The sequence below is a fragment of the Cygnus atratus genome, chromosome 34, assembly GCF_013377495.2.
Source record: "Cygnus atratus isolate AKBS03 ecotype Queensland, Australia chromosome 34, CAtr_DNAZoo_HiC_assembly, whole genome shotgun sequence".
Lineage (NCBI taxonomy): Eukaryota > Metazoa > Chordata > Aves > Anseriformes > Anatidae > Cygnus > Cygnus atratus.
The window spans coordinates 294-53703 of NC_066395.1; the positions used below are offsets into that span (position 1 = coordinate 294).

Sequence of the window (53410 nt, forward strand, 5' to 3'; positions counted from 1 at the left end):
AGGAAATCTCAGGGAGTTCAACCATCCAATACGTCTCCTAAGGATTATAGGGGCAAATGGAATAAAACACAGCAAACAAACCCCCTGAAGCTTCGCCTCTGCATTCACATGAACTTTTTGTAACAGCACTGCAAATCTCATGGAACTTGAGTTTTCCCTGTGTTCCTCTTTCCCTCCCGATGCACAGCAGGAAGTACTCCACAACAGCCCCTACTCCCAGTGCCACTCAGCTAGCATCATCTTGAGCTCAAGAGAGCTGCATAAAGGTTCTCCTGCAAAGAGAGGCTCAGGCTGGGGGTGATCTAAGACTTCCAATAGGTATTCCTCAGAGAAGACTGTTCTGACTTTGTTCTGCCTTCTCCTCTTTAACAGGCAACGATGTCCATTGTCAGCAAATGTACAACAGCAGCTCCATCACCGAGTTCCTCCTCCTGCCATTCACAGACACGTGGGAGCTGCAGCTCCTGCACTTCGGGCTCTTCCTGGGCATCTACCTGGCTGCCCTCCTGGGCAACGGCCTCATCCTCACAGCCATAGCCTGCGACCACCGCCTCCACACCCCCATGTACTTCTTCCTCCTCAACCTCGCCCTCCTCGACCTGGGCTGCATCTCCACCACTCTCCCCAAAGCCATGGTCAATTCCCTCTGGGACACCAGGGCCATCTCCTATCAAGGGTGTGCTGCACAGGTCTTTGTCTTCTTCATGTCATCAGAAATTGCTGTCCTTAATATCATGTCCTACGACCGCTACGTTGCCATCTGCAAGCCCCTGCACTATGGGACCCTCCTGCGCAGCAGAGCTTGTGCCCAGATGGCAGCAGCTGCCTGGGGTAGTGGCTTTCTCCATGCTGTCCTGCACACCGCCAGTATATTTTCCCTGCCCCTCTGCCAAGGCAATGCTGTGGACCAGTTCTTTTGTGAAATCCCCCAGATCCTCAAGCTTTCCTGCTCAGAGGCATTTCTCAGGGTGGTTGGGCTCATCGTATTCAGTGTCTGTTTATCATTTGGGTGTTTTGTTTTCATTGTGCTGTCCTATGTGCAGATCTTCAGGGCTGCACTGAGGATCCCCTCTGAGCATGGCCGGCACAAAGCCTTTTCCACGTGCCTTCCTCACCTGGCCATCGTTTCCCTGTTTATCAGCACAGGCATGTTTGCCTACCTGAAGCCCCCCTCCCTTTCCTCGCCATCCCTGGACCTGATGATGGCAGTTCTGTACTCGGTGTTGCCTCCAGCAGCAAACCCTCTCATCTACAGCATGAGGAACCAGGAGCTCAAGGATGCAGTGAGAAAACTAATTGGATACATGCTTCTTCATCATTAATAATGGATTCACAATCCTAGAGGACTCAGAGCTTTTGAAAACCTATTAGGACCATAATAGTTTCTTTTATACAATTTTCTGAAAGTTTTGATTTTGATTTAATAATTATATTTGATAATGAAATGTATTTGGTTTGTTTGTTTGTTTCTAATCCGTTTATATCATATAGAACCAGACTTCCTGTGTAGATAAAGACAATAAATAATCCAGTAGAACTTCACTGGTCTCAGCTGCCATCTCTTCCCATCTGCTCTGGAGCTGGGGGAGCAGCCCCAGCATGCTGGAGGAACTCAGGTCCAAGAGCCCAGCTGCCACATGGAGGAGCAGCCCCGGTGCCTCTCAGGGCTGCCCCTCACTGCCCGCTGGGCTCTGCCCCTCCGCTGCCTTCAGGTTGGGCTGCTGCTTCCCTGGAGCCATGGCCATGGCCAGCAGCAGAATGTGGCCTTTTCACTGTTGCTCTTTTTTGGCTTCCACATTGTGCTTCTTGTATTTGGATAAGCCCTGAGATCTTATGTACCTCGGTGACAGTCCTATTGTCTCTGCAGTGGCGTCTCCACCATATCTCTTCATGCCTCTTCCAAAGCTGATGTCAGGAATACACCCAAGGAACTTCTCCATTGACAGGCCTCTTGCTTTTCTGGGCTTCACCATGGATCAGAGCCCCAGAGTGGTCAGTGAAGGACCGAGGGCTGGACTGGGAGTTCCCTTCTTGGTTGCACATGGCCCAGCAAACAGTACCTGTGTCCAGTTCTGGGCTCCCCAGTACAAAAAAGACAGGAATCTCCTGGAAAGAGTCCAGCGGAGGGCCACAAAGTTGATACGGGGCCTGAAGCATCTTCCCTATGAAGAAAGGCTGAGAGACCTGGGTCTGTTCAGCCTGGAGAAAAGAAGACTGAGAGGGGATCTCATCAATGTGTATAAATACCTGAGGTGTGGGAGACAGAGAGATTTGGCCAACCTCTTTTCAGTGGTTTGTGGAGACAGGACAAGGGGTAATGGCCACAAGATGGAGCACAGGAAGTTCTGCAGCAACATGAGAAAGAACTTCTTCACGGTGAGGGTGACGGAGCACTGGAACAGGCTGCCCAGGGAGGTTGTGGAGTCTCCTTCTCTGGAGATATTCAAGACCCGTATGGATACCTACCTGGGCAGCCCGCTCTAAGGAACCTGCTTTGGCAAGGGGGTTGGACCCGATGATCTTTCGAGGTCCCTTCCAACCCCTTCTGTGATTCTGTGATTCTGCATATTCACATCTTTCTGTCTGTATAGTGATATATATTTCTATAGCCACAGCTGTAACTACAGCTATATGTGCAAGTAAATGTAAATGTATATACAGTTACACATGTACACATAGATAACTGGGAGAGAGACGCACAAGTGGCTGGGACTCTAGGATTTTTACATCATGTGAACTATCAGGAAACCATCCCAGCAGTGCTGGGAGCTGGGGAGAGGGGAGAGGTGGAGGAAGGTCCCGGCGGTACAGCTGGGAGGTGGGTTGTGATGCCATTCCTACTGCAGTGATCTGACTGCCTGGTGGCAGGCAGGCAGACACGGCGATGTCATTGAGTGCATCCCAAACCCCATGGGACACAGGGGGCAACTCATGCAGGGACAGCTCTGTCGAGCCACCATGGCTGGGCTGCTGCTGCTGAGGTCACCTCCTCACAACACTGCGATGGGCCAGGAGCAGGCAGGCCTCAGGAGGCCGTCAAGAGCAGCAGCTGTGGAAGCTGCAGGCAGATGCCTGGGCCCCTGGGGAGGGCTGCCCTGCAGTGATGCCACCTGGACATGGGGTGGGAGCCTGTGGGACAAGGCATGAGAAAGTGCTGGATGTGACAGAGCACAGTGTGAGAAGGGAGAGAGTACAGGCAGGGCTGTGAGGGACAGCAGCATCTCACGTGCCCTTGGTGGGCAGAGATGTGAGCAACGGGCAAACGGCACAGAGAGCTGGAGAGGAGCAGTGGGGACCCTCTGGGGAGTCAAGTCTAGCAAAGGCAGCAGTGCCCAGGAAACCGATCGGTGATGTCACTAAAGGAAAATCTAGTTGGCAAGTGTTGATAAATGGGATAAGGACTGTAACAGAGAAAGGGAGGGATGAAGGTCGACTGAGGAGGAAGAATCCTGTGGGAGAGAGGCGAGGAGAGGAGAGGAGAGGAGAGGAGAGAGGAGAGGAGAGGCGAGAGAGAGGCGAGGAGAGGCGAGGGAGGCGAGGAGAGGAGAGGAGAGGAGAGGAGAGGAGAGGAGAGGAGAGTGGACAGGAGTTGGAGTTGGTCTGGGTGTGCTCAGCTATATCTGCCTGCATGTGCACATCCATGGCTTGATATTCTTGCAGACACCAACTGCAGGTGAACTTCGCCTTTCCTAAAAGCTTATGTCCACCACAAAGGTAAGTTATGTAAGTTTCTTTTTTGGAGCCTGTCCTTGCTGTCACGCCCTGGCAGCTCCTTCATAGCCCCTGTCTGCACCCTGTCCCTGCAGCACAGCCCTGAAGATTTGAACATAAGAGAAAAGAATAAAAACAAAACACCGGAACCATTAAAATGGAAATGAACGTGAGAAGTCCAGCTTCACTGAGGTAGGAGTGTGCACAGGATATCTTCAGGATGTGGGGGATTTCACAGAAGAACTGGTCCACAGCATTGCCTTGGCAGAGGGGCAGGGAAAATGTATTGGCAGTGTGCAGCAGAGCATAGAGAACCCCACTGCCCCAGGCAGCTGCTGCCATCTGGGCACAAGCTCTGCTGCCAGGAGGGTCCCATAGTGCAGGGGCTTGCAGATGGCAATGTAGCAGTCATAGGACATGATAGTAAGGACAGAAATTTCTGATGACATGAAGAAGAGAAAGAAAAAGACCTGTGCAACACATCCTGAGTAGGAAATGGCCCTGGTGTCCCAGAGGGAATTGACTATGGCTTTGGGGACAGTGGTGGAGATGCAGCCCAGATCAATCAGGGCGAGGTTGAGGAGGAAGAAGTACATGGGGGTGTGGAGGCGGTGGTCGCAGGCTAGGGCTGTGAGGATGAGGCTGTTGCCCAGGAGGGCAGCCAGGTAGATGCCCAGGAAGAGCCGAAGTGCAGGAGCTGCAGCTCCCGCTTGTCTGCGAATGCCAGGAGGAGGAACTCGGTGATGGAGCTGCTGTTGGACATTTGATTCCTTTGGGCATGGGGACCAGTCTGAGGAGGGAAATACAGCAAAATGTTATGCTAGACTCTGTGAGGAAAACTCTATTTCTTGTACAAACCTGAGAAGAGTCTGCTGAGAGCAAAGGCATCCAATTTCAAAGTGCAAATCTCCAATCTCCTCAGCTCTTCAGGATGGTCTTAGTTCTCCCCATCTAGCAAGAGACAGAGGGATCATTGCATCTGACCACACAGAGATGTCCAGTAGCAGTTCCATGCCTTTAGCCATCAGGTGTCTTCTCCATGGATACCACAGAGCTGCTATGGCAGAACTGTGCCCTAGTGGAGGGCAGCCTGCAGCCCAGCAGAACCTTTGCAGGAAAGGAGTGGAAAGCCCTAAAGGTGGGGTGACCTTTAGGTAGAGTCAGCCCATTCACAGCCCCAGAGAATTTTGAGAGCCCTCCATGTCAGGAGGGGACATGGATGCTTTTCCTTCATTAATGTATCTGCATGACAGAACGTGTAGCATCACTGTCTAAGCTGCACCTGAATTCTAAACAACTACAGTATTGACTCAAAAGGCAACTCACGTTCAAGTTCCAGTGACATTATGCTTGGAGGTCTATGCTATGGAGGAGAGGAGATCTAGAGCATTCTTCTGTGAAGGCGTCAGCAGTACAGGGATGACAGGGAAGCGCTCAAATCCCCCCTGCCGCTGAGTTTCTGGGAGAAGCTCCCTCTGCCCATGGCTGTGCTGCCTGCAGCTGTCCCTGCCTGCAGCTGGGTCTCTCTCCCCACCTCCTGCCTGCAGGTCACAGCCCCCATCCCACCCGCTGGGTGCTCAGCTCTGCCCTGCAGACACCTCCTGGCAGCAGGGCTCTGCCCAGGGGCAGCTCGGGGGCACGTCCTAGAGACCAGGTCACACAGACCCTGCTGACTGCACTGCATGTGTGGTGGTGGAGCTTTCTAGGGGATGAGGGGAAGGAAAGGGACTTGATGGGAGTCCTTGTAACCCTCAGTAGTATGGCTTAGGAGTGTCAGCTTTTCTTGGAAATAACAGTCTCTATTTCCATTCCCACAGAGCCAAAGAAGCAAATAGTCTGGAAAGCTGAGCCTGCAGCATCTAACCCCTGACTGCCTTCTCGCCTTAATACATCCCACGGGTGCTGTGGATCTGAGAGCAGGCAGCAGCCTCCCACCAGCAGCAGGATCCTGCCCTGCCGGGGGGGCTCCTTCCACCCGCAGCTTCTCCCCGCAGCGCCCTGGGCAGCTCCCCGGGCAGGCTGAGCTGAGCCTGGCAGGCGGCAGAGGCCCTGCCCCGGCACACAGCCCCTGGGGCACAGCAGGGACCCTGCTCTGCACCACAGCCCTGGGCACCCCTGCCTGCACCCCCGGCTTCTCCTTCCTCCAGGAGCTGCGGCTGCATTGCCCTCCAGCCAGACACTTACCGGGCTCAGGGCTGGCAAGTGTTCTCCCCCAGCGAGCTCTGTGCATCCTGCCACTTCTGCCTGCCTTTACCCACTCTGTCTGTGCAGGCAGTGCCCCCAGCCCTGCTGCGCTGGGCAGAGGAGCTGCTCCTGGGCAGAGCTGGCTCTCTGCAGCGCTGCCCGCTTGCCAGGAGCTCCCCTGGGGCCCAGGAGCCCGGCCCAGCTCAGCAGCAGAGGCCCAGCCCAAGGCCTCCCTTGCTCTGCCCCCCACCAGGCTCCCTGCCCATGGCCCTGGGGCTGCAGGGGAACCTGCTGGGAAACAGCCTGAAGGAATCCCTGGGCTTCCCTCCCTCCTCTGGGCACACACACTTCTTGACAGCAGGATCATTTCTCCTTGCAGAAAACCAATTAAGTGTAACAATCACATCTTCTTGTGCAGCTGTCAGTTTGGACACCTAGAAAGAGTCAGGAACTGATGTCCTTTACCCTTGTTTAGGGATGGGTTTCAGCAGATTCAGTCAGTGCATCTCATGCTGGGACTGGAAGGGGTCTCATCTCCCTCCCATGCCTGCCACAGACTCACAGGAGCTGGGATTCCTCTGCCGTTAATTCAGGTGTACACAACACAGGCACCTGCATGTGAGGTACCTCACTAATGCCAATTAGTGTCCCACTAATGCTCCTTAGTTGAGATGGAGGACAGGCAGGAGTTGTTCAGATGCAAACATCTAAAATGGCAGCAGATGCCACATGTAGGACAAGTGAACCTGTCCCTACTCCTTATGTTCAGGGCAGCCTATGGAGGAAGTCAGCAGAGCAAAAGGAGTCATGTGTCATAGTGACACAGTGAAAACTCAATAACCAAAGTTATTAAGCAGGTATTCTTTATCTCTGCACTGGGTGTGTGGGGGATTGCTCCACCTAACACACACTCCAAGGGTTACTGCTAGTGTGCTTATATTAACGGGATATACACATATTCATGTCCATTCCATGTAAGTTTCTTGCATATTCATTAGGTCTATGAAGAATCATTAACATAGGCTCCCACCCCTATTCGCATGTGCACCAGAGTCCTGGGTGGTCCTCCAGCGTACTCTGGTGGTCTTTTGATGAAGGCCAGAAGTCTACCTTGCTGCTAAATTTCTGACCCTTCCTTTCTTTTACAGACTTCAGCAGTCCAAGACAGTTCTTGCTGGGTCTATTATCTGTGTGTATGAAGTCTTTTCTTCCCTTATCTTTAGGGTCGTCCCATCCTCATACTCCCTGTCTCTGTCCTGTCCTTGTGGTTGATATACAACATACTTCCTGTGTTAGCTAAAATCTGCAAAATCAACATGCTTTACCTTGTTCCCTGTCTCAATAGGATAAACCTCTTCCTTCCTCTTCTATATGACCCTTGACTTTAATGGCTGCTGTGTCATGGACATCCCCGCATGAACTCAGGTCTCACCAGCAAGGTCTCCCTGCCTTTTGTGCCTTGAGGCAGGACTCTGCAGAGGTGCAAGAGGTGCTGGGTGGGGATAAAATCAGTGGTTACTTTGCAAACTCCACTCTTAACAGTTCATGGGACCATAGGACCTGCATCCAAGGGTGCCGAGAGAGTGTTCTGGCCTGGAGGTACTGGTTCCTTACGATCCCCAGAAGAAAAGGAATGCCAGGTCCCTCTTTAGAGTCCATTTCTGGACTGCAATTTTCTTGATAGCAACTGTGAAGGAAGACCTGAGCCCTCAGGCACTACCCTGAGCACAATCACTTTATGGGATGGAAATGCTGTTCTGGAGGCCAGCTGTGTCTACACAGGCTTACACCAACAGAAAAGGCTCAGAAGGAGAGCGTGGAAGTGGAACGAGAGCAGTTCTGGACAGACCAAACCCTGCTGCTTCCTGGCAGTGCTGCCGTGATGGGACTTTATTCCTCTCCACTTCTACCCATGGACCTTACCCTGGAACCCCAGCAAAGTTCTCAGAGGAAAGTTTCTTATGATCCCTGGAAGAAAGGCGTTCAGACGCTGTAAGGGATCATTTAAATGCTCTTAGAGCTAAGACAATAAGGAGAGAAGAGTATCGATCATCTATTGAAGTTGGTGTGATGTCTTTCAAGACACAATAATCCACTGTTAGTCTCCACTCTCCATCAGACTTTTGCAGTGGCCATATGGGACTATTAAAGGGTGAGCGAGTTTTGCTGATCACTCCTTGGCTCTCCAGTCAATCAGTCAGCTTATGGATGGGAATCAGGGAGTCTTGTGTGTAGCGATATTGCCACTGGTGCATGATTTTGGCAGAGATTGGCACTTCAACCCTCAGCAATCCCACAATAGAAGGGTTCTGTGAGAGACCGGGCAAGGCAGACAACTGTTTAAAATCTTCCATCTCCAAGACAGCTATGATAAAAGCTCACTGGTACCTTTTTGGTTCCTTGGAACACCTTCTCCTGAGGTAGTCCATGCAAAGGCTGCCTGGAGTCCCAGTGGGGTGCTCTGCCAGTCATTCCCAGTTAAGCTGACTTTGGCCTCCAACACAGTTAGCTCTTGGGATCCCCCTGTCACTCCAGAAATACAGGTGGGTTCTGCCCCTTTCAAGCTTGATGGTATCACGGTACTCTGCACTGGTGTCCACTAGAGCCTTCTACTCCAAATCCACAGAGGCCAATAAAGCCAATTATCCCTTTCCTCCCCCTGGCTGAGGCAGGGCCCCTCTAGTCCTGGTCACAGCAATCATTACTCTGTCTGGGGAACTGCCCAGTGGAAATTAGAGCAGCAATTTTCCTGGAAGAACCCCTTTTTTCCATTGTTTTTCTTTGCATCTCATCTACTGGTGCCTCTAGGGTTAAGGTGGATTTCCCATCCCAATTGCTCATGTCCTCTGCACAGTAATACAGGTAAAACCACAGGGTGACACGTGGTGTCTACCCACTATATCCCCCCTCTCTTGGGCAGAGGGACATTTACACCTAATCGCTGAGATATTGGTTCATACAGTTGAGGAGGAAGATTTTTCCTTTTTTTTTTTTCCTTTATTACTTTTCCTCTGATGGCCCTACTTTGGAGTAGCCTGCCTTTTCTTCTTCTTCCTTCCCTGTATGAGTCGGAGCTTCTTTCCTTCCTAAACAAGCTGATTTTATCTCTCTTGTTTCTTCTTGTGTATATGTATGACTGATACAGGCACAGGCTGGTTCTCTGGCCCAGTCACAGGGATTGGCGTTGTGTAGATTGCAACTCAGTAAGCATAGGCCAAGCCCCAGCACATTGCAGTGATTTCTGTCTCTTTGGAATTGCCAGGTGATAGCACTCCTTTTTCAAGCATTCTGCCAATTTTTTAGGATTCTGCACTTGTTCAGGGGTGAAGTTCCAAGGGACTGCAGGTGCCACAGTTCTAGGTGCCTGCCCATATCCTCCCACACTCCCTGCCACTCATAGCTATCCTGCCTCAGAGCAGATCTTTGTGTGGCATTCTGAAATAGTTTTCCCTAACCTTAAACAAAACCTGAAACACATTCAGGAGAAATAAGAATAGGAAGAGGCTGGTTTGAACATCCCAAGGATATTGAAAGTTTTGAAGAGCTATTGTAACTAGCCTGGAGGAGAAAGGGGGAGGTGAAGGAGAAAGGGAAAGGGAAGAAGTAGGGAGAAGTGTCCCCCCTCATCCCTCCCATAGATTGTCTCCCCGAGGAGAAAAGGTGAAGACTGTTAATTATGAACAGTTTCTGAGAGATGGTTCTTCAAGTATGGAGGTGACAGCAATGCTGAGTACAACTAGCAGATTAGTCTCATGACCAGCAATTTCAGCATAACATAAGGCAGCATTACCCAGTAGAGTAAACTAATAACCATAAACCAGCCCCACAAGGGATAAACAGCACAACAGGGAAACACACAGTATGTAATGTGCTATCCAACACAATTCTGAGGCCAAACACAACTACCACACTGAGGTTAAAAAAATAAATACAAAAAAAATCCACATTGTGGTCAGCGACTATGAAGCAGATATAATGCTTGTAACGGTTTTATTTTAACATGATCCGGTCATATCTGTCATTGTCTCAATCCTTTGGGCCCCACGCAGGATCCTTTCAGGAAGGAGGGCATCCCATGGGAGGGATGCAGATTGACCGTCAAGGAGCGGTGGAGACAAGTGTCATGGACTGACTGCAATCCCCATTCCCCTGCTCCACTCAGGGGAAGGAGGTATAAAAGTGTGGATAGGGGGAATGGTGTTTTTAGTTTGCTTGTAGTTCCTGGCGGTTGTAGTCCACTGGTGATAGGCAATAAATTATATTAATCTGCCTATGATAAGTCTGTCTTGCCCATGATGATAATTGGTGCCCATAACAATATTTGGCGGGTGACCTCCTCTTCCACCTCAGCCCTTGAGCTCTTTTTCATCATACTTTCTCTCCCTTTTCCTTGTAGGTTGGGAAGTGAAAGAGCAGTTGCCGTGGAGTTCACCTGCGTAGCCAGATAAAACCACCACGGCAGGGGTATGGGAAGGGTTCAGCACCAGGGTTGTGCCCATCCAGGGATGGCATCTCAGCATCCACGACATGCTGTGCCAGCCTGGCTGCACAGCAGGGAGGAAGTGAGGTTCCTCTGAAGGAGAGCAGTAGAAGAGGAAGGCTTGATTTCCAACTCAGGCATTTCTGGCACATTCCTGAGAGGCCTGTGGGAGCTGCAGGCCACACCAGTCTCTGCGACACAGGACGTCTGTCCTCCCAGACCAGACCAGATCCCAAAGAGGCACCAGCTCCCAGGGAAACCTGGCCCTGGATTGTCCCCATCGTGAAGAGGCTGAGCCATGGCCAGAGGAGTCCTGGGGCTCAGGACAGCCCTAGCATCAGGACCCAGGAATCCTGGCTGCCACATTGTCCCCTGAGCCCAGCATGACTCTCAGGCAGGGCTCTCATAGCTTCCACCTGCCCCATTCAGCCCCTCCTCCCCTTCCCCCTGATCCCAGGACCTGCAGCTTTGGACAGCTGACAGCCCCTATGTGACACCCTCACCTTTGGGGGAGAGCTGCAGGAGCACTGGGAACATGGAAGTCATGGAGGTGATGGTCACCCTCCAGCAGCCCTCCATCTCGCTTGCTGCTGGCCCTCAGCTCAGGACAAGGGATGCGCGCCCGGCTCCTCAACCACAGCTCCTCTGCAAGGTGCCCCTGCTCCTCCGCCCGTCAGCGAGGGTCACCCAGTGCAACCTTGCTGCCTGCTGACCCCACTCCTGGCCACAGAAGGACAGCGGTGGGGAGCACCCAAGCAGCCCAGCAGGCACCAGGCCTTGCAGGGAAGTGCCGGCACTGCCGCTGCTCCAGTGACGATATCCTGGTGATGCAGTGCATCCCCCTGTGACATCAGCATGTCATTTGAGGCCTAGGAGGTTACCAGCACGGAGACAGCACAGCTCGGGAGAGAGATGAGAGATTTCCCTTCTTGTCCTGAGAAACAGTCACCTCCCTTCTGCCCAGTTCTTTTCCAGCAGTTCCTGACAAATCCACCAGGAACCTCTCCAAATAGTGACAAAGGCCACGGAATAAAGGAAGTGGAGCGCTGGAGAAGTCACGCTGTCCCCCTGCCCCAACATGCTTCTGCTCTTGGGAGCCCTTCCAGGAGGGTTGGGTTTGAGCCTACTGCCCTGGGCCTGGGCTTTTTTCAAAAGACGGGAGCGAAGGCACCTGGGATGCAGCAGCCCCTCAGTGTGCCTGAACTCCTCTTCTGCACGAGTCTGGGCACTCTCTCATAACTTGACCAAGTCTCTAATTTCTGGAGGCCTGTGGTATGCTGAAGGCCGGACTACTGCCCCTGACTGTACTGCACAGAGATACATGTGGTCCTGTGTAAGCTGGACTATGCTGCAAGTGCACACTACTGGGTCATGTCAACCTGGTCATGATGTTCAGGGCATGAGCTGCCATGTCTGCAACCAGAGCCCCAGAAGAGGAGAGGTGCATCTCTGCAGCCATGCTCCCCTTTCCTCTTGCATGACAGACGGGTTGCCAGTGACTGCCCAGCAGTGCCCATCCCTGGTGCTGTGCACAGCTGGATGAGGCTCTCAGGGTGGTTTCTCTGCCTCTTTGTCTTCCTCAGAGTGAGCACCGTGATATTTCCCCACATTTCTGCACCCGTTCATGCTGCTCCTGCTATAGTGTTTAGGCTCCGTAGGGATGGTGGATTCAGGTGCAGTTCCAAAAATGACCCTGAACATCCTGCCACAGATGTGTCTGCATAGCAATGAGGTGTTCCATCGCCCATCTGACTTGTGGGGCCACAGGCAATGCAGTGCAAGGGGGTGGGGGATGTGCCAACTGTCCCTGCACAAGACATAGAGTGCCTTTCTCCTGGGATCATAATGAACCAGCACCTCCTGGTCACAACCAAGAATTCTTCAATGTAGGCCCTACTATCCCATAGACTATAAGGATGTAGTTTGCAAAGTACCAGTGATTTCATCCCTGCCCAGCACCTCTTGTACCCAGGCAGAGTCCTGTGTCAGGGCATAAAAGGCAGGCAGACCTTGCTGGTGTTAGATGAGGCCATGTGGACATGTCCATGACATAAACAAATTCTCAGAGAAGATGTGATTGTTACACTTAATTGGTTTTCTGCAAGGAGAAATGATCCTGCTGTCAAGAAGTGTGTGTGCCCAGGAGGGAGGGAAGCCCAGGGATTCCTTCAGGCTGTTTCCCAGCAGGTTCCCCTGCAGCCCCAGGGCCATGGGCAGGGAGCCTGGTGGGGGGCAGAGCAAGGGAGGCCTTGGGCTGGGCCTCTGCTGCTGAGCTGGGCCGGGCTCCTGGGCCCAGGGGAGCTCTGGCAAGCGGGCAGCGCTGCAGAGAGCCAGCTCTGCCCAGGGAGCAGCTCCTCTGCCCAGCGCAGCAGGGCTGTGGGGCACTGCCTGCACAGGACAGAGTAGGGTAAATGCAAGGCAAGAAGTCGGCCAGGATGCTACTAAGAGACTCAGCTGCGGGAGAGAATCACCTTATGACCCAAGACCCTTAGAAGCCCGGTAAGGTGGTAAGTGTCTGGTCTGAGGGCAATGTGCATAAGCCCCCCCCCATGGACAGCTCCTGGAGTAAGGAGAAGCCGGGGCTGGCAAGGCCGGGGTGCCCAGGGACCTAGATGGTTGCTAGAGCAGCGTGTTCCTGCTGTGCCCCAGGGGCTGTAGTGACCAGGTGCCAGGGCCTCTGCCGCCTGCCAGGTCTCACAGCCACTCAGGTCCTGACCCGAGGTGAGCTAGCCCAGGGCGTGCGGGGAGAAGCTGCTGGGTGGTAAGGAGCCCCCCCTAGCATGGGCTAGGGCCAGGGTCCTGCCTGCTAAGGCGGAGGCTGCTGCCTGGTGGCACAGCCTTGCTCACAGCTCCACAAGAATCCCGTGGATTGTATCCAAGGCAAAGAAGGCTAAGTCAGAGGGTTTAGATGCTTGCAGGCTCATCACCGCTTTCCAGACTATTTGCTTCTTTGGCTCTGTGGGAATGGAAATAGAGACTGTTATTTCCAAGAAAAGCTGACACTCCTAAGCCATACTACTGAGGCTTACAAGGACTCCCATCAAGTCCCTTTCCTTCCCCTCACCCCTAGAAAGCTCCACCACCACACATGCAGTGTCAGCAGGGTCTGTGTGACCTGGTCTCTAGGACGTGCCCCAGCGAGCTGCCCCTGGGCAGAGCCCTGCTGCCAGGAGGTGTCTGCAGGGCAGAGCTGAGCACCCGGCGGGTGGGATGGGGGCTGTGACCTGCAGGCAGGAGGTGTGGGGACAGAGACCCAGCTGCAGGCAGGGACAGCTGCAGGCAGCAGAGCCATGGGCAGGGAGTGAGAGGGAGCTGCTTCCAGAAGCAACATGGGAGCGGGGATTTGGGCACCTGCCCTGCCGACACCTTCTTCATACAAACTCCTTAGCTTCTTTTCTCATCTAATAATAATGTCATGAGTTTCTTTTGACTAACTAGATTTTTGTGGATGAGAATTCGTGTGCAGCTCAAAAACTGGTGATGATGTTCCTATCTCTCAGATATGCTAGGAATAAAAGGCATCCATGTTTCCTCCTAACTTTTGGGTCTCTGGAAAATGCTGTGTGTGGGGAAGGAGCTGACTCTCCCTTCAGGACACGACATCTAAGGAAATTTGACTCTTTACATGGGGCTTCTGCTGGGCTGTGTGTGTCCATGCAGAAGGGCACAGCTCTGCCCTAGCAGCTCTGTGTTATCTAGCAGCCCCATGGAGAAGACACATCAGTCCTAAGGTCATAGAAATGTTGCTGAATGGTTGTATGTGGGCAGATGCTATGATCCCTCTGTGTCCGTGGTGAAGAGCAGAGAGCTGAGATCCTCCTCAGATATGATGACATGGGTGAGGGGTTAAGAGATCTGCTCTTTGAACCTACATTCCTCTGCTCTCAGCAGCATTAAGGTTCTATTCAGAGGAACACCTGAGTGTGACCTTAGCCTTGCAGGACCTCCAAGATTTCCATGGGTGAGCAGGACAAACGCCAAGGATATATACCTAAAAGGACCCCTTAGATGAGGTGTGGAAACTTTAAAAAACACACTGGAGTCTGGATGGTGGGTTTTCACAAGAACAGAGAGTTATTGTGAATTTGCAGCAAGCATGCTGTAAATAGTTTGGTATCTCATCTGTAATTAAGCCAAGAACAGCCCATGTTCTCATTTCCCTAACTGTGGAGGGCAGGACTGCCTCCTCCAGAGCCCTTCTCATCCCACTGGTGCCATCAACCAGCACCAACCACAGCTCATGAAAGGAACCTGCAAAGGTGTTCCTGAAAGGGGAGAGGCAGTCTGGGAGGTTTCTACAAGAAATGGAGTAGGTTTGATCACGGAGTTCTGTCCTAATGTTTTCCTGTTTTTTCCTCCTCATACAGCCCTCCATACCCAGATTACTTCCCTCACTCTGATCTCAAGGACAGAGTCATTACCTCACAGGACCCACAAGATTTCACCTGGAGTGCAGCAGAAATGCCAAGGACGTCCAGAATCCCCTGCTCCCAGCAGAACCCTCTGGCAGCACCAACCAGAGCTCTAGCAAGGCACCTGCAGCAGAGGTTTTCCTGAAAGGGGAGCAGCAGTTTTGAGGCGTAACAAGAAATAGAGTATGTTTTTCTCACATGGTCTAGCTTAACATTTTGATGTATTTTCCTCCTCAGACAGGTCTCCAGGCCCAGAGGAATTAAATGTCCAACAGCAGCTCCATCACCGAGTTCCTCCTCCTGGCATTCGCAGACAAGCGGGAGCTGCAGCTCCTGCACTTCGCGCTCTTCCTGGGCATCTACCTGGCTGCCCTCCTGGGCAACGGCCTCATCCTCACAGCCATAGCCTGCGACCACCGCCTCCACACCCCCATGTACTTCTTCCTCTCAACCTCGCCCTCCTCGACCTGGGCTGCATCTCCACCACTCTCCCCAAAGCCATGGTCAATTCCCTCTGGGACACCAGGGCCATTTCCTACACAGGATGTGCTGCCCAGGTCTTTTTCTTTTTTTTTCAGCAGAGTATTCTCTTCTCACTGTCATGTCCTATGACCGCTACGTTGCCATCTGCAAGCCCCTGCACTACGGGAGCCTCCTGGGCAGCAGAGCTTGTGCCAGATGGCAGCAGCTGCCTGGGGCAGTGGATTTCTCCATGCTGTGCTGCACACTGCTAATGCATTTTCTCTGACACTTTGCCAAGGCAATGCTGTGGACCAGTTCTTCTGTGAAGTTCCAAAGATCCTCGAGCTCTCCTGCTCAAACTCCTACCTCAGGAAAGTGGATAATTATGGCTGGATTCTGTTTAGCGTCTGGGTGTTTTGTTTTCATCGTGCTGTCCTATGTGCAGATTTTCAGGGCTGTACTGAGGATGCCCTCTGAACAGGGACAGCACAAAGCCTTTTCCACGTGCCTCCCTCACCTGGCCGTGGTCTCCCTGTTTCTCAGCATGACCATATTTGCCTACCTGAAATCTCCCTCCATCTCACCATCTCTGGACCTGGTGGTAGCAGTTCTGTACTCAGTTGTGCCACCAGCATTGAACCCCCTCATCTACAGCATGAGAAACAAGGAGCTTAAGAGTGCTGTTAGGAAAGTGATTGCATGGATATTTCTGATTAGTGATAAATTTCCCCTCTATCTACACAAATGACTTCCCTTGCAGGCCTGCTCCTTGTTTATCATTATTGAAATTGTTATCCTCAGTATCATCTGCATTTACTAATTTCTTAGAAATATGTTTCTTTATTCATCAGCCATCTACTGAGGAATGAAACTGTTCTGTTTACTCTTGAGGCTTTATAATATGTGTATAACAGCAGGCCAGAGTAAACTCTGTGATAGCATCTGCCCAATAAAATTGCATCTCCCCAGTGCACTTCTTGAAGACTTGGTTCTTCTTTCAAAGCTGGTGCCAAGACCAGGGCTGAGCAGCTGCTCCCCGAAAAGCCTGTTGCTCCATGGATAAGGGGAAGAAAAAGCTCATTTTGTGAGCTGTGAGAGACCGAGGGTAGGATTTAGGAGTAACCTGTTCGTGTCTGATGACAGCAGAAATGGTGAACAGTCACTGAGGTCCACAGCCGTGACTGTCCCACAACTGTCAGGGCAGAGGACATCCTCCAGGAAATTAATGGGGAGCTGCCTGAAGAGCCCAGGGGTTCTCCCTGAGTAGCATGTGCCTGGGGTGGTCAGTGACTGGAGCCCCACAAAGTGAGAGATCACTTCACCCAAGATGAAGTCTCCATAGGGAGAGTGCCAAATTTAGATGTCCACAGGCACACAAGGACTCTGCAATGCCTGGGGGATTCAGTGGGGGACCATCACGCACAAGGTGGGGAGTATGGAGAGGAATTGCTGTCATCTCCGAGGAACTACCATCAGGTGGATCTAGAAAGACAGATGGAAACCTCTAGTGTCCTTGAAATGTTCCCTAGTCTTTCCGAGCACCTGCCACAACCATGGAACCCAGTGAGAGGGTTTGGCAGCAGTGATCCCAACCCAGCTGGTCTACTTCTCACCCTGTGCAGCTGTGTCTGTTTGCTTCTGTCCTTCAGTTCCTATGGCCAGCACGCATCCTTGAGACAGTTTCCCCCAAGCTATCTGTTGGCCCTTACCTCAAAAGTCACCACCGGACGAGGCTTCTCAGCTCATGTACACTTGAAGGACTGGAGTGAAGCTGTGATCACAGAAAGAGCAAGCCCTTGGATCCTTGCAACATCCTTGGATCTCTGCATGGCTGGAAGCCTCTGCAAGCCCCATGGGAAAAGAGAGCATACTGAGAACATCCTGGTGCTCCATATGCCATCCCCTTGCCCTTCAGGCCACCAAGAAAGGTCCCTCAGTCCTAAGATACAGCCCAGCTTCTTGTTGCATCAGCAACCAGGAGAAATTGCCCCAGAATACCCAACACTCTTGCGCTAACAAGCAAATACACCCATGTGTGTACATAAACACACAGTCTTGTACACACACACAAATGTGCCACACACCTGTGATACAGCGTGAGCACACACCAACCAGTTCAACTTGGGAACAGCATATTGCCCAGGGTAGACAGTGACTGGAGCCTCACGAACGTGAGGAGAGATCAGTACAAGCTGGAGTTCACCCATAGGGACAGTACCAAATTAATGATGCTCCACAGCAAAAGATAGACTCTGCCAGCTCCCTGCTGGGATTCAGGTGGCGAAGACAGCACTGCACAAGAGAAGGGAAGACACAGAACGGCGACTGAATGTTGCTATAACCTGCCAGACACCTAAGGCACCGCACAGCCCTTTTCTTCCCCTCTCCTCTCACAGCCAGGAATGAATGAGAGAATGTGAAAAGGTTAAAAGTTCTGTGAGTACTCGTGGGCTTCAGAAGTAACGATTTCATAAGAAAGAAGACAAAAAAAAAAAAAAAACCAACCAACAAATATAAGGGGAAAAAAAAGAAGAAAAAAACAAAAACTTCTCGTATTTATAGACATTGGTGAGATCCCTTCAGACCCTCCTCTTCTCTAGGCTAAAAACGTCCCTTATCACCCTGAGCCCGTGTAAAAACAAGCAAAACAAGGTCCCTATTTAGAGGCAGTTTTCTGGTGAGTGTTTTTGACAACAAATGTGAAAGAAGACCCAAGCCCTTGGGTGCTATCCTGAGCAGCTTCCCTTCATGTGATGCAAAGGCTGCGGCAAAGACTTATCCCTTCCTCGTCCCCGCCTGCAGTCACAGGACTGCCACACAGCAGTACTGTGCCCAAGCTACAGGAGCAATCGGGACCAACCGCACGCAAGGCCCAGGACGAGAGTGCAGAAGTGAGAGGAGAGGAACGAAGCAGCACGGCTTGGTGGGCGCCGATTGGCTGCCAGAGCCGCCAGGCAAAGGGAGCCCCACCCCCTGCCGGCTGGCTGGGGCTCGCTGCCATGGCAACCGTGCAGCCGCCTGACCAGGCAGGGCGGGCGCCGCCATCTTAGGGGTCCTGGGCGGGCTGGGGGCGTCTCGGGGCCTGAGGGGGGGACCTGGCCTGTGTGCCCGGGGCGCCCCTGCCCGCCCCTGTCTTTGCTCGCTCCCTGTGCCTCACCGCCTTGTCTTCCCTTTTCTTTGCGGTGTCGAATGCACGAGAAGCCCGACAGGCTCAGGAAGGCGGCCATTCAGTTGCACAAGAAGCAATAGGGCTGGATGCTCCTGAAATGCTGCTTGTTGCTGGACAGGGCGGCACCCTGCCACAGTCATGGTGACAGCCTGGCAGCTTTGTGCCTGGGTATCACTGTGCGATCAGGCTAACAGGATGAAGGCCGTGTTCCTCATCCCTTCTGCTGAGAGAGGGCTTTTGCCTCTCGGCAGAAGCTATCGCCAGGCTCTCAGCATATTTAAGCAAAGTAATGCAGCTACAGCCTCTTCTTTGTCTGAGACCTGATCTCAGCTGATGAGGAAGTAATGGGACCAGCAAATCCTTTCTGGCTGCGGCAGCTCGGGCCCAGCTGCCCTGGCCCTGGAGCAGGAGGAGCTGCCTGAAGACCCCCAGGGATGGCACGGAGGGGCTGCAGGCCTCCCGGGGGCTGTCTTGTGCCTTGGATGTCCCATCTGTGGGGCTGAGCCCTCTGTGCCCCCAGGAGCTGCCGTGCCCTTCAGAGGGGCTGGGGCTGTGGTGGCAGTGCCCAGAGCCCTGCAGCAGCCTGCTCCGGGCACTGCCCTGGGGCCAGCCCAGCCTGAGCTGCTGGGCTGGGCTGGGCAGAGGGCAGGGAGGTGGGCAGAGGGCAGGGAGGTGGGAGTGCCTCCACAGGAGGAAGGGATCCCTCAGCCTCTGTCAGACACCCCTTCTGCCTCTCCCCTCATCCAGGCCCTGCACTCATGCGGTGCCACGTGCACCCACCCTTTCAACCTGTGATGAGTTTCAGGCCTTGGCAGTAACCAAGGTCATGCCCGCTTTAGGAGGAATCAAATGGTGTCATAGGCAACCCCAGGACTCAGGGACCGGGCTCCTGGACATGTCCTGACATTGCTCAACAGCTACGCCAGTGCCCCAGGACGGGAACGGAGCCGGCACACACTTGCTCAGGCTGGAGTCTCTCCAGCTTGGCTGCTGCTCCCAAATCCTCTGCTGGGGCAGGGTTCTCAGCCTTCCTCCACCTCCTTCTGACCTCCTTGCTCCTGGGCTGGGCTGGAGGACGGGGAGTCCAAGCATGTTGACTGTTGAATCGCTGCAAGGAGAAGACACTCTCATCAAACAGGACTGGACACACAGGTGCTGTTTCCCAGAGGACCTCTTGAAAGGACCCTGCAGCAGGACCTGGGAACCAGGCGACTCGGCGCTGCCAGCCCACGTCTGGCTGCTGCTTTTATCCCTCACTTTCTGCTGACAACCTCTCCCTCACAGGGAGGGCAGGCAAAGCCCTGCCCTGCGCTCTGGAGCCCGTCCTGCTCCCACCACCCTGGGACCTGCTGCCCTCGGAGCCCTGGCGGAGAGGATCACTGCTGTTCTCAGCGGTGTTGATCACTGCCAGTACCTCAGGGTATCTGTTGGTCCTCCCCCTCAGACCAGGCTTTCCATGCAGCCATTTCTGCCCGGGCTTGCTCTTGTCGCTTTTGGTACGTGGGCCATGAGCTGTCTGTTTGGTCCCACTGCCAAGACAGCTTCCAGATCTCCTGGAGGAAAAAAACAAAACAAAACAAAAAAAACACAACAGCAGACAGGATTGGTCTCAGCTGTCCCTCAGGCCTAACCCACACTCTTGCCCCCTCGCCTCAGCCGGTCTGTCAGCAGTGCTTCGACCCTCAAGGATGAGGGGCCCTGAAGCTAGGCCAGGCTCCTCAGCTCGTGACAAACACAGCTGAACAGCCCGCGGTGACCAAAGCCTTCTGCCATCAATGACCCAGAAAGGCTTGTTCCTTTTCCATGGTCAAAATGAAGTGGCTCATGGCAACACGGGAGGCAGTAAGAGGCAGGGAAGGTGTGCGGGACGCCACCTTCCGTCTCCTGAGGAAGAGATGAAGGAGGTAACAAATGTGAAAATGAACGCATCCCAAGGGACCTGCTCGGGATCGCTCCACACAAAGAGGCTTTTGCACAGGCCCAAACAGCACGGTCATTGCAGCAAGGCAGAGCAGGTACCTGCAGCGCTCTCCTGGAGGCTTCAGGAGCAGGGAGCGCAGTGGTGGTGGACTTGGCTCGAGGAGCTGTTTCCTGCCTGTCTGCCTTCTTCGTCCCCGGGGGAGCTGCCTGGACACGGGGGGAGCACACTGCAAACAGACACCAGGAGGAGGCTGCATGAGCCCAGGGGAATTCGGTCTCCAGTCCGCGCTCGCAAGCTGCGTCAGCCTCTGCAGCAGACGGCAGTTCCGCAGCGAGCGGGCATATTGGACTGGCCGTGTTCACTTCAGCGCAGAGACAGAGAGAGCCAAATGCGAAGCTGTGGCACCACCTGCCTTCAGGAAGGCTCGGGATGCCCGTATCCAGGCCCTTTGTGGTGGAAGAAGGAGAGGAGCAGTGCCTTGTGCAAGGACAGGATCCGAGAGACACCATTATGGCCCACCCGGGCTTTACTTTAGCTTCTTCTCTGTGGCCCTGAAACACGGTGCGCTTACGGGTGGAAAACAGATTATCGCTGGGGAGCCAGTAGCATCGGAAAAAGCCATCAGGTAAGGAGGGCAGTCATGCCATCTCCCTACCGCAGCACTCTCTTGTGCCTGCCACAACGTTTGGGATATCATTTGAAAAAAATGCCTGAAAGAAACTTTTCCATCTGCTATCACAGCTCCTTAGGCTGGAAGAAACAGCAGGGGAGATGGGGCCACGGCAATCCTAAGACACGGTGAGACACGTTAGAATGAAGGCAGGGGACGTTTGCTCCCACAGACAAGAAGATGGACTCTGCTGCAATGGTGGGGGGACTCCTGAAGGGAGAAGAGCTTCTGCAACAAGGCCCTGCATTCAGCTGCCCCAGGGAGCGGGGCCCTGGTGGAAAATGAAGCTGGTGTGCCAGTCTCAGGCAAACGTGCTGCACGCTTGCCATCCGTTGAGACAGCGGCCTCCGCTGGGACGTGTGTCAGGAGCCACCCTGCAGCTGGTGGGTCCAAAGGGGACATCTCTCCTGTGTGGCTGCAAGTGGCTCCTTCCTCCTTTCCCCCAGGGGGCTCACCTGGTAGAAGGCTTCTTCTCCAGATCTTGCTGCCTTGTGCCCAGCTCCCAGCTTGTCAGCATTGGGAGGGAAAGCTTCTTCCTCCTCTGCAGCAGGTTGCCAGGATGGCACTCTGAAACTAGGAAAGGAGGAAGCTCTTCAGAGCAGCTGCGTGGGCACTGCCTTTTAAGCTGGTTCCAGTCAGCCAGCATGGGACAGGGACCACCCCCAGACAGCAGGGACCTGTTCCCTTACCTCTTCTGGCCTGCGCTCTCCGGCAGCTTCCTCCTGCGAGGTGGTGGAAACTTTGGCCTCTGGCCTTCTCCTCACAGTCAGATGAAACCTGGAAAACAAACGATGACACGGGCTTGAAGAAGGCTGGCCTCCTACCCGGTGCAGCTTGCTGGCAGTAATCCTCCTGGTGTTGCACAAGGCATGGCATCCCTTTTCCGTCATGTCCATGCATGGGGTTTGTTGTTAATCTTCCCGCAGCACCAGAAAAGGTAGCGTAAATTCCCCTCCACATGCAGGCAATTCTCTCTGACGGGAATCGCGGCAGCACGGCCACAAGAAACACAACCACAATGCCCCTCCTCTCCAGGTGAAGACACTCGTAGCCGAAACTCAGCATTAGTTAACCAGGAACCAGTCTCCTCGGGATTTAGCCCTGACTGGGTGCTGAGCGTGGAGACCCAACCGCGCACGTTCCAAAGCAGGAGGTGGGAAGCCTCCTGCTGGGTCAGCCAAGGGCTGCGGAGGAAATGTGCACTCACCTTGGGAACATCTGGATCCCGCGAGCGGTGGTCTCTCCACTGAAGGCAGTCAGAGGTGCCGGCCCCATTCTCTGCAAAGAGACACAGACCTGCTGGAGGGTTTCTGAAGCAGTTTTCTCACGGCTCTCATTGACAGGAAGCAAACCTGTCTCCCAAGCCAAAAGAAAGCCTTCTCTCCAAAGCCCTCCTCCAAAGCCTCTTCCATGACCCTCTGTTCTGCTCTGGAGGAGCTGCATGGCAGAATATGGAGGCTGTACAGTAACACTGCCAGGCTTTTTGCAGGGGCAAGCGTCCAGACGCTCAGAAGAAACTCTCTTTGCTAATGGAGAAAGCAGCTAAGGGGGCAAGTGTGGGGAAAGGCATTTGACTGGCCTGCCGTGTCCGGGCTGGCCAACAGCGGTCGGATTGCTCACCCTTCGCTAGGATTCCCAAAGAAGTTGAAGTAGCCCTCAAAACCTCACCAACTTACACTGTGGAGCAGTGCAACCAGGGCCCGCAGTGCTCTCCAGACGTTTGACACAGTCCAGATAAAACTTCATGCACAGGAAACCATTTTCGCACGTCAAAACACCAATGTCCCTGAAGGCAAAGGGGACGTGCTCCTTGCTCCTCAGGAGGAAACAGTACAAGAGGATGGTCTCTTGCACACAGTGCTTCACCACGTGCAGTGGGAAGGAGGTGGCTCACGATAGCTGCACGTAGTTCAGCGGCTCAATCTTGACACCATCTGCAAGGAGAAGCAACATCCTCACTGCCACAGCAAGCCCAAGTTGCTTGCAACATTCAGAACAAGTTCCCAGAGAAAGGGTCGCTAAGAGAAAGAGCTCCTGGGGCACGGTTTCTTCTGGGGGAACTCAAGCTGTACCCTGACCGTTGGAGACAATCCTCTACTTCCCCCAGGCCTTTCCAAAGAGCAGGGAGAACAAACCGTTCCAGGACATGGGGCAGGAAGAGGGGGGCTGCTGCCTTCTCACCAGGGAGGATCTCAGTGGACAGGAGATCTCCTCCAGCCACAACTCATCGATGTCCAGCTGGAAGAAAGGTCTTTGAACCAAGAGCAGCTCTTGTTTGCCGTGGAATTGCTCTTGGACAACACCAAAGGTCCCGAGTCCCGCAACCTGAACGCCCTGCACACAGAAAAGACAGAAAGGCTGACGAGGGAGTTCTTGAGAGACGGGAAAAGGGATGACTGTCAGAGCAGGGGGACACTGCTCTGTGCCCTGCCCACTCCTGAGGGACAATGGGGCAAGGTGGGGCACTTTGGAAAGCTTTGCAAAAGAGCCGCATCCTCTGTTTCTCTCGTCACCCCCCTCACAGGATTTGCCAACATCCCTTGGCTAGAGAAGCGCCCGGAGGTTTCCAGCACACGGATTAGGCCTGGGACTGATTCCCAGCAATTGTCCTAGGTGCACGGACCCAGGATATTCCCCCATCTCTCTGCTCGCCCTCTCCACTCAGACCGCAGGGAAGAGTGAAGCCCTAGGGGGTGCCAAACACCTGAGAGGCAGAGCACATCTGGCCTTGGCTTCTCTCCCAGCTGGCCAAGAAGCTGCTCCGGGCACCTTGGGCAGTCTCAGTGCACTGCCATGGTGCTCGGGCAGGGATTGCTCTGCAGGGCCCAGGACACCAGCCCACCTTATCCTGCTTCAGCTCTTCCAGAATGTACTCGGATACAGCATCCCAGATAGCCTCAGTCTCTGGAAAGCAAGGAAAAGACAGGTCAGGCTCCAGGCCAACCAGCTCACAACCTCTTGGCAAGCACCTCACCCAGGCGATGACACATGCAGGCATACACAAGCACCCCAGAAAAACACCGTGCACGCATTCCTGGGACGTTCCTGAGAGGCCTGGGGGAGCTGCAGGCCACACCAGTCTCTGGGACACCAGAGGTCTTTCCTCCCAGAGCCAGATCCCAAAGAGGCGCCAGATCCCAAAGGGGCACCAGCTCCCAGGAAAACCTGGCCCTGGACTGTCCCCCATCGCAAGGAGGCTGAGCTATGCCCAGAGGAGCCCTGGGCCTCAGGACAGCCCTAGCATCAGGACCCAGGGGTCCTGGCTGCCACATTGTCCCCTGAGCCCAGCGGGACCCTCAGGCAGGGCTCTCTCAGCAGCCACCAGCTCTGTCCAGCCCCACCACCACCCCCCAGCCCAGGACCTGCAGCTTTGGACAGCTGACAGCCCCTGGGACACCCCTTGGGAAGGGGCTCCTGACACCCTCACCTTTGGGGGAGAGCTGCAGGAGCACAGGGAGCATGGAAGTCAGTTCGGAGGGGATGGTCACCCTCCAGCAGCCCTCCATCTCGCTTGCTGCTGGCCCTCAGCTCAGGACAAGGGATGCCCGCCCTGGCTCCTCAACCACAGCTCCTCTGCAAGGTGCCCCTGCTCCTCTGCCCGTCAGCGAGGGTCGCCCAGTGCAACCTTGCTGCCTGCTGCCCCCACTCCTGGCCACAGAAGGACAGCGGTGGGGAGCACCCAAGCAGTGCCCAGGCCTTGCAGGGAAGTGCCGGCACTGCCGCTGCTCCAGTGACGATATCCTGGTGATGCAGTGCATCCCCCTGTGACATCAGACCATGTCATTTGAAGGCCTAGGAGGAGGTCAGCAGCATGGAGACGGCACAGCTCGGGAGAGGTGAAGAGAGATTTCCCTTCTTGTCCTGAGAAGCAGTCACCTCCCTTCTGCCCAGTTCTTTTCCAGCAGTTCCTGGCAAATCCACCAGGAACCTCTCCAAATGGTGACAAAGGCCATGGAATAAAGGAAGTGGAGCGCTGGAGAAGTCACTGCTGTCCCCCTGCCCCAACGCGCCTCTGCTCTTGGAAGCCCTTCCAGGAAGTTCGGGTTTGAGGCTTGTCCTAGGGCTGGGCTTTTTTCAAAAGATGGGAGCGAAGGCACCTGGGATGGAGCATCTCTTTAGTGGGCCTTAACCCCTCTTCACTGCAGTTCACTCACTTGGAGAAGTAGGATGTGTTATACAGAGGGAATTGCAGCACATGCCAGGATCCTCCTCCTGGGACAGCCCACGTGGGCTCTGTACTTTGAGATGGCATCAGCACCATCCCCTGGTCTCCCACGCAGAAGGCAGAGGTGGTACACAAGGAAATGGCAAACTGTACCCTCAGCACATCATGGTGAGGAAGAGAAGTTGGGCAGTGCTATAGATGGAGAGCAGAGTGGGGAAAAGGGTTTGGGACAGACGTGGTGCATTCCTCAAGTCTGCTGCAGCCTCCCCATTGCCCATGGCCACGAGCCTCCAGAGGAGAAGGCACCCATGAAGAGGCTGAGGTGGAGGGGCATCCTGCCCCTTGCAGCCAGGCTGCCACATCTGCCTGCAGGAGACCACTTGTGCCTTTGTGTCCACAATGAAGGAGGAATCCATCCTGATTTAGGATCTACACTGGGTTCTCTCTCAGAACTTGACCAAGTCTCTCATTTCAGGAGACCTGATGCATGCTGAAAGCAGGACTACCACCCCTGACTGTACTGCACACAGATGCACATGGTCCTGTGTCAGCTGGACCATGTCAAGTGGGCTGCAGGGAAAGATGAGAGTGAGCCTGTGCAGTTCTGTGTGTAGGTCTGGGCCCTCAAACCTCAACTCTTTCCGTGTGCTGAAAAGCAGCTGGACTACAACATGCATTTGGGAAGAGGAGTATTAAGACACAATGCAGTGCAGAAGAACTTTTAATGCACATTGATTGGGCCACAACGGTGTAGTTCATATCTGCCTTCCTAAAGATCTGTGTGTGTTATCAATATTATATTCTTCAGAGATCAAAAAAGCAGCACCATACACTACATCCCTGTCCTTATTTTTCCTGATTGCAAGTCCCGATCATGGACACCTCAATGGAGACAAGAGGAATCCAGCATCTGTGGGTATGCGGAATGGCAGGAGGGATCTGAGCACCCAGCTACCTCAAGACTAGAAATGCAGGATGAGATGCTTCAATTGACTCATCTGCATCCCTTCCCTCTGCAGGGATAGAGGAGATTCCCTCACTGTCCATCTCTTGGTGTCCTGCATACTGATGGGACAAGGAGAGGTGATTCCCATACTGAACACTTGTTTCCAACAGGAGAAAATACACTGCTGGTGAGAAGTGTGTGTGCCCATCTGAGGGAGGGAGCCCCAGGGATTCCTTCAGGCTGTTTCCCAGCAGGTTCCCCTGCAGCCCCAGGGCCATGGGCAGGGAGCCTGGTGGGGGGCAGAGCAAGGGAGGCCTTGGGCTGGGCCTCTGCTGCTGAGCTGGGCCGGGCTCCTGGGCCCAAGGGGAGCTCGTGGCAAGCGGGCAGCGCTGCAGAGAGCCAGCTCTGCCCAGGAGCAGCTCCTCTGCCCAGCGCAGCAGGGCTGGGGGCACTGCCTGCACAGACAGAGTGCTTAAAGGCAGGCAGAAGTGGCAGGATGCACAGAGCTCGCTGGGGGAGAACACTTGCCAGCCCTGAGCCCGGTAAGTGTCTGGCTGGAGGGCAATGCAGCCGCAGCTCCTGGAGGAAGGAGAAGCCGGGGGTGCAGGCAGGGGTGCCCAGGGCTGTGGTGCAGAGCAGGGTCCCTGCTGTGCCCCAGGGGCTGTGTGCCAGGGCAGGGCCTCTGCCGCCTGCCAGGCTCAGCACTCAGCCTGCCCGGGGAGCTGCCCAGGGCGCTGCGGGGAGAAGCTGCGGGTGGAAGGACCCCCCCCGGCAGGGCAGGGTCCTGCTGCTGGTGGGGGGCTGCTGCCTGGGGCAGCCTGCTCACAGATCCACAGCACCACTGGGATGTACCGAAGGAGACCTTACAAGAGTAGAGAAATGCAGGGGTTAGCTCCTTGAATCTCTGTTTTCATGTGCGTTTGTTTTCAGTTTTCTCTGTTTTGATTCAGGCGGAATTGAAATAGAGGCTGTTTTTTAAGAGTATATGCTGCAACATGCAAGCCTTTAAAAGGAGGGTTACTAGGACCCCTGGAAGTCCCTTTCCTGCCCTTCAGCCCATAGAAAGCCCCACCACCACACATGCAGTGTCAGCAGGGTCTGTGTGACCTGGTCTCTAGGACGTGCCCCCAGCGAGCTGCCCCTGGGCAGAGCCCTGCTGCCAGGAGGTGTCTGCAGGGCAGAGCTGAGCACCCGGCGGGTGGGATGGGGGCTGTGACCTGCAGGCAGGAGGCGTGGGGACAGAGACCCAGCTGCAGGCAGGGACAGCTGCAGGCAGCACAGCCCTGGTCAGGGAGTGAGCGGGAGCTGCTCCCAGAAAGTCAGTGGCAGGGGTGATTTGGGCACCTCCCGTTCATGCTTGCACTGCTGATGCCTTCCACAGTACAGCCCCTGGTCTGTTCCTCTCCCCCGGTATAGACCACCAGAGATATTTGCATGGGAATTTTTTCATGAGTCGCCTTTGGTGTCAGCAATGTAGGGGATAATTCAGGTGCAGCTCAGATACAGATGCTGCACGTTCTGTCATGCAGATACATTAAAGGAGGAAAAGGCTCCAGGTCCCCTCATGACACGTAGGGTTGTGGAAATACTGGGTGTGGGGCTGAGAATGAGCTCACTCTGCCCTCAGGTCTCCCTGTTTTTAGGGTATTCAAAACTTTTCCTGCAAGGGTTCTGCTGGGTTATAGGCTGCCCCCATCTAGGGCACAGCTCTGCCATAGCAGCTCTGTGCTGTCCATGGAGAAGACACCTGAGGGCTAAGGGCATGGAAACACTGCTAGAAATCTCTGTGTGGTAGCTGCTGTGATCCCTCTGTATTCCTTGCTAGGTGTGGAGAACTGAGATTGTCCTCAAGAGGTGAGGAGACCGGAGATTTGCACTTTGAACCTTGATTCCTTTGCTCTCAGCAGTGTTTTGATTCTCCTCACGGGGAACACCTGTCTGATAACTTTGAGCTCAAAGTGGTGCTAGCCCAGAGCAGCTGTGACCAGGACTGAGGGACAGGATGGCTGCCCTCACTCTGCTCTAAGGGACAGAGCCCTTGCTTCTCAACACCCACAAGATTTCACTTGGAGTGCAGCAGAAATGCCAGGGAATTCCAGAATCCCCTGCTCCCAGTGGCACCCACTGGTAGCATCAACCAGAGCTCTAGCAAGGCACCTGCAGCAGAGGTTTTCCTGAAAGGGGAGCAGCAGTTTTGAGGTTTAACAAGAAATAGAGTAGGTTTTGCTCACAGGGTTAAGCCTAACATTTTGCTGTATTTGCTCAGACAGGTCCCCATGCCCAGAGGAATCAAATGCCCAACAGCAGCTCCATCAGCGAGTTCCTCCTCCTGGCATTCGCAGACACGCGGCAGCTGCAGCTCCTGCACTTCGGGCTCTTCCTGGGCATCTACCTGGCTGCCCTCCTGGGCAACGGCCTCATCCTCACAGCCATAGCCTGCGACCACCGCCTCCACACCCCCATGTACTTCTTCCTCCTCAACCTCACCCTCCTCGACCTGGGCTGCATCTCCACCACTCTCCCCAAAGCCATGGCCAATTCCCTCTGGGGATCCAGGGCCATTTCCTACACAGGATGTGCTGCCCAGGTCTTTTTGTTTGTCTTCTTGTTTTCAGCAGAGTATTCTCTTCTCACTGTCATGGCCTACGACCGCTATGTTGCCATCTGCAAGCCCCTGCACTACGGGAGCCTCCTGGGCAGCAGAGCTTGTGCCCAGATGGCAGCAGCTGCCTGGGGCAGTGGCTTTCTCAATGCTGTCCTACACACGGCCAGTACATTTTCCCTGCCCCTCTGCCAAGGCAATGCTGTGGACCAGTTCTTCTGTGAAATCCCCCAGATCCTCAAGCTCTCCTGTTCACAGTCCTTCCTCAGTGAAGTTTGGGTTCTTGTGGGTAATGTTTTCATCGACTGTGGGTGTTTTGTATTCATTGTGCTCTCCTATGTTCAGATCATCAGGGCCGTGCTGAGGATGCCCTCTGAGCAGGGGCGGCACAAAGCCTTTTCCATGTGCCTCCCTCACCTGGCTGTGGTCTCTCTCTTTATCAGCACTGTCATGTTTACCTACCTGAAGCCCCTCTCCATCTCCTCCCCATCCCTAGACCTGGTTGTGGCAGTTCTGTACTCTGTGGTGCCTCCAGCAGTGAACCCCTTCATCTACAGCATGAGAAACCAGGAGCTGAAAGTTGCACTGAACAAAATGGTTTTCGTTGACATTTTTCACTGTTGGTAAACTTCTCATCTGTCTCCACAAATGACTCACAGTATATTCATTGTATATTCAGTACATTCCTGTGTGTTGTATTTATTGTTATTGTTATTATTATATTATTTTTGTTGTTGTTGTTAAGTACCATTGTGATGTTCCTACACACATTTGGCTTCATCTCATTTCATCTGAAACATCAACCTGCTCTCTTTCTCTGTAGCCCCTATAAAATATATGTGCCACTGGGACTGAGCTGACTCTCTCATAGTGTCTTTTTGATATCTCGGCTTCTGCAGGCAAATGAGATGCCTGCAGTCTCCACGGAGGAAATGTGGACCCAGCAGGCACAGGAAAGGTGGGTCTGGAAGAGGATCTATGTCATCCTCAGGCACAAAGGCATGGCACAAAGCTGCACCAGGGGAGGTTCAGACTGGACATTAGGAAAAATTTCCTTACCATGAAGGTGGTCAGCCAGTAAAGACTATCCCCACACCCACAGGGCCCTCGAGCAGGGTGTCTCAGGGCACAGATTCAGCCCCACTTGAAGCATGAACAGAAAGGAGAAACTGCCCAAGAAAGCTACCACCAGCCCCCGCCCCTCACGGTTCCCAGCACCAGCCTTCCACCACGGTTTGGGGAGGGCTGATTGCTGAAATGTGAGCACCTCCATCGTCCTGCTGGGCTCAGGGCCTGTACCGGGGGAATGGCCAGCCCAGCCTGGTCCCTCTCCGGGCCCAGAGCCCAGCCAGCCCCAGGACAGGGCTGTCTGTGAACCCCTGTGTGGGACATGCTGGGGCTGGGACAAGGCTGGGTGAAGGGGGGGAGGCTGCTAAAGCAGAAGGGCAGTGGGGGGTCTGGGGCAGTGAGGGCTGGCAGGGGGCTGTGCTGGGGGAACATTTCCTTATGGACAGGGTGAGAGAATACAATTGACTCATGGGTTGAGGTAAGGGGCAGGAAATCATTCACAATTACTGTCACAGTAAGATAGACTTGGCTTGGGGAGAATTAATGTCATTTAATGTGAATTAATAAGAGTCTAGAGCAGTGACAACTAAGAGCCAACAAAACCAACTTCACCCCCCAGTGCACTTCCTTAACCTCCTCCCTGCTGAGTAATGCATGGGGATGAGGAATGAGGGCTGTGGTCAGTCTGTAACACTTCATCTCCATCCTCACCCTCTTCCGCTGCTCCAGGGTAGGGCAGGGTGGGGTCCCTCCCTCCCATGGGATGCAGTTCTTCCCAAACTGATCCAACATGAATTTTCCACAGACTGCAGTTCTTAAGATGTTATCCAACATGGATCCGTACAGAGTTGGGGAAAGTCCTTCGGAAGTGGTCCGCTCCAGTGTCAGCTCCTCCATATGGGCTGCAGCTCCCGCCAGAAATCTTGGTCCCGTGTGGGCTCCTCTCCAATGGCTGCAGCCTCCTTCAGGCCACATCCATCTGCTCCACATGGGCTCCTCCACGGGCTGCAGGGGAACTTCTGCTCTGGCGCCTGGAGCACCTCCTGCCCTCCTTCTGCACTGACCTTGGTGTCTGCAGGGCTGCTTCTCTCACATTTTCTCACTCCTCTGCCAGCTGCTGCTGCACAGAGGATTTTTACCCTTTCAAAAAATTTTATCACAGAGGCACAACCAGGATTGCTCATTGGCTCAGCTTTTGGCCAGCAGCCGGCAGGTTCCTTTTCAAGCCGGAGGAACTGGCTCTGATCTGAACTGGGGCAGCTCGTCCTTAAACAAGGGAAATGCCCTTGCAGGATGGGCTGTTTTGAAATAGCAGGTCCCACCATTGCAGCCTGGGAGCCGTACATTCCTAATTATAACTAGAAAAGAGAAAAGGCAGTAAGAAGGTAGCTTGTGCCATTTGAACCACGTGGTCTGCCTGATGTGATTCACAGGATCACCTAGAGGAACAGATGAGAAGGTAAAGAACACACAGAAGTGTGTTTTGGCCATGTCCATGCCTTGTGCACACATCTGTGTGTGTGTGTATGAGATGGTGTTTGTGTGCTTGTGCATACACTTGTGTGTATTTGCCTGTGTGCAGAACAGGGCTGAGACTTCTGGGGCAATTGCTCCAGGCTCCTGATGCAAGAAAAAGCTGGGCCTGATTTCAGGATTGAGGGACATTTCTTGAGGGCCCCACAGACACAGTGAAGGTGAAAGGGGCCTTAACATATTATTAATATGCTCCCTTTTCCTGGGCAGCATGCAGAGGCATCCAGCCCTGGACAGGCCCAAGGAGAGGGCTCGTCCTTCCTGTGGTCGCAGCTGCACTCCAGTTCCTGGGGTGGACCCAAGCTGAAGACTTGCTGATGACTTTTTTGCTAAGGTTCAGCACACAGGTTGGAGGAGACTGTCACGTGGACGTGTGCTAGACTCGGACTGAGGAACAGAATCAAACTGGTATGGTGCTGTGTCGTGCTTCCATCAGTGGAAGCCCTGGCACAGGGCCTCAGACTTGGCTTTCAATGCCACCCTTCAGGAAAGATTATGGAGTTATGAGATGCAGAATAGAGGGCACCGGTCCTTCAGCCACTTCCCAACCTAGTGCAGCACAAGGAAACTGTGAACTTCTGGCTCATCTTCTACCCTAATTCATGAGCATGCATTAGGGTACCCACAGTCCAGACCTAGTCTTGGATTAGGTGAACACCAGTATTTTAGGCAACTTCCAGACAAGGTCAACTCCCATCTGATCTCTCCCCATCCCTCCTCTCACCTCTCCAGATGTTTCTGGCCACCTCCACATGATCCCCACAGGGCCCTGAGCTGGTGGTACTCAGCAGACCAAGCAGGCTGTGGTGCCCAAGAGGTGACTGCACGCTGGCTGAGCTGCACACGGTGGGAAGTAGACCCAGATGGGTTGGGATTACTGTTGTTAACCCTGCTTTTTATGGTGTGTAGTTCTGGCAGGTGCTCAGAAAAAGCAAGGGACATTGCCAAGGACTCTAGGGGCTTTCCAGGTGTCTTCCTAGTTCCAGCTCTTGGTATTTTGTGAGGATGACAGGAATCCGTCTCCATCCTCCCTTCCCTGTGCGTGCTGGTTCTTCACTGAATTGCACAGGAACTGAGATGCTCTCCTTTGCCTGAGGACATCTAAATTTCGCACTACCCCTTTTTGTGACAAGATCTTGGGCATTTTCTCTCTTTGTAAGGCTCCAGTCCTTGCCCACCCTGAGAACATGCTGCCCATGGGACAGTCGTGGCTATGTACCTTAGTGACCATTCACCATTTCTGCTGTCATCAGACACCAAGAGGTTGTTCCTAAATCCCACCCACAGTCTCTTACAGCTCACAGCATGGCAATGAGCTTTTCCTCTCCCAGATCCATGATCCATGCAGCAACGGGCCTTTTGGAGAGCAGCTGCACAGCTCTGATCTTGGCACCAGCCTTGAAAAAAGAGCCAAGCCTTCAGGCAATGCACTGTGGAGATGCTTTTTTTTTTTTTTTTTCAAAAGCTATGTAAGAGTGAGCTCTGACCTGCTGTTAGACATATATTTATTGAACCTCAAGAGTAAACAGAGTAATGTAATTCCTCAGGAGAAGTGGGATATTTTTCTAAGAGTGTAATAAATGCAAATGATACCAAAGTTAACAATTACAACAATGATATGAAAGAAGGACCAGGCCTGCACAGAGGTACTAAGTTAAGTCATTTCTGGAAAAAGAGGGGAAATTTATCACTATTGAGAAACATCCATAAAATCACTTTCCTAACGTCACCCTTGAGCTCCTGGTTCTTCATGCTGTAGATGAAGGGGTTCAATGTTGGGGGCACCACCGAGTACAGAACTGCTACCACCAGGCTCAGGGATGGAGAAGAGATGGTGGGGGGCTTCAGGTAGGCAAACATGGCTGCGCTGAGAAACAAGGAGAACATGACTAGGTGAGGGAGGCACATGGAAAAGGCTTTGTGCCATCCGTGCTCAGAGGGGATCCTCAGCACAACCCTAAAAGTCTGCACATAGGAGAAAAGAATGAAAACAAAACACCCAAATACTAAACAGTCACCAATAAAAACAAGACCAACTTCCCTGCAGTAGTCTGATTCCAACCAGGAGAGTTTGAGGATCTGAGGGATTTCACAGAAAAACTGGTCCACAGTATTGCCTCGGCAAAGAGGTGTTGAAAATGTATTGGCAGTGTGCAGACACAGCATTGAGAACCCCACTGCCCCAGGCAGCTGCTGCCATCTGGGCACAAGCTCTCCGCTCACGAGGCTCCCATAGTGCAGGGGCTTGCAGATGGCTAACGTAGCGGTCATAGGACATGGCAATGAGAACAGTATACTCTGCTGCAAGGAAGAATAGAAGAAGAAAGACCTGTGCAACACATCCTGAGTAGGAAATGGCCCTGGTGTCCCAGAAGGAATTGGCCATGGCTTTGGGGAGAGTGGTGGAGATGCAGCCCATGTCGAGGAGGGCGAGGTTGAGGAGGAAGAAGTACATGGGGGTGTGGAGGCAGGTGGTCGCAGGCTATGGCTGTGAGGATGAGGCCGTTGCCCAGGAGGGCAGCCAGGTAGATGCCCAGGAAGAGCCTGAAGTGCAGGAGCTGCAGCTCCCGCGTGTCTGCAAATGCCAGGAGGAGGAACTCGGTGATGGAGCTTCTGTTGGACATCTGATCCTTTTGGAATGGGGATCTGCTGCCTCTGAATAGGGAGGCCTGTCCAAGGAGGAAAAAGAGTTAAAATGCTATGGTAGACCTCTGTAAGGAAAACCTACTCCATTTCTTGTAGTAACCTGAAAAAAATTGCCTCTTCACTTTCGGGAAGACTGGTCCTCTGTTAGATCTCAAATTGGTGCTTCAGGACTCAAGGGACTCTGCAGGAGACAGTCCTGCCCTAGAGCAATATACAAATGGAACATGGGGTGGTCTCAGATGAAGTGTGCTTGGCAAAACTAGGAGTTTGTCAGCATTCTTTCTCAAAATTCATCCAACCACAGAGCAAGGATTTTTGCGTAATGTTTTGCTCTGTTTCTTTATACTTGTCCTCCCACACCTGCGAAGCGTATTTAAGGCATAAACCTGTACTTGTACTGCCTACCCATGGAAATCTTGGGGTCCTGGGAGGCAAACGGACTGTCCCTCAGGGCAGAGTGAGGACAGCTGGTGCGTCCATCCATCCTGGTCTTAGCTGCCCTGTGTGGGCACCTCTGGAGGATGGTCGCACTCAGGTGTTCCCCTGAAAAGAACCTGGATGCTGCTGAGAGCAGAGGAATCCAGGTTCAAAGTGCAGATCCCCAAGCCCATCTCATCGTACCTGAGGAGGATCTCAACTCTCTGCTCTTCACCACGGACACAGAGGGACCAGAGCAGCTGCCCACATTCAGCCATCCAGCAGCATTGGTATGGCTTTAGGAATGATGTGTCTTCTCCATGGGGTTGCTAGATAACACAGAGCTGCTAGGCAGAACTGTGCCCTTGTGCATGGCAGCCTGCAGCCCAGCAGAAATCCTAATGACACTATGGCTGGAGGTCTATGGTGCGAGAGAAAGGAAAGCAGGGGGTTGTTCCAGGGAAGGTGTCTCCAGTGCACAGATGACAGGGAGGTGCCCAAATCACCCCTGCCACTGACTTTCTGGGAGCAGCTCCCGCTCACTCCCTGCCCATGGCTGTGCTGCCTGCAGCTGTCCCTGCCTGCAGCTGGGTCTCTGTCCCCACGCCTCCTGCCTGCAGGTCACAGCCCCCATCCCACCCACTGGGTGCTCAGCTCTGCCCTGCAGACACCTCCTGGCAGCAGGGCTCTGCCCAGGGGCAGCTCGCTGGGGGCACGTCCTAGAGACCAGGTCACACAGACCCTGCTGACACTGCATGTGTGGTGGTGGAGCTTTCTAGGGGCTGAGGGGAAGGAAAGGGACTTGATGGGAGTCCTTGTAACCCTCAGTAGTATGGCTTAGGAGTGTCAGCTTTTCTTGGAAATAACAGTCTCTATTTCCATTCCCACAGAGCCAAAGAAGCAAATAGTCTGGAAAGCTGAGCCTGCAGCATCTAACCTCTGACTGCCTTCTCGCCTTAATACATCCCACTGGGTGCTGTGGAGCTGAGAGCAGGCAGCAGCCTCCCACCAGCAGCAGGATCCTGCCCTGCCGGGGGGGCTCCTTCCACCCACAGCTTCTCCCCGCAGCGCCCTGGGCAGCTCCCCGGGCAGGCTGAGTGCTGAGCCTGGCAGGCGGCAGAGGCCCTGCCCCGGCACACAGCCCCTGGGGCACAGCAGGGACCCTGCTCTGCACCACAGCCCTGGGCACCCCTGCCTGCACCCCCGGCTTCTCCTTCCTCCAGGAGCTGCGGCTGCATTGCCCTCCAGCCAGACACTTACCTGGGCTCAGGGCTGGCAAGTGTTCTCCCCCAGCGAGCTCTGTGCATCCTGCCACTTCTGCCTGCCTTTACCCACTCTGTCTGTGCAGGCAGCTGCCCCCAGCCCTGCTGCGCTGGGCAGAGGAGCTGCTCCTGGGCAGAGCTGGCTCTCTGCAGCGCTGCCCGCTTGCCACGAGCTCCCCTTGGGCCCAGGAGCCCGGCCCAGCTCAGCAGCAGAGGCCCAGCCCAAGGCCTCCCTTGCTCTGCCCCCCACCAGGCTCCCTGCCCATGGCCCTGGGGCTGCAGGGGAACCTGCTGGGAAACAGCCTGAAGGAATCCTTGGGGTTCCCTTCCTCACCTGGGCACACAGACTTCTTGACAGCAGGCTCTTTTCTCTTAGCACAAAAATAATTATCTGTAACAATCACCTCTTCTCATCCCAGTTGATGATGGGACACCCAGACATGGTCACAAAAATAACTCCTTTAACCCCCTGCTTACGGAAGGGATTCAGCAGAGTCACTCGAGGCATCTCATGCTGGGTTTTTGTCCTGGGGCTGTAATGGGGCTCAGATCCCTACCATGCCTGCCACAAACCCACAGGACCTCGGATTACTCTGCCCTCAATTTAGGTGTGTATAACATGGGCACCTGCAGGTGAGCTCCATTTCTCACCTCCAGGAAGTGACATGATCACCAATGGAGATGGAGGAAATCAGGGCGTTGCAAACACCTGGTGACGTGTCAGGGGGTAGTTGTACATGCAGGCATCTGCAAGCTCTCATGGAGGTACCATGAGGGACAGGGCAGAACCTGGGGGCATTTCCTTGGAGGCTGGTGGGGAATGCCTTTGGCCAGCTGAAGTGACAGCAAATGCACACATTTAGGACAACTAAACCTGTCCCTCCTCAGTAGGTTCAGGGCAGCCTGTAGAGGCTATCCACCTGACCCAATGGAGAACTGTGCCACAGGGAGAGCTCAGTCTCTTTCTCCCTCTTCTCCATCTAGATTTCCCTCCGTCTCCAGTGACTGTAACGACACTTGTCTCATGGACATCCCTACATTGCCTAACCTCGTTCAGGGCAGCTGCTCCATGTAATAGCCAATTCCAGGCCTGCAGTGCTACCTGAGATGCCAACGCTGCCCAGCACCACTGGAGCATGCAGCTGACACGGGCAGCACAGGACCCACAGGACAGCTCTGGCCATTCATAACTGGTACTTAACGGGCACCCCTGATGGCATCTCCAACAGACTTGATGCTTATGAGCAAGTGGCCGCTTCCCAGGGCTGCAGCAAGCCAAGGTCTGTCCCTCCTCTATCCAGTAGAGGCAGGCAGTGTATGGATGGGAGGCACATCACACCGGGGTTTCCACTTGTGTTTGCAAACTCTGCTGCTGCTTCTTACCCCCATCCTTTACTCAAGACACAGCCCAGTGATTTTTTCTGTGTCCCTGGATCACAGGATGCCCATAGCCAAGGACATTGGCGGCAGCCCCTTCTCCTGCCTGGAGATCAGCCCCAGCTCCAGCACTGGCTCTCAGGGCTGCACCGACACCACAAAAGGCCCTCTCCTGTCAGAGCAGCACAGCCCAGGCCTGTTTCCTTCTGGACTTGGGAACACCAGGGCTTGCTCTCTTTGGGGCCCCTCATTCATCCTCCCATGGCCATCTGCCATACCCATCAGCAGGTCTCTGCTGTGAAGGAAAGCCTTTGCATGCCCAGGCTCCTGGCACAAGATCTGGGACAAGCCTGAGTTTGGCCCTTGTGCCACAGCTGAGGTGCTGCAGCCCAGATGTGCCCCAATGCCCTCAGTGTGGGGCACAGGCAGGAGGAGCTGGATCCCCACCTGCTGTCAAAGGGCTGGGACATGGATGGAAGAGCTGCTGAGGTGTGGGGGGACAGGTCCCTCAGCTTGGGATGCTGTGCTGGATGGGTGCAGATTCTACACAAGAGACAGGTGGGGATGATCAACAGGGGGTTGCCCTCCATGTGAAGGATCTGCCTGGATGCATGGAGCTCCTCTATGGGATGGGCGGCAGACTGGGGGAGCCCTTGTGGGTGAGGGTCAGAGCAGAGCCAGTTAGGGTGACAGTGTGGTCGGAGGTAAATGCCTGCAGTCAGGCTGAAAAATTGGACAAAGTCTTATGGAAGCCATTGGACTAAGTTGAGTTCAATGACTCCATGTCACCCTGGGGGCCTTTAATCACTCGGACGGTCACAGGAAAGGGACACTGCTGGGTGCAAACATTCCCAAGGTTTCTGTGGGTTCTTGGAGACAGCTTCTGAGCACAGCTGCCAGATGGGCCGACCTAGGTGATGTTCACCGGGATCTGGGACTTGCAAACAGGAAAAATCGTGTCTTGACGCTCCTCTTGCAAAATGCATGCTGTAGTCCAGCTGCTTTTCAGCACATGGAAAGAGATGAGGTTTCAGGGCCCAGCCCTACACCCAGCACTGCACAGGCTCACTCACTCATAGATCCTGGGAGGCCTGCAACCCCTCCATGCCATCCCTGGGGGTCTTCAGGCAGCTCCTCCTGCTCCAGGGCCAGGGCAGCTGGGCCCGAGCTGCCGCAGCCAGAAAGGATTTGCTGGTCCCATTACTTCCTCATCAGCTGAGATCAGGTCTCAGACAAAGAAGAGGCTGTAGCTGCATTTACTTTGCTTAAATATGCTGAGAGCCTGGCGATAGCTTCTGCTGAGGGGCAAAAGCCCTCTCTCAGCAGAAGGGATGAGGAACACGGCCTTCATCCTGTTAGCCTGATCGCACAGTGATACCCAGGCACAAAGCTGCCAGGCTGTCACCATGACTGTGGCAGGGTGCCGCCCTGTCCAGCAACAAGCAGCATTTCAGGAGCATCCAGCCCTATTGCTTCTTGTGCAACTGAATGGCCGCCTTCCTGAGCCTGTCGGGCTTCTCGTGCATTCGACACCGCAAAGAAAAGGGAAGACAAGGCGGTGAGGCACAGGGAGCGAGCAAAGACAGGGGCGGGCAGGGGTGCCCCGGGCACACAGGCCAGGTCCCCCCCTCAGGCCCCGAGATGCCCCCAGCCCGCCCAGGACCCCTAAGATGGCGGCGCTCGCCCTGCCTGGTCAGGCGGCTGCACGGTTGCCATGGCAGTGCTGCACTGGCTCACTCTTGTCTTTCCCTGCAGCCCATTTGTCATAGTCCAGCTGACACAAGACCACGTGCATCTGTGTGCAGTATGCCACAGGTCTCCTGAAGTGAGAGACTTTAGATCCTAAATCATGACAGGTTCCTCCTTCGTTGTGCACACAAAGGCGCAAGTGGTCTCCTGCAGGCAGATCTGGCAGCCCGGCTGCAAGGGGCAGGCTGCCCCTCCACCTCAGCCTCTTCCACGGGCTCCTCCTGCTCTGGAGGCCTTCACTCCCATCTTTTGAAAAAGGCCCGGGCCCAGGACAGGTCTCAAACCCCACCTTCCTAGACGGGCTTCCAAGAGCAGAGGCGTGTTGGGGCAGGTGGACAGCGGTGACTTCTCCAGCGCTCCACTTCCTTTATTCCATGGCCTTTGTCACCATTTGGAGAGGTTCCTGGTGGATTTGCCAGGAACTGCTGGAAAAGAACTGGGCAGAAGGGAGGTGACTGTTTCTCAGGACAAGAAGGGAAATCTCTCTTCACCCTCCCGAGCTGTGCCATCTCCATGCTGCTGACCTCCTCCTAGGCCTTCAAATGACATGGTCTGATGTCACAGGGGGATGCACTGCATCACCAGGATATCTTCACTGGAGCAGCGGCAGTGCCGGCACTTCCCTGCAAGGCCTGGTCCCTGCTGGGTGCTGCTTGGGTGCTCCCTACCGCTGTCCTTCTGTGGCCAGGAGTGGGGTCAGCAGGCAGCAAGGTTGCACTGGGTGACCCTCACTGACAGGCGGAGGAGCAGGGGCACCTTGCAGAGGAGCTGTGGTTGAGGAGCCAGGGCGGGCATCCCTTGTCTTGAGCTGAGGGCCAGCAGCAAGCGAGATGGAGGGCTGCTGGAGGGTGACCATCACCTCTGAACTGACTTCCATGTTCCCAGTGCTCCTGCAGCTCTCCCCTAACGGTGAGGATGTCAGGAGCCGCTTCCCAAGGGGTGGCCCAGGGGCTGTCAGCTGTCCAAAGCTGCAGGTCCTGAGCCATGGAGGGGTCTGGACAAGGCTGGTGGCTGCTGCGAGATCCTTGCCTGAGGGTCCCCCTCGGCTCAGGGGACAATGTGGCAGCCAGGACTCCTGTGTCCTGACACTAGGGCTGCCCTGAGCCCCAGGGCTCCTCTGGGCATGGTTTGGTGTGTCCTCATGATGTGGGACAATCCAGGGCCAGGTTTCCCTGGGAGCTGGTGCCTCTTTGGAATCTGGCTCTGAGAGGAAAGACCTCTGGTGTCCCAGAGACTGGTGAGGCCTGCAGCTCCCACAGGCCTCTCAGGAGTGCACCAGAAATGCCTGTGTTGGAAATCGAGCCTTCCTCTTCTACTGCTCTCCTTCAGGGGAACCTCTCTTCTTTCCCTTTTGTGTGTCCAAGCTGGCAGAGCATGTCGTCTCTGGAATGCCACAGCCCTAGTTCTGAACACTTCCCATACCCCTACTGTGATGGATTTACCCTGCTATGCAGGTGACCTCCTCCACCCCACTCCATCACAACCCCTCCCCAGAGGAAAAGGGGAAGTAAATATTTTTTGTGTGGTCTTTTGGGGTCCAAGGAGTTGGAGCGTTGTTCAGCGGTAGCTCTCCATGGGCCGCAGCTTTCTCCAGGCCAAATCCACCTGCTCCACCGGGGGCTCCTCCATGGGCTGCAGCATGGGATCTGCTCCATGTGGGACTGATGGGCTGTAGGGGGACAGCCTGCTCCTCCATGGGCCTATCCATGGGCTGCAGGGGAACTTCCGGTGTCTGGAGCATCTCCTGAACTTGGTGTCTGCAGGACTGGTTCTCACTCCTCTCTCTCCTAGCTGCTGTTTCCTGGCATGTTTATCCCTTTTTAAATCTGCTTTCACAGAGGTGCAACCAGCATCACTCATTGGCTCAGCTCCGACCAGCAGCTGCTCTGGCCTGGAGCGGGCTGGACATAGGTCAGCAGGTGGTGAGCAATTACACTGTGCATCACTTGCTTTGTGCATTCTACTATCATCATCAACAACAACAACAACAACAATAACATCTTTATTATTATTATTTCCCTTCATTTTCCCTTTTTTCCCCCTCGATTCTCTCCCTCATCTCACTGGTAGGGTGTGGAGCGAATGGCTGTGTGGTGCTGAGCTGCCTGCCAGGTTAAACCACAACACTCCCTTTGGCATATAACGTGGGGCCCAAAGGGTAGAGATAATGACAGATCTGCCCAGAAGATGTTAAAATAAAATTACTACAAGCATTATATCAGCTTAATAGTTGCTGAAAATAATCTTGATTTTTTGTGGATCTCAGGGTAGTAGTTGTGTTTTGAAGGGATGCACGACACGGAGTCCTGATGGCTCTTGAACAGGAGACGTTTATCGCCACTACATATACTTTCCCCGTAGCCCCACGCACTGTCCACGTGCCCGAATCTGTCTTACAATTGGTTAGAGACCCTCAGACACACGCCTCGAGCCAGCCAGCAATTGGCCACTGCCCAAACCTCATCTTTAACACTGTAGCCAATTTACTTTATCTCGACCTTGCTCAAGTTTTTGGTTCTACCGCTGTTTTCCTCATTATCTCTAACTCAGGGACATGTGAAACAGCAGAAAGCTCCCTGCGAATTCCTTTCCCACAGTGTTTGGTCTCTGAATTATGTTGTATAGCACATTACCAGCTGTGTGTTCCTTGCGGTGCTGTTTATCTCTTCTGGGGGCTGGCTTAAGGTTATTATTTTGCTGTCCTGTGTAACACTGGCTTATGGTATTATAAAATTATGGGAAGTGAGACTGATCTGGTAGTTGTACTCAGCATTGTTGTCACCACTGTACTTCAGGAACCATCTATCAGAAACTATTCTGCTCTTGTGAGGCCTCACTTGGAGTACTGCATCCATGTATGGGGTTCCCTGTACAAGAAGGATGTTGATCTGTTAGAATGGGTCCGGAGGAGAGCCACAAAGTTGGTCAAAAGGCTGGAGAACCTCTCCTATGAAGTAAGGCTGAGAGGGCTGGAAATGGTCAGCCTGAAGAAGGGAAGGCTCAGGGGTGACCTCATTGCAGCTTTTCAAATTTTAAAGGGAGCTTATAAAAAAGATGGAGTGTGACTTTCTCCTTGGTCAGACAATGAGAGGACAAAGGGGGCTGATTTTAAACTAAAAGAGGGGAGATTTAAAGTAGAGAGAGTAGGAGGAAATTCTTCACGGTGAGGCACTGGAACAGGTTGCCCAGAGAAGTTGTGGATGCCTCATCTCTGAAGGTGTTCCAGACCAGGTTGGATGACACCCTGAGCAACCAGATCTAGTGGATGGCATCCCTGCCCATGTCAGGGGAGTTGGAAGCTGCTGTGGTCGCAGCTTCCCTTCAGTCCGCCAGGTGGACCTGAGCTGAGGAGCCTTGTCTGGGGGTGACATTTGGGGTAAGGGCCAGCACATGGGTTGGGAGAGACTGTATCAAGGATATGTGCTGCATACAAGTACAGCAGGAAGCTCACATGGCTGCTGGGTCATGCTTCCATCAATGCAAACCCTGACACGGGATCCCAGCATTGCTTTCCAACCCACCCTTTGGGAAGTGCGATGATATTAAGGGATGGGGAGTGTACGGCACCAATCCTTCTTCAGTTACTGCTCAGGCCAGGTGGTGCACCAGGAAACTACGGACTTGTGTCTCTGCATGATGAGCATGAATTAGGGTACCCACAGTCCAGACCTTATCTTGGATGAGATGAACACCAGTATTTGAGGCAACTTCTAGACAAGGTCAGCTCCCATCTGATCTCTCCCCATCCCTCCTCTCACCTGTCCAGCTCTTCCTGGCCTGATGAGGTTGCTCAGCTAGCTCAGCCCGGAGAAAAGAGAGCTTTGGAGAGCAGGAAAACAATAGCAGAGAATGGCCAGGGGCCTGTCAAGGAGATAAAGCTACCAGACTCTTCATAGCAGTGCCCAGCAGGAGGATGAGATCCAGCAGGCAGAAGTTGAGCTCTGGAGGTCCCTTCCAACCTGCATTATCCTTTTATCCCATGACATGTACCTCTGGGACCATTTCTGATGGTCATGGGCCTTTGAAAGGACCAAGATATTTGAAGGATATAACACAAGGCTTTAAGGTGATTCTCAGCTTCCCAAAGGGGCAACTGGAAGCAGAGATAATGCTCTGAGAGCTGGGGTGCACACAGGAAGGTCTTCCATGCACCAGCACTGCCAAAAGTATGAAGAATGCCTGTGTCAATATGCAGTGTACACACCTTGTGTTGGCAATTGCAACATCTTATTCTTGGGAACTCTTCTGGCGTTGTGTGGTGAGTGTGGATGAGTCTTGATGATTGCCCTGCCTCCATTTAGCTTCTGGAGGAGCCTGACTCAGACTTCAAAGGACTCAGGGTCCTGGAGAAAGGAAGACACTGATGGAGAAGTTCACGGACTTTCCAGCAGTTCAGAAGTTGCAGCCTCCTTTGAGAGCCCATCAAGCAATGCTCCCTCTCTGCAGTCCCTGGGGAGAGCTGAGCTATGGAAAGAACCTTCAGAGAGTTGTTGGTGCTATAAACCCCAGAACACAGAGCAGGGGGCATGGGATGCTGCTGGAGACCCACCATGGGAGGTGCTGGGAGGAGAAAGCAAGGACAAAGCAAGGTGTGAATCCTGGGGCCAGCTTGGCAGAAAAATCGGGGAAGGGAAGGGAAAGGAAGGACATGGTGGGGAAGAGGTAGAGAGACGCTGGTGAGACCCTGGCCTTGGTCTTCATTCCCAGGCACCAAGAGTGGAGAATTCACCACTTCATGTTGAGGACTTCAGGTGAGTGCTGGATGTCCTGAGTCAGGCTGGTGGTTATTTTGCTGCTGGGTGTTCGCACAGTGTAAGTTTTGGAGACCTCAGTCTCAGTCCTGCCCTTTGCTGTGTGTCTTCCCACCTTCCCCCAGACATCCTGAGCCCCAGTACCAAGCAGCAGAGATGCTGAGATGGCAGTGCTGAGTTAGAGGTGGGCTGGGGGTGTTGGAGCCAGCCTTGGGGTACTCACCCACCTTGGCTTGGATGGGGAAGCATTTGGGCAGGGTGTGTGGAGGCAGATTACCTAAGCCCTCACTTGAAACTCTCTCCTCTCCTCACTCTCTCTATACAAAAAATCTATATTTGGTACTTTTTGCTTTATTCTCCACCATAGCTCTCTCTGTCCTGTTTTCAGCTGGGAGAGAGAATTTTGGTGCCGTGCTTCAGATTTAGGAGGAAAAATATTGATAACTCACTGATATTTTAGTTTCTGCTGAGTAGTGCTTGCACAGAGTCAAGGATTTTTTGGCTCCTCACACTGCCCTGCTAGTGGGGAGGCTGGGGGTGCACAAGAATCTGGGAGGGGACAGATGATCCAAACTGCCCAAAGGGATATTCCATAATGTATGATATTACACTCAAAAATAAAACTGGGAGGGAGTTAGCCAGGGGGGCTACCGTTGTTCTGAGACTGGCTGGGCATCAGTTTGCTGGTATTGACCAATTGCATTGTGCATCACTTCTGTGATTTTTTTTTCCCTCCCCCTTTTTTTTCCTATTAAACTGTCTTTATCTCAACCCATGAGATTTAATGAGTCTCACTTTTTTTAACCCCATCCCACTGGCAGGGAGAAGTGAGCGAATGGCTGTGTGGTGCTTAGCTGCCTGCCAGGTTAAACCACAACACTTTCTTAAATTTAACAGAGAAGTATTTCTCACAGGTCTCCTTCCTGGCAAGTGAGAAAAGAAAGACAAAAAACACTGCATGGGGGAAGGACAACTTGACAATTGGACATCACCAATGGATTTTCTTCTGCTGGGACTGGGAAATGTCCCTGAACTCCAGTCACCACTTTTCTTCCTGACATTCATGATCTACTCAGTCACCATGGCTGGGAACATCCTCATTGTCGTGCTGGTGGTGGCAGTGCAGCATCTGCACACCCCCATGTACTTCTTCCTGGTCAACCTGTCCTCCTTGGAGACCTGCTACAGCTCCACCATCCTGCCCCGGCTGCTGGCCAGCTTCCTGAAGGGGGACAGGACCATCTCTGCTCATGGCTGTATCGCTCAGTTCTACTTCTTTGGCTCCTTTGTAACATCTGAGTGTTACCTGCTGGCAGCCATGTCCTATGATCGATACTTGGCCATCTGCCAGCCCCTGCTCTATGCAAGCTTCATGACCTGGAAGGTCTGTATCCAGATGGCAGCTGGGTCTTGGTTAATGGGTTTTCTGCTGTCTGCTGTAGTCATATACCTCTTATCCCAGCTGAAGTTCTGTGGCCCCAAGGCAATTGACCACTTCTTCTGTGACCTTATCCCACTGCTAGAGCTCTCCTGCAGTGAAACCAGAGTGGTCACGCTTGTAACTTTATTGCTGTCTCTCCTAGATCTGGTTTTCCCTTTCTTGTTTATGCTGGCCTCCTATGTGTGCATCATAGCTGCCATCCTGAGGATCCCATCCAGAGTGAGCAGGCAGAAGGCCTTTTCCACTTGCTCCTCTCACCTCACTGTCATCACTGTTTTCTACGGCACCCTCATCGTTGTCTATATGATGTCCCGATCAGTCTCGCTAAGGCAACTCAACAAAGTGCTCTCCTTCTTCTACACCATCCTCACGCCCCTGGTCAATCCCCTCATTTACAGCCTGAGGAACAGGGAGGTCAGGGAGGCCCTGAGCAAAGGGCTCAGGAAAGCTGTGGTCTGCATACAGAGATCATAGTAGGTGAGTGACCCTTGGCACAGGCTACCTGTGGCTCTTTCACAAAGGCAAGTGCCATGTACTGGATGTATCTTTAGAAGTCCATGCCTTTGAGCCTGCTTGCAGAGTAACGGGAATGAACGAGAGAGCTTCTTGGTGAGAAATATTGCTTTATATAGACAGATTGTGAAAAATGTTGTGGGTTTGCTTTTCCCTTCTTAATGAACTGTTCAATGCTCCTCTGATACCAGCTGCACCTCTGATCTTATCTTCACCTTCTTGTAGGGAGGTGGAGATAGATATCTCCCCTTTCTAGATCATTTACCCTTGGAGGACCACCTGTGTCTGTTGTGTCCATGATAGTAACTGGTGAGCAATTTCCCTGTCCTGATCTGGACACACGAGCTTTCTCCTCTTCTCCCCTTCTCCTGCTGCGGACGGGACTCAGAGAGTGTCTCAGTTAGCACCTGGTGGCCAGCCAAGGTCAACCCACCATATAGGAGTTTCATGGGTGTTTTTGAATAATGATAAATTTCCCTTTATTTAATGTTTCCCCCAACATGTGTGCTGAACCTGAGTCTAAAAGTCCTCAGCAAGTCCACAGCTTGGGTCCACCTGGAGGACTGGAGTGAAGTCATAAACACTGGAAGGATGAGCCCTCTCCTGGGACTGCTGCATGGCTGGAAGCCTCTGCATGCGTCACAGGAGCTGGGAGATTATAGAGGACATCATGATGCCCTGTTCACCATCTCCATGTCCATGGGGCCCTCAAAAATGTCCCTCAGTCCTAAGATACAGCCTAGCTTCTTACATTAGGAACCTGGAGAAATTGCCCCAGAATTATCAACACTCTGGTGCACACAGGCAAATACACACAAATACGCATGCCCAAACACACAAACCCACAATCTCATCCACACACAAAGATGTGCACACAAGGCATGGACACAGCCAACCACAGACAGACCAACTCCGACAGGGAACAGCACCTTCACAGCCACCACACCAGCACCAGCAGCACACAGAGCCATGAGCAACACACCTGGCTCCATCCGATTCTCCACCTCAGCCTGATCTGTTCTGAAGGTCACCAGTGCTCTGTGTGTCCCCTGCAGCACTTACCCATGGGCACAGATGAACCCACGGCTCCTTGAGTGTGGGCCTGGGCTTTGGGACCACCCCAATGCCCTGCCCAGGCTCCAGGCTGTTCCCCACTTGGCAGCTCCAACCCTGGCTCTCTCCAGTGCCTGCTCTCTTCCTCCAGCCAGCCCCACCTGAGCTTGGCCAACAAAGCAGGTACATATATTCACCTCCAACACACCAGGAGTATTCAGCAAATAGCCAGCTGCAGAGTTGAATAAGAAGGCAGGACAGAGCCCAGTGATCGGGCACAGCGTCTGGACAGGCCAGCTCTGATCAGCACCCTGTCCACAGGCAGCTGGCCACGTGCATCCCCCTCCTCTCCTCTTCCACAGCATTCTTCCTCCTCAATCCACTTGGATCCCTTCCTTTCTCAGCTATAGTCCCTTCCCCACTCATCAACAATTGCCAACTAGATTTCCTCTACTGATCCCTAGTTTGTTGTACCTGTCCCCTCATTTGGTAGTTCAGATACCATTGCCTATGTCATTTGGGCCTTCAGTGACATCACCAATAGGTTCCCTGGGCACTGCTGCCTTTGCTAGACTTGACTCCCCAGAGGGTCCCCACTGCTCCCCTCCAGCTCTCTGTGCCGTTTGCCCGTTGCTCACATCTCTGCCCACCAAGGGCACGTGAGATGCTGCTGTCCCTCACAGCCCTGCCTGTACTCTCTCCCTTCTCACACTGTGCTCTGTCACATCCAGCACTTTCTCATGCCTTGTCCCACAGGCTCCCACCCCATGTCCAGGTGGCATCACTGCAGGGCAGCCCTCCCCAGGGGCCCAGGCATCTGCCTGCAGCTTCCACAGCTGCTGCTCTTGACGGCCTCCTGAGGCCTGCCTGCTCCTGGCCCATCGCAGTGTTGTGAGGAGGTGACCTCAGCAGCAGCAGCCCAGCCATGGTGGCTCGACAGAGCTGTCCCCTGCATGAGTTGCCCCCTGTGTCCCATGGGATTTTTGATGCACTCGATGACATCGCCGTGTCTGCCTGCCTGCCACCAGGCAGTCAGATCACTGCAGTAGGAATGGCATCAGAACCCACCTCCCAGCCGTGTCACTGGAACCTTCCTCCCCCTCTCCCCTCTCCCCAGCTCCCAGCACTGCTGGGTTGGTTTCCTGATAGTTCAGGTGATGTGAAATCCTAGAATCCCAGCCACTTGCCTGCCTCTCTCCCAGTTATCCATGTGTACATGTGTAACTCTGTACATACATTTACCTTTACTTGCACATAAAGCTGTAGTTACAGCTGTGGCTATACAAATATATATATCACTATACAGACAGAAAGATGTGGATATAGCCACCAAGAAAGGCAGATAATACAGGTATGATTGGAGCAAATTCAGGCATTCAAAATGGAGCATTTCAGGGATCCTTTTCACCATGGTTTCCTCTAACAGGCGGGAGAGGTCTACATGTCACAGATTTTCTCTGTGCCAGGAGTGAGGGGTGGCATGAACAGTCCAGGGAGGGTGGGTTTTGTGGCATCAGGGTTCCATGCATGACAGAAAATTGTCAATTTATTGCTGTAAGCCTGAGGATTGCCTACAGTTTTTTTAAGCATTTCAAAATTTTCACTTCAATCAGCATACTGCAATCAGCTGAAATGATTATACTTTTCTAATACAATATTTGAGGGGTCCCGTGAAATCAAAATGATCATATTTAAGGATGTTCATTACAGCAGGAAAAAAAATACTGATCTTCCCCTGTAGTTGCTTTGCCAGAACTCTTTCTCATGCACTGCACTTCATCTTTCCAGTCATAGAATCATCGAATAATTAAGGTTGGAAAAGACCTCCAAGATCATCTGGTTAAACCATCACCCTACTGCCAATGTCACCCACTAAACCATGTCCCTTAGAACCAGGTCCAACCTTTCCTTGAACACCCCAGGGACAGTGACTCCACCACTTCCCTGGGCAACCCATCCCAATGGCTGACCACTCTTTCTGAGAAGAAATGTTTCCTAATTTCTAACCTAACTCTCAGCCCTCTGGCGAAACTTGAGGCCATTCCCTCTTGTCCTATCACTAGTTATCTGTGAGAAGAGGCTGACCCTCAGCTCCTCACAACTTCCTTGCAGGTAGCTGTAGAGAGCAACAAGGTCTCCCCTGAGCCTCATCTCAGGAGTAAACAACCCCAGTTCCGTCAGCCACTCTTCATAGGACTTGTGTTCCAGGCCCTTCACCAGCTCCGTGGCACTTCTCTGGACACACTCCAGGGCCTCGATGTCCTTCTTATACTGAGGGGCCCAAAACTGAACACAGTACTTGACGTGTGGCCTCACCAGAGCAGAGTACAGGGGGACAATCACTTCCCTGGTCCTGCTGGCTACACTACTCCTGATACAAGCCAGGATGCCACTGGCCTTCTTGGCCACCTGGGCACACTGCCGGCTCATGTTCAGGCAAGCTTCGACCAACACCCCCAGATTCCTTTCCTCTGCACAACTTTTCAGCCACTCTGCCCCAAGCCTGTAGCACTGCATGGGGTTGTTGTGGCCAAAGTTCGGGACCCGGCACTTAGCCATGGTGAACCTCATCCCACTGGCTTCTGCCCATCAATCCAACCTGTCCAGGTCCCCCTGCATGGCTTCCTTACACTCCAGCAGATCGAGACTTCTCCCCCAACTTGGGGTCATCTGAAGACTTACTGAGGGTGCACTCAATTCCTTCATCCAAATCATCAAAAAATATATTAAAGAGGATGGGCCCCAACACCAACCCCTGGAGAATACGACTGGTGACTGATCAGCAGCTGGATTTCACTCCGTTCACTACTACTCTCTGGGCCCAGCCGTCCAGCCAGCTTTTAACCCAGCATGGAGTGTACCTGTCCAAGCCATGGGCTGCCAGTTTCACCAGGAGAATACTATGGGAGACCATGTCAAAGGCTTTGCTGAAGGCTAGGTAGACTACGTCATCAGGCTTTCCCTCATCCACCAGGCAGCCCACCAGTCATAGAAGGAGATGAGGTTGGTCAGGCAGGACTAGCCGTTCAGGTATTTCCTGCTGGCCTGATTAAAGAGACCATATCAAAAGTCACCTTTCCAGCAGACTATTTGGACATGTGCAGTTTGGACACGTTCTGCAGAGTTCCCCTCCACTTGCTCTTGCTCTTTGGTCATTCAGATACTCCTCATGCATCCAGTTGCTTCTAGGGACTTCAGAGGGATTAAGCTTGCCTGTATTTCAGTAGTCTCTCTCATCATCCATGTAGACAACTCTGTAGCTGTATTCCTCTTTTATCATTGCCTATCTATTTGAGTCAAATGTTTTTTGTACAGTTATCCCTTGTGGATGGTGGACCTCAGTGGAAGCAACTTGGATGTGGCTCACTGCCGCAGACTTTTTTTTTTATTATTATTTTTAACGTATGTATTTTTGCTGTATTTTTTGTTAAGTATGAATAACAAAGACACAAATAAATAACAAGAAAAAAATGTTTTCATCTGCTTTTCTCTGGTAAGGAGGCAGCAGCTGGTGCTGTAACATCCACCTGCAGACTTCAGTGGAGAAGTCTGATGTAATTAAAAGTGATGTAAGTCACGGTGGCTGATGAGAGAAGTGGTGGGGATGCGAAAGTGAGCAGCAAGGTTGTCCATACAGTCTAGGACTTCAAGGGAACTGCTTTTCCAACCCATCCAGACCTCCTTAGGAGACATTTTGGATCCATGTAAACAGGTGAATGCGGCTAAGTTAAATAAGCTTACATATGGAAAATGTTTTTTGTAAAGTGCTCATTGAAAACTTCCTCATTAACTGCACTCTTCAAACCTCACTAATTAATTGTACAAGTCTGGAAGACTGGATGAAAATGGCTGAATTGTAATGAGCCCCATGGTGCATTTGGTGCTGAGTCCATAAACCTCAGGTAGTGAGAGGAGAATGATGTAACTGCAGGAGAAGTTCAAGTCAGAAGGAGACTTTGAATTGTCTGGGAGTATTAATGGGCCCCAGTGAGGGTCATTACTGACAAAGCCTCCCCATGGACTTGTTAGAGCAGACAATGGGAGGCCATGATTGCAGGTAGGCAAAGGCACTGTGCAGGAGACTCTGATGCTGAGTAAAGGCCTTGGTTTGTTTGGTGAAGCGCAAAGGCCAAGCCTTGGCCTGCAGCCCCTGGGAAGGGAGGTCCTGACCCTCACCCATGGCTCAGGGCTCTTCCTGGGGCAGTGGGATGTGGGGTGTGTGATGCTGTGTGAAGGACAATGCTATGACACCTCCTGGCCTCCCCACTGGGTTGCAAGGAGGCAACAAGCCCCCAGTGTCATGAGCACAGCATGTCTCCTCATGAGCCTCAGTAGCAGAGACAATTGCCATAGCCAAGGGGACAAAGACCTTGGCTCTGTTGGTGCCTTCCAAACTTACCAGTGCTCTTGGTCTTCTCCACAACAGGCTGTCCTGCGCTGCCCTATCTCTGTCGCCTTTAACCTGCAGGCTGTAGGCACCCACCTTGCTTCTCCACCTCTCTCTCACCCTGGCATTTCTTGACTTTCATTGATGTCTGCCCAACCTTGCTGGCCTTTCCTTGAAACACAATGGCATGGGCTGACCACAGACTCCTTCTGGGTGACCTCTGGCACCACGGCACTACCCTTTCAGTGACATTTCCTCCTCCTCATGCCCAGTCTTAAACTTCCAAGCAGCACTTTGTGGCAGTTTTGACTCTGCTGTTTCCCACCACCAGAAAAAGCTCCGTCATCCTCAAAGCACCCTTCAAGCAGGTGTCCCAAGCCATCAGCCTTATGGAGCCCTATGAGTTGACCAGACAAATGCAACCTCACCAGAATCTTCCAGGTCTGCTGCTGGCCTTCCAGCTTCTCAGGTAGATGTGACCAAGTTGGGTGCCTGTTGCTGGTCCACCACAAGCTCAGGCAGAAGGGACTTGAAAAACTACACCCAAGGCCTCTTCCTGCATGGGGCCTATCAGGCTCTCAGACAGAGGCACAATCAATGTGCCAAGCAGGTGCCTTCTGCTGCCTTATCAGGGATGCTGGCAGGTGTAAACTGAAAAGCACAGATGTCAACCAGGAGGCAAGGGCTGACACATCAGCTGCTTCAGGAAGAAGCCACCTCATAAGCCCTGTCCCCAGCCATGTTACTGCTGCTGGCCTGTCAGCTCCAGAGACTGAGGTGACCAGAGGCTTCCTACTGGACTTTAAGTTTCTGAGGCACAACAGACCACATAAGAACACATTCACCCAGAACCCGCCTTGTGGGCCAGGACCTAAGGACACAAAAAGTAAGCTTTTTAAATGAAATGTATCTATCAAATTTTCTAACACTTCTTTAAATATGGAAACTTTCTTCACAGGATCTACTGTGTTCATAGTAACACACGATGTATCTCTACCTCTGCCTCTCTCTCTTTTCTTCTTCCTCTCCCTATTATGTCTTCAGAGAGCTCTCCAATGGAAAGAGTCATTGAATCACAAAATAACTCATGTTGGAAGAGACCCCTGAATGGCATCCTCTTCACCTGTCCTGCTCAAGGCACACTAAACCCCATGAGGTAGCTAAAGGGCTCCTCTGAGCTTGGCACCATCCAGAAAGGATTTGAAAGTGTGCTCCATCCTGTAATTCAGAGAGTTAATAACGACATTCAGCAGTGTTGGCCCAAGTGCTGATCACTGAGGGATGCTGCTAAGAACTGCCTGAGAGGAGAACTTTGCACCACGGATGACAGCTGGGCCTGATTGTCCAGCCAAATTCCCACCCACAGTCCCATCCATTTGTTAAGTCCACATGGCACCATTCTGGCTATAAGAATTCTCTAAGACAAAGCCAAAGGCCTTGCTCAAATGCAGGTAGGCAGCGTCCCTTTTCTTCCCTTCTCCTGTGGGTTCAGCAATCCCGTTTTTGTCCTTGAAGTGCCTGGAGGTGGCTGTGGAAAAGCTTGCCCCATCCCTTTTCCAGGGACTGAGGGGAGGCTGACCAGCCTTAATTCTCCCCACCCTCCTCTTTCCTCTTCCGGAAGACAGGTTTGATGTCATTCCAAGTCTCCAGAAAGCTCTCTGGTCCCCCTGGCAGATTTGCTGACACAGTCCAGGAAGGCAGAGGAGGGTATTGCAGCAGAAAGGGGCATTTGCAATGAACCTCTCCAGGCAGGCGAGATGGATCTCATGGGGATAGTGGAGGGGTTGTTCCTGGTGTCACACATGGAAGTGTCAGGGCTCTGTGAGGTGTCCACATCTGAGCTGGCCTCATGCACTTCTTGTACACATAGTGGTGTTCAGAGACACGAGTCCTTCCCTTGCACACCCAAAGGCAGGGCACTGCAGTGGTCGTGCTTCCCTTCTGGCTCCTGCTGCTTCTCCCAGAGGCTGGGAAGCATCTCAGCCCTGCGGTGCATTGCCTTGCTCTGCACTCCTCTGAGATACCCCATGGAATGAGGAATGGACGTAGGCTGAGGGCATTTGTGCTCGCTCAGGTTCGCCTCAGCACATGCACACAATGTGCACGCTGAAGCCTCATCTCTACCATGCACATCTGGACTTCTGACTGAGCCATTCAGTGTCCCTCTGTGGAAGAACAAACCACCTCTCTGAGCTGGGCTGAGAGTCCCAGTCCCAGGGCTCCTCACGCAGCTCTTGCTGCCCTGGAGCCCTGGCAGCCTGCCCCAAGCTGCATAAGTACCAAGGGGTTTTTCTTTCCAGGAATCCCCTGCACACACAGGGGGCCCCACTCTCCTCCCAGGACTTCCCACATCAACAAAGAGCCTTTCCCAGGAAGGAGAACGCCTGTGCTGGCCTGGCCAGCCATTCCTCCACCCTCTCCCCATGCTACCCACAGTCCCAGCTGGTGGTATTGCTTTTCAGAGCAAGGGGGCTGGCACTCTCTAGGGCTG

The 53410-nt window shown here is 53.3% G+C and overlaps 3 protein-coding genes across 3 annotated transcripts; all 3 read left to right on the forward strand.

Annotated features, from left to right (window-relative positions):
- The first annotated feature begins 395 nt into the window (after positions 1 to 395).
- Positions 396 to 1322, forward strand: LOC118260978 (olfactory receptor 14C36-like). The gene has a single exon (XM_035571587.1). The coding sequence runs from the start codon at positions 396 to 398 to the stop codon at positions 1320 to 1322; it is 927 nt and encodes a 308-aa protein (XP_035427480.1).
- Positions 1323 to 28392: 27070 nt separating this feature from the next.
- LOC118260981 (olfactory receptor 14C36-like) lies at positions 28393 to 44356 on the forward strand. Its single transcript, XM_035571590.2, has 4 exons — positions 28393 to 29325; positions 31265 to 31292; positions 36823 to 36928; positions 44347 to 44356. Exons 1-4 carry the CDS (start codon positions 28414 to 28416, stop codon positions 44354 to 44356), a joined length of 1056 nt encoding a protein of 351 aa, XP_035427483.2. The 5' UTR covers positions 28393 to 28413.
- A 127-nt stretch (positions 44357 to 44483) lies between these two features.
- Positions 44484 to 45440, forward strand: LOC118260983 (olfactory receptor 11A1-like). The gene has a single exon (XM_035571591.1). The coding sequence runs from the start codon at positions 44484 to 44486 to the stop codon at positions 45438 to 45440; it is 957 nt and encodes a 318-aa protein (XP_035427484.1).
- The last annotated feature ends 7970 nt before the right edge of the window (positions 45441 to 53410 follow it).

Bases quoted from the DNA above. Each gene is read 5' to 3' on its own strand.
- LOC118260978 (XM_035571587.1), top strand. From the start codon at position 396: ATGTACAACAGCAGCTCCATCACCGAGTTCCTCCTCCTGCCATTCACA.
- LOC118260981 (XM_035571590.2), top strand. From the start codon at position 28,414: ATGCCCAACAGCAGCTCCATCAGCGAGTTCCTCCTCCTGGCATTCGCA. The intron at 29,326-31,264 runs GTTGACATTTTT...AAGAACACACAG, and splicing joins CACTGAACAAAATGGTTTTC to AAGTGTGTTTTGGCCATGTC. The intron at 31,293-36,822 runs GTGCACACATCT...CCCACAGGACAG, and splicing joins TTTGGCCATGTCCATGCCTT to CTCTGGCCATTCATAACTGG.
- LOC118260983 (XM_035571591.1), top strand. From the start codon at position 44,484: ATGGGGGAAGGACAACTTGACAATTGGACATCACCAATGGATTTTCTT.